At 35.5% G+C, this 72,089-nt stretch overlaps 1 protein-coding gene and 2 pseudogenes across 2 annotated transcripts; all 3 read right to left on the bottom strand.

Moving 5' to 3' along the window:
• Positions 1 to 3,599: 3,599 nt before the first annotated feature.
• Positions 3,600 to 10,175, bottom strand: LOC142626000 (putative mannitol dehydrogenase; annotated as a pseudogene).
• A 10,951-nt stretch (positions 10,176 to 21,126) lies between these two features.
• LOC142626198 (putative mannitol dehydrogenase) lies at positions 21,127 to 24,881 on the bottom strand. 2 transcript variants are annotated; one of them, XM_075799992.1, is made up of 5 exons: positions 24,462 to 24,881; positions 24,265 to 24,378; positions 22,009 to 22,522; positions 21,763 to 21,916; positions 21,127 to 21,517 (listed from the first exon to the last, which is right to left on the bottom strand). In XM_075799992.1, exons 1-5 carry the CDS (start codon positions 24,557 to 24,559, stop codon positions 21,312 to 21,314), a joined length of 1,086 nt encoding a protein of 361 aa, XP_075656107.1. In that variant the 5' UTR covers positions 24,560 to 24,881; the 3' UTR covers positions 21,127 to 21,311. The 2 variants fall into 2 exon arrangements, with proteins under 2 accessions (XP_075656107.1, XP_075656109.1); XM_075799994.1 differs by having other exon boundaries at positions 21,127 to 21,572; positions 24,462 to 24,722.
• A 46,868-nt stretch (positions 24,882 to 71,749) lies between these two features.
• The window catches only part of LOC142626199 (putative mannitol dehydrogenase), a 2,801-nt pseudogene continuing 2,461 nt past the window's right edge, over positions 71,750 to 72,089 (bottom strand).

The raw sequence follows: 72,089 nt of genomic DNA on the forward strand, positions 1-72,089 counted from the left end.
CCAAGTTCCCATGTCAACTTTGTAATAGTGTTCTTTATACATTACTTTGAATTCAATGTCTTCCTCGGAAGAACCCTAGTCTATGTTGAACCCTTAAGTTATGCAGTTGTTTTTTTATAACTGGTTTTTTAAATCATTGGCCTGTAGAATCACCATGTGGGAGCTCTCCTCGTATCTAGCAGTGTGTGATGTTGAACATTGGAATAATTTCCAGTGAAGTACAGTCATCACTCATCACTTGCCTGGTCCAAATAATGGACTAGCTAACTACATTCAAAACCTTTGCAAAAGTGGGGTATTGTTTTTAGGTTTAAACTTAGATACAATTGTTTTTGAATATTGTATCTTAGGCTCTCTGAATAAACTAACTACATGATTGTATTAACCAATGCAGTAAAAAAAAGTTATCTTTTTCTAGGAAAATTAGATTTAACCCTGTGTTTCATTGATGAATGTATCCATGTGGTTGAATTTAACTAGGGAACTTAAGGTACAATACATGTGATTTCTATATTGTATGTTAGGACATATGTGATTGGATGTTGGGAACATATGTCAACATTTTATGTATTGGCTAATCCTTTGACAAAACGCACTTTACTTGTATTTGGATAGATTTAGGATGTGTTTAATACTTCAAGAAATAAGGTTTCAAGTTCAAGTGTTAATGCCATGCAAGTCTATCCAAGAATCAAGTAGAAAGTGCTGAGTTTTAAAGCTTGACAACTAGTATCTATCGAGGTTTAAAAGCTGCTGAAGCCCGTGGTTCGGCAGTTAGCTTGATAGATGGCTCTCTATCAAGGTTTATGAAGCTTAATTTTTCAAAGTTGTTTTTCATCCAATCCGTGAGTATGTGTTTGGGCTTTCTTTTCTCACAACCCTAAACATATATAGGGATTATTTTAAGGGCCGTATCAGGTTGCAAAGCCAAGAGCACAATTGTACAAGAGCATAAGTCCTCAAGTGTGACTAGAAACCTAGTTTGCCCTAGTTCTTGAAGAAGTTGCTGTGTTTGTACACCGTAGGGTTTTGTGACCAAGCAACTTCGTGATCTTCATCGGTTAATGAGCAAAAGAACTTTGCAACCAACATCTCTCTTAAGTTGGTGATCAAGTTGCATACTGGGATCCGCGCATCTTTTGGTTAGTCATGTACTGGGAGCCGTGCAATACAAGGAGAGATTGTCACTACAGAATAAGTCTAATTGGGTATTGGGGTGAGGGTTTAACTGTAGGTGGGTAGAAGGTACTGAGATTCCTTTACTTGTAACCGCTTGTTTTGATAATAGTGGATTTTCAGGAGTGGTGACCTTAAAATCACCCGGTGGGACTTTTACTGTGTAGGTTTTCTCATTCGTAAATAAATCACCGTGTCATTTAATTTCCACTGCATATTTAGTTATTTTGTGATTTGTTTGTGCTTCCATGCTCATTGCATGTAATTGAACTTAATTAATTCACTTAGCTAATTAATTGGTTAATTCATCACAAGGGGTCAATACATTTTTGGCCTATAATTGTAGTTGCAACTTTTGAAACTTCAAATTTCCCTTGAAATGATCATGCATTAAGCAATTTTGGATTCCAATATTTGATATCGTTGTGTCCTAATAATTGCCTTTTTGTTTTGTATGTAGGACGTTTATCCAATCCTACAATCCCCAGCTCTTCAAAAATCATTAGCTACATCCCATCCCAAGTAGCTTAGAAATTTTATGTTGGTGTTTGAGGACATTTTGTGTACAAAGAACCACATTTGAACAAACACATTTTTCGCAAGTGTTGAAAAATATTTTGAAACACTTTGAAACTTTGATTATGATAATAGTTTAATGTAAGTGTTGAAGACTTTCTGTGTACAAAGGACCACATCTTTTCTTTTGTTAATTTTATGATGATGGATATAGACAATGTTATGTAGTTAATATGATGGTGTGTACAAAGGACCACATTTTTTTTCTTTTTTATGTATTTGATAATATATTTCTATGCTAATATTACATTAGTTTGGAGACATTTGTGGTGTTGTTAATTAGTAGCATTTGCGGTATTGTGTTAGTAGAGCTAAAACTATTACAAATTCTTTGTAACAGGTCTGTAAAAAAAAAAATAGTAGTTTTAAAACCTACCGGAAAAAAAAAAGAACCTATAGCGGCAGTCAAAAAGCACTGCTAAAGGTGCATATATTATGATTTAAATGAAGTCCTATAGCGGTGTTTTTTCCCCCTCGCTAAAAGGTTTACACATATAGTAGCGTTTCTCGCCACCGCTATAAGTGTAATGAGTCCGTTTTAATTGGTTCCCTATAGCAGCGCATTTTTCCCGCCGCTAAAGGTGGACACCAATAACGGCGAGCATAACCTGCCACTAAAAGTCAATTGACATGAATTTTGGCCTCATATGGTGGCGGTTTTCTACCTGCCGCAAAAAACCAAAAGCGCCACTAAAAGGTGCATTTATAGCGACATTTTTTGTTATCGCCGCAATAGAGCTATTGTAGCACTGCAAAACTGGCGGGTAGAACCGCCACAATAGGCCAAATGGACCTTTAGCAGCGGTTCTTTGGGCTTTTGCGATGGTTTTGGCCCACCGCAATAGTCCAAATTTTTTTGTAGTGTCCACTCTTTCTAAAAATGACGTACAGTACCATGATTGATAAAGCATAAATGAAATACACATATTAAGACATGTGATTTTGAACCTTCCATTTCTATCTTGTCTAATATGATTTTATTATATTAGGATAATTTGTCTGATATAAAATTTAGTGCCATAGTATAAATGAATTTTTTTAAAAAATTTTTGAACTAATAATTCTATTTGTTATTGGTAAGAAGTTGTATCTTTTTTCAAATAAATGATAGATATAGTGGGCAGGATCACTATTGAGCAATTGCAGGCAATCAGAGTTATAGCAGGATTGGCATCAACAAAACACGATTCTTGGTCCCTTTGGGATAAACATCAACTTTTTATTTGGTGATACTTTGATTCAACTTATTATCTCATGTTTCTAAAAAAAAAAAAACTTATTATTTCATGGATTTCATAATAATATTGGTAGACCTCTTAAATGATGAAACATTCCTATATTTTCCTTTGCGTGCCTTCTATGCATACCTCTTTTGCAATTTTTTTTTAAATAGTACATTTAATTTAGTTGTTACATCTATTTAACTTTAATACAAAATTTTTAATGAATAAAAATTTGAGTAAGAATCCTCTCCCTTGGAAAAAGGAATCCTCACATGCCACAGCTTAAGATTGCCATTTGATTGGGAAGAATTACTATGGAAAAAAAACAAAAAAACAGATAGTGTCTTTAGTGGTGGAAAATGATTGTATTTGATATGGATCTAATTTATAGTTCAAATTAAATATTAAAATTTAAATATGCATCTAATGTAATAATTTTAAATGATATGACATTGTATACTTTTAGATTTAAGAAATAAAAACAGTAAAATGAATTCATTCATTCTTCTAGCTCCAAATGTATAATATTTTCAATCTAAATTTGACTGTTCAAAGACACCAGATCGTACCCAAGAAAGTATTACATTAGATGGAGGATTTTCTTGAATGAAGCTTTGCACACATGGATAAATATCAAGTGTTTATTTTATGATACTATGATCCCACTGATTATTTCATAGATCGCGAAATAATTAATTTGTTCGAAAAGGTAACAAAAATCAGGAGCTTGACTTCAATGTGTTTCCAATATCAATGACAAATCGGTATCTAACATCTGTTTTCACAAGTCGTTCCATGGCTGTGTTCACATAGTCAATTGGAATAATCTCAATGTCAGCAATTATGTTGTGTTTGGCTGCAAAGTCAATCATTTCTTGTGTCTCCTTCATGCCTCCGGCACAACTTCCACCTAGTAACTTCCTTACTGTCATTTCATAATACTTATTAATTACTACAAAATTCATCGGTTAAAATGCACAGACAACAATTAAGCTTGTACAACACAAGAAGATATAATAATAATAATAATAATAATAATAATAATAATAATAATCGTACGTTTTTAGACCCCTGTAAACTAAATTGTTTAACCTAATTTATTAATCAAGTGAATACTTAGGTTAATTATACAGATCTAGGTTAACACAAAACAATCATATCATGCAAAGCAGCAGAAATATAAAGAACACAATGATATGATGACCCAAGAAAACCAAATCGGTAAAAAACTTGGGGAGGATTTAACTTAGTTATGCTCAAGGTAAAACTGAATCCACTACGAAAGAATTGAAGTTTACATAATAGCCACTTAGACCACTAACATTCTATTGCTACCTCGAGTAGGAAATTTACTACCACAACCACGTGACAGCTCCGTGTCCACTAACTACTTCTTTCTTGGATTCCCAGCAAGCATAAACACTCCCGCTTGTATATTTTTAAGCTCTTAGTGCAGCAATTGAATGATCATCAAGTTCGTAACATAGTCTTGATCCTTGATAACCCTAAGCATGTGTGAAGGAAAACACCTCTAAATTTCACAGAAGATTCACACACACAGCATCAACAACTTCTAAAAACGTGGTTAGGGTTTTCTCTTTTATACCTGGGGCAAAACATAAAACCCTACATGTAAAACGAGCTTAGGCTGAGTTGGAAAATTTTGCAGAAAAACAATCTGCACGACTTTCGATCGGTCGAGTCTAATTCTCGATCGATCGAGCCAGGCAGAATTGTACAATAAATTCTACAGCAATTCGATTCCAATTTTACATAAAAAAACACATACTTTGAGCAGTTTAAACAAGATTAAAACGTTTTGACCATGATTTGACAACATTACAAATTAGTGTTTTAATACATTTAAACTTAAGGATCTTAGAACCTAATAATAATAATAATAATAATAATAATAATACACAAAACAGTCTCATATAATTAATTACCCAGTCAACTTAACATAAAAAGCAACTTCGGATCCCCTATCAAATCAAATGTAACAATTGTTAGTTGTAATTAATATGCTTACCCATGAGTAATGGTAAGACTGGCAACTCAAGCGGCTTCTCTGGCGCACCAACTACAACGAGTTTTCCTTGTGTCTTCAATAGACCAATTAGAGGCAGGAGAGGATGTTGAGCAGAGACTGTATCAATGATACCATCCAATGTTCCTTCGGCAGCCTATATGGTAGGTAAAATTTGAAACTTGGATAATGTACACCTATTGTAACTCACACATACTAACTTAACAATGCAATATGTTAACAACTAAGTACCTGCATCTGATCTTGGTCTTTGCTAACCAAAAAGGAGTCAGCACCAAGATGTTCCAAAGCTTCCTTCTTCTTGTTGGGTGAAGTACTGATAACTGTCACCTTAACCCCCATAGCTTTAGCAAACTTCACAGCAACATGGCCTAGACCACCAAGGCCAACCACACCCACATGCATACCAGGTTTGTCAAGTCCATAAAATCTCAAGGGACTGTACACTGTGATCCCAGCACAAAGGAGAGGGGCACTAGCATCAAGCGGAAGGTTGTCTGGAATATGAATCACAATGTGCTCATCAGAAACCATAATGTCAGAGTAGCCTCCATATGTGATGGTTCCATCATAGTACTTGACACCATAGGTGAGAATCATTTTGGAGCAGTAATTTTCAAGGTTGTTGGCACAGTTATCACAAGAGTGACATGCTCCAATTAACCATGCCGCCAACGCCAACCTTGTCCCCAACTTTGAACTTTTGTACCTTGCTCCCCACCTCAGTCACTTCACCCACAATCTCATGCCTGCATTATCCAAATTCAGTTCACATGATTTCAATATGGGATACTAAACATACTAGAAAGTAAAATTTTTTGATTCATTTAATTGATAATGTACTAATATCAGCATAAACCCCCTTCAAATGGCTATTTTAGCAATACATACGTTCAAATTGACCTTTACCCTAATGTGTATTGCCAATTCTTTTGAACAATTGTGAACCAATAGTTTGTATTTATAGCAACAACTGTAGCAAATTTGTATTTATTTTTTATTCTCACTTCTCTCTGCTCTCTCCTCTTTGACCCCCTCTCTCTCTCTCTCTCTCGCTCTATATATTATTTTGTTATGTTGTATCTAAAAATAAGAAATGAGATGTTAAAGTGTATTATTAAATGAGTTGGTAAAATAGATAAATTAGCTTTTATAGTGTAAAATAAGTATTTTTTAGAAACTCTAATGTGAACATATAATGGACAAAATGGCATGTAAAATTTTGGCAAAGTGTTGAATTGAAATTTTAGAAATTACACACACAAACCTGGATTTGTTTTTCATTTTCGTCTTTACAGTTTTAGTTTTTAATTTTTAGTCTTTTAACATACACATTTGGTTTTAATGTATTGTCCTTCCATCAATCTCTATCTAAACTGTGTTTTAAAAAAACTACGTCATTTATGAACTTTAAAAGCGCGATATGGATGGAATAACACATTGAAATTGTACTTAAGTAAAAAATTTGAAATTAAAAAAATTACTAAAAAAAAAAATAAAAACATATCAAAATTAAATAATGTAATATGTAATTTAAAACTACTATAAGTAACAACGCAGAAAAAAAAAAGAAGAAAAAAAAGCAAAGGAACCAAACATGAAACGGCATCAAAGATTTATTTTATATATATATAACCGAAACTTCTAAACCTTCCACAATTTTCCACGTCAGCACAATATTTAAATAAAATTATATTCTATTTAAATAATGCTATTTTTATTTAGTCTAAACTTAACAAGGAGAGAAACTTTATTTCTCTAATAAGTCCAACTTGAACTCAAACACATCATTTTTTTTATCATTTTAATTTTTAAATAAAATTATTTTTGTTTATTTCAAATTTAACAAAGAGTGAAACTCTATCTCCCTAACAAGTCCAACTTAAACTCAAACTCATCATTATCATTTTTTTTAAAAAAAATTAATTTTGTTTAATCTAAACTTAACAAGAAGTGAAACTTTATCTCTCTAATATGTCTAACTTAAACTCAAACTCAAACGTTTATAAAAAAATAATAATAAAAACTTGAATAAATCCTATATTAAGATTATCCTAAGCATGACTTTATTTGGATAAATATAAAAATCATCAACTATTGATAAAGTTCAACTTCTTTGGATAATAGAAGAATTCTATTGCAACTTCTTTAAAAAGTAATTTTTGTACATAAACCACCAAACTCTTTTTAGCCGTTTTTTACAAGATAAAAAAGCTTGCAATAATTGAAATTATTCTTTTGAATGTAACTCATTTTTCTTTTATATTTCCCTATTATTTAGTCTTATATATTTTGTTTTGTTTGAATAATTTCTAAGTAGTGAATCATTTAATTCTTTAATATTTTTTGGTTTTTTAGAAATTTTAATATTTGAATTTTTGAGTTATTTTTTTTGCAATATTTGAAATACTCTGACAAATTTTTTGTAAACCATTGTATGTTCAAGCAATGACTTCTTTATCAAATTGTAACATAAATTGAAGTCATAAAAGAGCAAATCATGCAATGATGTAATTTCTTAATCAATTTAAAATTTTATAAAATTATTTTAGTTTATCTCACAAATATATAGGTTCCCGTGCATAGCACGGGCTAGTGACTAGTATATCTATATATATATATATATATATATAGAGAGAGAGAGAGAGAGAGAGAGAGAGAGAGAGAGAGAGAGAGAGAGAGAGAGAGAGAGAGAGAGAGATCAACAATACAACTAATTTGCAAAAAGTCATTGAAAATAAAAACTATATTGTGCTCTAGAAACCTATTATGACTTGTTGAGTGCTACAATCTTTTAGGCTATTCTGTTCTTAAATATAAACAAATGGAGCACATTGTTCTCCAATGTAAAGAAAGAAAATACCATCGTACATTATAGAGATAAAGTTTGACTATAAACTTGGTTGTAACTTAAGGCTACAACTCTATTCAATATCTTTTTATTGGATGTGAATTTTAATAAATTTATCATTGGATTACATTTTTTTCTTATATCCTCTATTATTTTTCAATTAAAAAAAAAAATTATATCCTCCATTCTTGTAAAATTTCTAAAAGATCAAAGATTAATACTGCTGTATATTATAAGGATAAAGTTTAACTATAAACTTGGTTGTAGTCTAAGGTTACAATTCTACTTAATATTTTTTTATTAGATGTAAATTTAATAAATCTACTATTAGATTACATTTTCTTTTTATTATATCCTCCATTCTTGCAAAATTTATAAAAGATCAAAGGTTAATATCTATGTCATCAATTAAATATTCAAAAATTATAGATTTTTGTAATTTAAAATTATGTATAAAAAACGAGTCTATGAATCGAATAGAAAATAACATCCGATTAACATGAAATTTGATGTGTTTTAAGAACATAAAATACATATAATTCAATGGTTAGATTTTCAAAATATGTAATCATATTAATTTTTTTAGTGAAAGTTATAGTCTTAAGTTTCAACTAAATTTGTAACCAAACTTCATCCATATTATAATAAAATAGAATTTTGAATATTATAAGAATAAAGTTTTGTTACAAACTTGGTAATAGTTATTAGTTACAAACTAATTTGTAGCTAAATTTTGTACAAATTATAATATATAGAAAATTGGTTCATCTGATTGAAATGAAGAGAATGATTTTAGGACAAGATGATTCTTTATGAAAAGGTAAGATATAGAGATAGAAGAACGATGATTCGATTAACATACCCAGGGATAAGTGGATAGGTGGACGTGCCCCAATCATTCTTGACCGCATGAAGGTCAGAGTGGCATACCCCACAATAAATAACTTTGAATCGTACGTCCTTCTCTCCTGTTGCCCTGCAAATGTACCAACTATTTTATTTAGCATAAACCAACAATTTAGAACAAAAAAAAAAAAAAAACATTTTGGGTCACAATTAATTAATTTGATCTTTACATTTTGGTAATAGTTAATTTGGCCACGATATTTTTAATTTGCAATCAATTATCTCTTTCGTTAACTTACAAATGGAAAATGTATACGTGGTAAACAATATGCATTGTTTACATGTGACTAAAACAATATATAAAAAATAGGCAAAAATACAGAGTGCATATACTAAGTTTGACCAAAATTCATTTCAACATTCTATCTTTGCTTTCAATTAATTGAGTCCTTTAAGTTAAATGCCAGTAGTGTACACCGTTACAACATAGGTATTTTCCATTAATAAATTTACGGTTGAAACCAAATTAACTGTACATTGAAAATAATAGGAACTAACTTGATTTTTATCAAAATGTAGGGACCAACATAAGTGTAACCCCAAAATATAAGGAACAAAACAATAGTTTTGCCCAAAAATAAAAAGAGAACAAAAAGGATGGATCATTAAAAAGGATGGAGATTTGTTGATACTAGTTGACTAATCACTATGCGCAGCACTGTGATTAATTGATCAAAGAAATGCATTCTTATTTTGTTAATTTTTTTTAAATAATCTCATTTTTAAAAATAAGTATAAAATAACGAAGATGTTCAATAAAAATAAATGAAAATAAGAATAAACAGGAGCTTTACGAATGTTCAAATGATTGAAGGGAATTCGTAACTCAACTGATATTATCCATCCTTCTTTATAAGAAGTATTATGATTTAGATATACCTCCTATATTATTATAATTATCGAATTATTTAAAACAATCAATTTCACTTGGAATAAAAGTATTTAGTAATTGAATGATCCAATTTCATTTTGATTGAAGGAGGAAAACAAAAAGATTATAAAATATAACAAAATTATCCAATTTCTGAGGATAATCAAAATATTGGATTAAAATGAAAAATAAATAAAACGAGAGAGAGAGGGAGAGAGGACCTTCTTGAGAAACTGAAGGGAGAAAGGACCCCAGAAGAATCCCTGTCTGCCCAGCCAAAGGCCTTGTTGGGTTTCTCAACTTCTCGTGATTTCGCCATTTAGTTTTCTCTTTTGTCACACGTAGAAATTAAGCTGATATGAAACGATTGAATTGCAATGCCTAGGAATGACAAATAAGTGAATGATCTTAAGGACAAATGTGTGTATATACTATATATAGTAATAGAAATAAGGGACTGTAGGGGGGTGTGGTGAGTCTGATGACATATTGGCTTAGCAAATGGGAGTGAGACTAAGAGGTAGTAGGACATCACAAGGGGATACGAATTTCAAACTTTCTTGCTGACTATTCTTCTATACTCTTTCTGGAAAGGTAATTAGGTAAGGGAGAGGAGGAATTTACGTTTTTCTCTTGCCCACTGCCCACAAGTTATCTATAGATAATTAAGAAATGGAAGTAAACGCAGTTACCCAATTAACCTACTGCCCCAAATCAATAGATAATTAATACATTAAAGTAAAATAGCAATGGTTACCATTTTTTTCTTTAAATTAAAAAAAAAATTATTTTCTCTCAAATTTTTTAAGAAATACTAAGTACTTTCACCATTAATGTTCTATATAAGTTTTCCTCAAAAAAAAAAAAAAAAAGTTCTATAAATGAAACTAATAAGTTGATCTCCTCTTTTGCATTGACACTCTCATCTAATGGAATATTCTAGACTAAACAACGTATTTAGTTCCTTTGTGCAATATTATCAAAAGTTGTTCACCTCAGCCAACTCGATGCAAACAAATCTGGTCCTTCAAGCTACTGCCTGCTTTGTCACTGATGAGATGAATGCAATGCTGACGGAAAATTATACTAGACAAGAAGTTATGTTGACATTGAAGCAGATGTCACTGTTAAAGGCGCCAGGGCCTGACGGACTACAACCAATATTTTTCTAGCACTACTGGAATGTCATCGGTGACAACGTATCCGAAGCTGTCCTTTCTTGTTTGAACATAGGTTAGATTCCACTAGGTATAAATCATACTTTTATTACTCTTATTCTAAAAGTTAAAAATCTGGTTAGAGTTACTGAGTATTGACCTATTGCTTTATGTAACATTACCTATAAGCTTGTGTCCAAAGTGCTAGCAAATAGGTTGAAAAAGGATTCTTCCCCACATCATATCCGAATCTCAAAGTGCATTCAAAACTGATAAGGCTACTTTGGATAACATCCTAGTGGCCTTTGAGACTCTTCACCACATGAAGACAAAGAAGACAGGTAAAACAGGTTTTATGACTCGAAAGCTTGATATGAGTAAAGCCTACGATAGAGTGGAGTGGAGTGTAGTTTTCTCTTAAAACTTATGGCAAAGATGGGTTTTAGCAGCAAATGGATTGAGTTGATTTCAGTTTGCATCAGTTCAGTATCTTACTCCATCCTCATCAACGGTGAACCCCATAGTGAGATCTGACTCTCTTGCGGCATTAGACAAGGTGATCCCTTGTTACCGTATCTCTTTCTCCTTTACTCAAAGGGTTTGAATGGCCTACTCAACCAAGCAGTTTTCTCTAGGCTGAATTGGTGCTTTCTCCTTGTGTAAGAATGGCCCAAAAATCTCCCATCTATTCTTTGCCGATGATAATTTAGTATTTTGTTGAGCAAAATTGGAGGATATTAATGTTATTCAAGAAATATTGGAATGCTATGAGGATGCATCTGGGCAGCAGATAAATAGGGAGAAAACAACTTTGTTCTTCAACAAATTAGTAAGTGCAGATTTGAAGAATTCCATCAAGCTTTTGCTTGGGGTTCCAAAAATAAAGGAATACGAAAAATACCTCAGTTTATCAGCGATTGTGGGTAGAAATAAGAGGGCGAGCTTGAACTATATAAAAGATAGAATCTAGAATAAGCTGCAAGAGTGGAAAGAGAAACTACTGTCATAAGCAGGAAAGGAAGTACTATTAAAGGTCATTGTGCAAGTCATACCTATCTTTGCTATGACTTGCTTTAAGTTGCCTATTGGTATATGCCATGACATTGAGATGATGATCTGTAAGTTTTGGTGGGGGCAAGGAGGAGATTTTCGAAAAATCCATTGGAAGAAGTGGGGGACTTTGTGCAAAGCAAAAACAGTGGGTGGATTGGGATTTAGGGACTTATGCAAGTTCAATGATGTCGTGCTCGCAAAACAAGTTTGGAGGTTGATGAACGATACTGAATCCCTTTTTTACAAGGTTTTCAAGACGAAATATTTTCTAAACGACTCTATGCTTGATGCTAAAGCTTCATCGGGGTCGTTTGCTTGGAAAAGCATCCTACGGGCTAGAAAGGTTATTTCTATGGGAGCTAGATGGCGGGTTGGAGATGGGTCAAACATCAAGATCTTTGAAGTTAGGTGGCTGCCAGATGCGGGGGGTAGAAAAGTTTTTTCACCAGGTCCTAACCATTCAAGGGATGCTACGGTGGATGCACTAATTGATGGAGACTCAGCAATATGGAATTATCAACTGATTGATGAAACTTTTCTACCTTTTGAAGCAAGCGGGATAAAAGCAATCCCTTTATGCTCCTTGAGATAGATGGATAGACTTTGTTGGCCATGGGATAAAACTGAGTAGTACACAGTTAAGTTGGGGTATAAAATTTTGTGTGAAGAGGACTGTGACTCAGCATCTACTTCAAATAATGACTCCGTTGTCAAGTTTTGGAGGAGCCTTTGGAAGCTAAATATCCCAGGGAAAATAAAGCACTTTCTGTGGAAAGTTTGCTCTGATGCACTGCCAACAAATAGGAATCTTCACAGGCGAAAAATCACCCTTGATGATCTATGCTCTCGCTGTGCTAAGGAACCTGAAACAGTGATGCATGCCCTCTGGTCTTGTGAGGAAGTGCAGGTAGCATGGAAAAAATATTTCGGCTGGGTGGATAGAAGTGTTGCTGCTGTGTTATCTTTCTCAGACATGCTAGATATGGTCAAAACCAAGCCACATCTGCTGAATATTTTTGCTGTGACAACTTGGAAATTGTGGAATCGCAGAAACAAAATTAGAGTGGGTGAATCTGTAATCCATATTAAGACTGAATCCGATTCTGCCTGGGCATACAATTCTGACTACCAGAAGCTTTCAAGCAAAGAAAGAACACGTCCAGACCCCACAACATCAAATGGAAGCCACCTGATAGCAGCTGTGTAAAAGTGAACTTTGATGGTGCATGGTGAACTTGTGGCCTCCCTAGCTGAGAAGAAACAGAAACCCACCACAGTGATTGCTGTGGAGCTACTGGCAGCCAGAAGAGCTGTTCTCTTTGCTCAGGAGTTGGAGTTTCACCATGTGGTACTTGAGGGTGACTCTGAGTTCGTTACACACTCCCTGAAATATGGTACAAATTTCGGGTCAATGCATGGTCATCTGATTAAGGATATTCTCTCCTATGTAAACTCTTTTCAAAGTATGTCTTTCTCTCACACTTATAGGCAAGGTAACTCAATTGCAGATGTCCTAGCTAAGAGAGCTAGATTTTCTTATCCGCTTTTAGTTTAGATGGGACATGTTCCTTCAAATGTATTTAAATTTGTGCTAGCTGATTTTCTAGCAACTTAATCAAAAAATTCTTGGTTTTTCTTCCAAAAAAAAAAAAGGTCCATAACCTTTCAATTATATCAATTTGGTCTATAATCTTTTAGTGTCATGTCAATTTAGTAACTATCGTTATCTTTCAGATGAAAATTGATAACATGACAAACGACAAAAATAAAATTTTAGTCTATTTTCATATCAATGAAAGCTAATTTTTTATTTTGGTCATTAGACGTATCATCAATGTTAATTCAAAAGATAACAGCAGAAACTAAATTGACACAGTACTGAAAGGTTAAAGAACCAAATTGACACAATTGAAAGGTTAGGGACCAAATTGAAATATGGTGTATAGAATAGAGAGCAAATACGTAGTTTGTCCAATATTCTATTAAGAAAGTAAACAATGTGAGTGGAGATGAATTTATCTATTGTATTTATAAAACCGTAAAGGGTGGAAGTACTTTTCATTGAAACATTTTTTTCTTTTTTGGTTGGGGATGGCATGGCTTTCAAACCTAGACTATTTAACGAACTGGGAAAGGGAGAAACACGCGCACACGCACGATCAAAGCTAATGCAAGAATCAAGGCATTAGTCCATTGATGATGATTGCCTAATCATCCCAATCTTTTTCTCAATCTCTCCAAAACAAAAACTTCATAGTGTTCCCCCTTTATGGCATTTTGATTCCTGCCCATGATGCAAAATTTAATAAAAAGAAATTTTTTTAAGATATTGACCAAAACACACACACACACACACACACACACACACATAAAGTCTTACAATTTTCTTTCACGAGGTTTTTTTTTTTTTTTTTTTTTTTTGAAATCATTCCATACTTGCATAATAGTTTCATTATCAATGTTGTAAGCTATATCTCTTTCAAAATTTTATGACCACCCTAAATTTTTCTAGGTCCAACATATTTAAACTTTAGACAAAGTTTGGTAACAGACTTGGTTGTAGGCTAAAGTTACAATTCTTTTAAATTTTTTTTTATTAGATGTAAATTTTGACAAATCCATCGTTGAATTACATTTTTTTTATTATTATATCTTCCATGCTTGAAAATTTTCATAAATATCAAAAATCAATAGTTATGTCATCAATCATATATTTGAATTTCGAGTTATTGTTGTTTAAAATTATACATAAAAATAAAGTTTATGGATAGAATAATAAATAACATCCGATTGGCATGAAACTTGACACTTGTTTTGAAAACATTAAGAACATGCAATTTAACATTTAGATTTTCAAAATGTGTAGTCATGTTAATTTTTTTAGTGAGAGTTGTAGCCTTAAATCGCAACTAAGTTCATAGTCAAATTTTGTCCTTAAACTTTGATCCTCAACAATATATAAGGGCCTAATAAATTGCTAAGAGGATCAAAGTTTAAGGACAAAATTTGACTATGAACTTAGTTGCGATTTAAGGCAACAACTCTCACTAAAAAAAATTAACATGACTACATATTTTGAAAATCCAAATGTTAAATTGCATGTTTTTTTTGTTTTTAAACAAGTGTCAAGTTTCATGCCAAACAGGTGCTATTATTCCTTATGTTTTTTTTTTCCTTCCAGGTTAGGGTCGTCTAGTGACCACCCTGTCTTCAATGTGCAGCTACCCCCCATCAACCTCCAAGTTAGGTATTTATGGTACCTTTTGGGGCCTTGGATCATGATCAGGGCAACCCCTAAGTCGTCTTGAGGCCTAAGGCCCCTTACTAGAGAAAAACCTCCAAATTTGGGGCAATAAATAATTTAAAAAAAAATTGTGAGTAGTATATTTTTTGCTCTACTCTTAAAAATGTCCAAAACTTGAGTTATATTAGAATATTTCAAACTTTATTATATTGGACTTACAAATCAACGTGTCAGTAATCACATGAAGTAATTCAAAATACCTATTTATTATCTTGTTGAAGTGCCACCAATCACATTTATTAGCACATCAATTTGTAAACCTTTTATATTAAAATTTGTAGCAGCTTTTGTGTTATCCCAAAAAAAATTGTGGATGAAAATGTTAAAGCTATTACAAATTTTATTGCAAAAAAACTTATGAAGTGATGCGACAAGAATATGAATAGTGTCACTTAAACAATATAATAAATAAATATTTTAATCACTTTTTTTTTTAATTGGTGACCTATTAGTTTGTGAGGCCTATGTAGTGAAATTTGTAATTTCTCTATTATAGCTCAATCAAATTACTCATATTGTATTAAAAAGTATGAACAATGGATTTTAAATAAAAAATTTTAATTTAAAACATTAACTAAGTTAATGGTAAATAAACTAAATATTATTGAAGTGAAAGTAAAAATATAAAACATTCATTTAGAACTAACAGTCTTAGGCCTTAAATTGTATTGAGCTGGCCTTGACGTCCTTCAAGAACGCCTTGGATTTATACTTAGGTAGTTAGGTTATTCTATGTGTTAGAAATACTGAATAATTGTATTGTATTTCTTAGTGAAAAAAATATACATAAGTGCCTTTATATATGAGGCATAGGAGTGCAGTGCAAATAAGTGTGTAGTACAAGAATGTGTGCTATATAAGTAATCTAGTTGGGCCTAAAGCCCATAATATTATACACGTTAACAAACCCCCTCAAACTCAAGGTGGATGTGAGACCAACTTAAGGTTGTCAACTAAAGTACGAAGGCGTCCCTTAAGATGTGACTTAGTGAAGATATCTACAAGTTGATCTATAGAGGAGACTGAGATCAGCTTGAGAGCACCATGGAAAAGATGATAACTGATAAAATGACAACCGATTTCGATATGTTTAATCAGTTCATGGAAGACATCATTGTGAGCAATATGAATGACACTTTGGTTATCACAATAAAGAGGAGTAGTAAAGGATGTAGAGACATCTAAGTTCTTTAGAAGCCATCGTAGCAAATAAGTTCAGATGTGGTATTAGTAAGGACATGATATTCTGCTTCAGTACTGGAGCAGGCCACATGAGTTTGTTTCTTGCTTCGCCAAGAAATTAGAGAAGAACCAAGAAGAAAGCAATAACCAGTGGTGGACCTACGATCAATGGGATCTCCTGCCTAATCAGCATCAGAAAATGCATAGAGAACAAGAGGAAACTGAGCAAAGTAGAAAAGACCATGGAAGAGAGTGCCCTTTAGGTATCGACGAATGCACAGAACAGCAACGTAGTGAGTTGATTATGGAGTAGACAGATACTGGCTCACTTGGTGAACAACATAGAAAATTTCTTGACGAGTAACAGTGAGATAAACTAGGCTGCCAACAAAACGTCTGTAAAGAGAGGGATTAGACAATGGTTTCCCCCCTGAGGGAGTCAGATGCGCATTAAGCTCAACTGGAGTGTCAACAGTCTTGCTATCAATGAGCTCAGCTCGAGACAAGAGTTCAGAGGCATACTTGGCTTGAGTAATGTAAAGTCCATCTATAGAATGAGTGATTTCAAGACCCAAAAAGTAGCTGAGATGTCTAAGATCTTTCATCTCAAACTGCTGATTGAGAAAATCCTTGAGTTCTTGAATGCCACTGAGGTCATCACCAGTTATGATCATATCATCCGCATACATGAGAAGTAAAATAGTGCATTTATCAGTGCGACGAAGAAATAAGGCAGAATCATAATGACTGACCATGTAACCCAAGCAAGAAATGGTAGAGCTGAATTTGGCAAACCAAGCTCGGGGAGCTTGTTTAAGGCCATAAAGTGCACATCGAAGATGACAAACTTTGTTTGATTCAACAGAGACCAGGAGGAGGTTGCATATAAAATTCTTCACTTAAATCCCCATTGAGGAATGCATTTTTTACATCCATCTAGAAAAGGTCCCATTTACTGGCAGTAGCAATAGCTAAGAAGGTACGAACAGATGAGATACGAGCAACTGGAGTAAAGGTCTCTTCATAATCAATCTCATACTCCTCTGTAAAACCTTTTGCAACAAGACAAGCTTTGTAGCGCTCAATGAACCCATCAGAGCGAGTCTTAATTTTATAGATCCACTTACAACCAACCACAGATTTTCCAAAGGGAAGAGTGACCAAATTCCAAGTATGGTTTTTAGATAATGCATCAAGTTCCTCTTTCATTGCAATCTGCCATAAAGGGTCAGTGGAAACCTCATAATAGGAGTGAGGCTCGTGCAATGTAGCAAGGGCAGTGTAACAATGATAGTCAAGTAAATGTGCAGGAATTGATCTTACTCGAGTTGAGCGACGAGGTGGAATGTCTTGTGCAAGATCTTTAGGCGGAGCAAGAGTAGGGGACCCAAGCTCAGGGTTGGGTACCTCATCTTCGACCTGTTCATCTTCGACTTGTTCATTAAAAGATGAACTAGGAAAGGGATCAAGGATATCTGGTGGTTGGACAGAGAAGTCTACAGGAGAATCCGGAGCAGCTACATGAGGAGTAGCTATAGAAGGAATATGTGCCTCATCGGGAAAAAGATCTAAGACTGAGGAGGAAGATAGAGAAGCACGGAAGTGAGAGAGCTCAACAAAGAGGCGATGTTCCCAAAAGACAACATTGCAAGAAATACAAAGACGATGAGAAATAGGATCATAACACCGATACCCCTTTTGAGTTTAGCCATAGCCAAGAAAACAACAAAGCCTTAACTGAGGCTCAAGTTTGTTATGCTCATGTAGTTGAAGAAGAACGAAACAAGCAGAACTGAAAGAGCGAAGGTGGTGACAGTCTGGAGGTGATCTAAAAAGGCTCTCATATGGAGTTTGATTTTGGATGACAGGACTAAAAATGCGATTAATAGCATGAACAACATGAAGAGCAGCTTCGCCCCAAAAAGGAGCAGGAACTTTGGTAGAGAGAATGAGAGCACGACCAATGTCAAGAATATGATGAAATTTTCGTTCGGCTCTACCATTTTGTTGAGAGGTACCTAGACAAGTTAGTTGATGAACAGTGCCATAGGAATGCAAAACAGCTTGGAAAGCATATTAAGTGTACTCAAGAGCATTATCAGATCAAAAAATTTTGATACGTTTGGAAAATTGAGTTTTAACCATTTTTGTAAAATTAGAATATACTTGCAATAATATAGAACGATGTTTCATATTAAAAATCCAGCTATAACGAGAGTAATCATCAATAAAGATAACAAAATATTGAGATCCACCAATACTAGAGACAGAGGAAGACCCCTAAACATCAAAATGAATAAGTTCAAAGATATCAGTGGATATTGATTCACTAGTATTGAAAGGTAAAGCTGGTTGTTTTCCTAACTGACATGAAACACAATCAAAATTTTCTGTAAACACTGAACCTAACAAACCTCTAGAAGCCGATTGTTATACCCGAGAAGAAGATGCGTGACCAAGTCGAGTATGCCAAAGTGCAAGGGAAGGAATAGAAGAAACTGCAGCAGCTACAGTAATAGAAACAGGAGCAACAAGTGGAAGACGAAGGTTGTCCATGGGAAACATATGACCAACTCTGGGATCGGTCCCAAGCTCCTATCCCGTCCTCGGATCCTACACAATACACCCAGAATAAAAATAATAATAATAATGCGATAACCTAACTTAGCTAATTGTCCCACAGAAAATAAATTGTAAGAAACGTCAGGAACATTAAAGACCCCAGGAACTGAGAGGTTGGAGGTCGAAACGGAACCTATATTATGACCAGACATTGTGGAACCATTTGCTGTGCGAATATTAAGAGGGTGTGGTGCAGGTTTAAGGTCAGAAAATAAGGACGAGTGAGGTGTCATGTGATTGCAACAAACAGAATCCATAAGCCAAGGAGAAGAAGGCATACCAAATAAAGCTGAGAGAGAAGAGGAATACGATGCATTACCAACCATACGAATGACATTAGCAATGATGTTTTTAAGGTCATCTGTGGTCATGGTGAAAGTGCGATCTGAAGATGTAGACTATGCAGAGACGGGAGCCATTGGTTGGACACTCTTAGTGTTAGTAACAGTAGCAGTAGAAATGAAAACAACTGATTTATTGCGTTGATAGCAAGTCTCAATATTATGGCTAATATGTTTGCAAAAATTGCAAAAACGTTTGCTTAATTGTCGGCGATGATTGTTGCAAAAGGAAAAAGACATGTCCTTATTCTTCAAGCAAAATATGCAAAAATGGACTGCAAAAATGAAATCTACGCGAAAAACTGGGTAACGAGCACTTGGGCTGCAAAAAGTCAACTCTAGCAAAAGTCAACGGTCAAAGCAGCTGAAAGTCAACGATCAAACCACCAGAAGTAAAACGATGACGTCAGCAGTTGACGCAAGCAAGTGACGTCAGCGATGATGCAACTACGGCTGACGTGGCAGGATGACGTCAACAAGAGGGTTGAGGTGCGTGACAGCGCGTGGAGGTGCGTGATCGAAAGATGTGGCGCGTGGGAGCATGTGAATTAACAACCCAGCTGTGCAGTGGCGCGTGGAGGCACGTGGAGCACATGAGCTGCGAAACAGAACCTTTGGGCGGGGTGTGGGGGCACGTGCGTTCTTCGATGGCTTCCATGAGTTTGTAGATTAGTGCAAAACGATCTTAGTGGTACCTGCAGAAAATTAATCGGAGCAATATTCGCAGCGGTGATGCAAATGGCAGTGGTCTTTGTAGTGTGAAACTCCTCAACGACGGTAGCTACAGGTCTGGAACCCAAGGACGACAGCTGGAAGACGTCGGAGGTTCAACGGTGAGAGGCTATAGTGGCTGTTGTGATGGCAAAAGCGATGTTGAGAATGGAGTAACACCAATAAAGACAAAATTGCTAAGAAAATGTGAGAGCAGTGACTTTGATACCATGTTAAAAATACTAAATAATTGTATTGTATTTTTAGTGAAAAAAATATACATGAGTGCCTTTGTATAGAAGGCATAAGAGTGCAGTACAAGTAAGAGTGTAGTACAAGAATATGTGCTATACAAGTAATCTAATTGGGCCTAAAGCCCATAATACTATACACGTTAACACTATGTAACTCGTTCATTGTTTGCACACCATGAAATACGGTTGAAGTAGAAACATATAGATTTCTTATATTTTGCAAACTAGTACTGGAGCAAGAGAACATAGGCTTCTAGATATACCAAAAGAATGCTAATTGCTAAGGAACTCCCTTGAACAAATGAGTGTGGTAATTATATATAAAAAAATAGAGTGATGATAGTTACATACTATGTGTATGGGATATGTACAGTTGCAATTGTGTTGATCTAGTGTGAGTTCAGTTTTCGAGGTCAAGGGTATTGTGGTTTAATGGTGTTGGTCGGTTCTCATGGTTAGAACTTGAATTTGAATCGCTCCAACAAGCCGAAAAAAAGGGGGGGGGGGGGGGGGGGGGGGAATGGAAATACCCGAAAATTTTTCATGCGAATATTGATATTAGGTAGTTGAGAGTCGTGTGTCGTCATTGATTTGAATTGATCTCAAATATTTGCGTATGCATAAAATAAGTCACCCAGACCCGACGTAAATCTTGGATGCATGAAACACCACTATTAAGAATATGTGGAGCCCACATTTATGGGGCTTATATATATAAATGTAAGAACTAAGAAGGGTATCGTATCACTTGATGGATAAGAATCATAAGATACTCCTTTTGGAGATTTACGGGTCATGTGAAACAAATCTAAAGAAGGGAAGAGATTGCAAGGGGCAATAATTCACTGAATGTTTAAAATCCCAAACCAAAAACCAATTTATTTCTTATGACAAATACAAATCTTACATCTTTATTAAACTATGATGAAGAAAAGTTCCGAAAGCCGAAAACAAGACTAAAAGTACCACAAGATAACTTAATCCACTAAAAGTTATAGTCGTCTCACTAGTGAGCCATGCTAAAAAGGCTGCAAAATTCAAGAGCTCAACTTCAATGTGTTTCCAATATCAATGACAAATCGGTATCTGACATCTGCTTTCACAAGTCGCTCTATGGCAGTATTCACATAATCAATTGGAATCACCTCAATGTCAGCAGTTATATTGTGTTTGGCTGCAAAATCAATCATCTCTTGTGTCTCTTTCAGGCCTCCAATGCAGCTACCACCAACTATCTTCCGTCCTGTCATTCCAGAATATTTATTAGTACACAATCAGCAACCATAAGAGGCTTCCACCTAAGGGCAAAGAGCAATGAAGTAAGAAAAGATAGCAAGCACCTAAATGCCAATCAGCAAGCGCTCAAACTAGCAATTAGGCTTGTACAATGCAAGGGAATAGAACACATAAATTCTTATATAATAACAAGTCAATATCAGATCCTCCTTTCTCCACGAAAGTAACAATTCTTAAGTGTCCTATGCTTACCCAAGAGTATAGAAGAGATAGGTAGCTCAAGTGGCTTCTCGGGTGCACCAACCATAATGAGCTTGCCATGTGACTTCAATAGACCAATTAGAGGCAAGAGAGGGTGCACAGCAGAGACCGTATCAATGATACCATCCAATGTGCCTAGAGCAGCCTATATTGTCGATAAAGTTAGAAACAGAGATACAATACACTTATGTTTAACACACATCTACTTGTCAATGCAACGTGTTAAGAACCAAATACCTGTATCTGACCTTGGTCTGTGCTAACCAAAAAAGAGTCTGCACCAAGATGTTCTAAAGCTTCCGCTTTCTTGTTAGGCGATGTACTAATCACTGTGATCTTAACCCCCATAGCTTTAGCAAACTTCACTGCAACATGGCCTAGACCACCAAGGCCAACCACACCCACGTGCAAACCAGGTTTGTCAAGCCCATAAAATTTCAAGGGGCTGTAAACTGTGATCCCAGCACAGAGGAGGGGGGCACCAGCATCAAGTGGAAGATTGTCTGGAATACGGATCACAAAGTGCTCATCCGCAACCATGATGTCAGAGTAGCCTCCATATGTGGTGGTTCCATCATGGTACACAGCACCGTAAGTTAGAATCGATTTGGGGCAGTAATTCTCAAGGTTGTTGGAACAGTCATTGCAAGAGCGACATGCTCCAACAAGGCAGCCCACGCCAACCTTGTCTCCAACTCTGAATCTATGTACCTCGCTCCCCACCTCTGTCACCATGCCCACAATCTCATGCCTGCATTATCCAATTCAGTTGACATGAAATCCATTCATGCATTTGGTTGATAATGTGTTTACATGTAAAAAAGATAAATAGCATGTAAGTTTAGGCATTTTTAGGTGTTGAATTGAAATGGCTATTCCCTTTATTTGAATTGTGAAAAGATCTTGCTATTTTCGTGTTTATTCATCCAAAATTGGTTAAAAAAAATTCAGGACATGTTCTTCTTCCATAATTTTTTGCATTTAAAACTTCTCCTACCATAATTCTTCAGTTCTATCAATTTTTTATGACTCAGTTTGATCCCTCGCAGGCAAATATATAAGCCAAACATTCTGCAACTCATTTGCATGTAAGCCAATTATTTGACTATGCTTGAATCTGTAGCATAGTCAAATAATTGTATCAGCACTCATATATATGAGCTGTCATTTTATAAAGTAGAATATCTGGTACTACTTTAAGCGATCTTTATTTCACTCGCGGCTCCACATGTAGTTCAGGTGGTCACAGGACCACCTGAACTGACAAAAAAATTAATTATAAATTTTAAAAAATATTTATGACCACCCTAAAATTTTTAGGCTCAACATAATTAATTTTTGGTCAAAATTTGCAATAAACTTGATTGTAGACTAAAATTACAACTCCACTCAATATATATATATATATTGGACGTAAATTGTGACAAATTCACTATTAGATTACATTTTCTTCTTATATCCTCCATGTTTGTAAAATTTCAAAAAAATAAATAACTACGTCATCAATCAAACTTTAAATTTTTAGTTTTTATAGTCTAAAATTACATAAAAATTTAAGTTTAAGAATCAAATAGTAAATAACATATCCGATTAACATGAAATTTGACATATATTTTAAGAACATAAAGAACATGCAATTCAAATGTTAGATTTTCAATATATGTATCTATGTTAATTTGTTTAGTGAGAGTTACAGTCTTAGGCTACAACTAAGTTTGTAACCAAAATTTGTCTTTAAATTTTGACCTCTTTAACAATATATGAAGTCATTACAAACAAAAAGAAAAATCCCAATAATTTTTTTATCTAACTAAAATTTTAAAAGAAATGTAACTTATAATATTAATAATGAGATTATCATACAAAAATTTTAAAATAAGAAAATTTTTAGAAAAAAATTGTAAGATTTCATGTATTTGTATCTGTGTGTATGTTTTGATCAATATATGAAGTTATCTTTTTCTATTAAATTTTGGTCAATAATGATCCCTGAAATTCCTACAGCCACTACTACTTTATTTAGTAAGTATTATAAATAAGTATTATAAATAGTACAAAATAAGAAATCCAGCCATTTAACATTTTTTGTCAACTTTTTTTTTTTTTTTGTAAAGATTATTTTCATAATGTGGTGATATAGACCACAGGGGAAAAGCTATGATTAAAACGTTTACCGAATTTGTGGAAACAGACGATAATATTAGCAACATCATTAAAATCATGATTTATGCATCAGGAAAACATCGGGTCAAAGGATTGAGCTTTTGGTATTCTTAACTGTTTCAGGAAAACAAAAAGTGTTTTGTGCATCAGAAAACTGATATGTTTTGTAGAATTTCTTTTGGCAACTCAATCCTGATATAATAATTAAGCAATAAACATGAAGTCTAGTCGAACAAAATCACACCCTTCTCCAAAACAAAACAAAAAAGCGCTAAACCTAGTAACCATATGGATAATATATAAAAATATGGTGATTTCTGAGAAACATACCCAGGCACAAGCGGGTAGGTGGATATGCCCCATTCGTTCTTGAGCATGTGAAGGTCCGAGTGGCATATTCCACAATAAAGAATTTTGAACGTTACATCTTTCTCTCCTGTTGCCCTGCAGACATACCATTTTTAGCACGATCCGACTAAAATATAAATGAAACAGAAAAGATGGGATGTTTGAGAGAGAGAGATGACCTTCTAGAGAATTTGAAGGGAGAGAGTATCCCAGAAGAATCCCTGGCTGCCCAGCCAAAGGCCTTCTTGGGGTGTTCAACCTCTGGTGACTTCGCCATTTAAGTTTTCTCTAACCTTGTCACACGTACAGTACAAATTAAGCAACAACTATGAAACAAAAACAAAGAGTAATAAGATTTTCTCCTTTATAATTAGCACAATGAACACTGGGTCATTGGGGTAAAGAGAGAGAGATATTAAGATTGTATGGCTGGCACTGTCTGGTCCGCTAATGAGAGTGAGATATATATTCCTCCTTCGGTCTGGACCGACGTATTCGATGAGCCAATGCGAGTGAAAGTAGTTAGGATTTAAGGATTCATCAGATTTTCAGATTGACTTACAGACGACGCTAGAATATAGTTGGTATTGAGGGTCAACAAGGAAGGAGTTTGACAAGTTAGTTTAAATACATATTCATACATTTTAAACAACATTACACACTTTTTCACATATTTTTTTAACCATACGTATATCAAAAACACTCAAACAACATAACAAAAAATACTCTTCCAAACCCCCCTAAACCTTCCTCAAGTATAGCTTCTAAATCATCCATATAAAGAGGCTCTAAAAAAAACCTAATAATAAAATTTTATCAGTCAAATAATTGAAAATGTGAAATTCATAACATTGGGGATCAACCCCCTCAAAGAAAAAAAAAATCATTGGGGACCAAGATTCCTCACCTAAATCTTAAAAAAAATTAAACATCAATTCTTTTTTAGAAACAAATTAACGGTTAAATACACACATAATTATTATCTCTCGTCAAGCTGAAATGCATTAATTGGACCATCAACTATATTCACAGAGATGACTTATAAAATTACTCGGACAATAAAGCCCATCAAATACTAAACCCCCATCAGTCTCAGATTTCTTGAGGGAATTCGTATCATAGAATACCTATCAATTCCTGCTTTGCTTAGCAAAATGAAGTACTCAACCAAATAATACTAACAGTAATAAAAATAAGTAAAGAAAGAAAGAAAAAAAAGAAAAAAAGAAAAAAAAAAAAAAAGAGCAATTCAAACAGAGAAGCAAATTAAATCAAAACCATTTTTCATTACAAAACTTGCTACATTAGTTAGTTTAAAACAAACACATTTAGTTAATAAAACAAAATTAAACCACTAATCCCATGTCAAAAATAAACCTTAAAAAAAGAAAAAGAAAAAAAACAATTTTGTGAATTCCAACCAAATATCCAGATTAATCAAAAAAATTAAAACAAAGCAATTATAATTTTGTCAATAAAACTCCAATCATATCGTATTCTAATCACAGATTAGCTAATTCCAACCACAAAAAGCCAGTCAATAATCAAGAGATGATTCTAATGCACAAAATTTTTATTTTCAAATTCTAATTCATAAAACCGATCAGGTTTAATCTAATTCAAAAATGATAAATCTTCCTAAAAGGTTTTAAATGTTTGGTCCCGAAGGCATCCGAAAGGTTGAATGTTCGGTTTGCCTCTTAAATGCATAGAACAAGCTGTGTGGCCACCGACCGACAGACATGTGTGGCATGAACTGTTGAACTGTTTGATGGTGAATATTTTGTCTGTCGTTAAAGATTTAGAACGGGCTGGGATCTGGTGCAATTGCATTATTGCAATTCACCCAGTCCCCCCACAACTTTTGTTTTTTTTAATACCTTTTTTACTTTTTTATTTTTATTTTTTTACATTTACTCAATTTTTTATATTAAATGGTTGAAATTTACGGTCCATTTAAGTGTATAATGGTGATTGTACGTTTTCTTACATCACACGTGGAGGAGGCTTTGATTTAAAGCCATTATTTCGTCCTTATCGAGCTGCTACTAGCTAGGGCCTCCACCATGATAACAAGAACCAATTGTTAATTCCTTTCACTATTGTCCAACTCCCAAATCGAAGCATCTAGCTAAGATTCATTGTTTTTTTTTTTTTTTGAGGAACTTGTACCTTTCATTTTTGCAAGGGATAATTAGCTGGTTCCCTCCACTTGCTTCACTTGTTGCATTTTTCAGTCATCAAAATGATTTTCTTTCAATTTCAAGGAATTGACTTAATAATTCTCAAGGAACAGAGAGATTGTATACACTTAAGAAAATAGTCAATTACTTGAAGAAATCTAAATACCCATATTTGTCAAAAAAAAATGAACCTCTTTCATCCCCCTTGTTCATTAAACGTTTGCCCCTAATATATTAAGTAAATCAACATTTTTTCCCCTCTAGTATTAAGTATTTTAACTTATTAAGCAACTACCTTTCATAACATCAAAGAAAACATCAACATTTTTTCCCCTCTAGTATTAAGTATTTTAACTTATTAAGCAACTACCTTTCATAACATCAAAGAAAACTGATGTTTTTATAGGTGAGGTACAGATGCCTCACCATACACCTATGACCAACCTACCTAAGATATGACACAGCATTAGTGCATTAGAGCATGGTAAATTGAAGAAAGGCAAGGAATGAATAACGGCCTGTTATACTATTTCAAACCCACATTTTTATATTTTAAACAACATTACATACATTTTTACACTCTTTTACCCATACGTATTTCAAAAAAACTAAAAAAAAATCACATCTCAAACTACTCTACCAAACACTCCCTAAGATTTTGCTCAATAATTGATTTTTTTTTCAGCTGTGACATATGTCACGTTTTGGTTAGGGGCTTGACCTAAGTTTTTTGGGTAATTAAATTCAATGGGTTGTTTGTTGACCGTCACCATTGTGTTTCTCTTAAACAATAAACTACAAAAAAAAATATTTATAAGAAATTTTTTTTTAAGTCAATGTTATATAGATTTATTTATTTATTTATTTTTGTTAGGTTCTAAAGTTTTGGGATTAAGTGTTTAGAATCATATTTTGTATGTGTTGGCAAACCAAGAACAAAATATGTCTAGTCCATGTGTTAGGCAACGCTTAAAGGTGTAGGTTTCAAGCTTCAACTTTGAGCTGATTGCCAAAAAAGGGAAGTCGCAATTTGCCAAGCTCGATCATTCAATAATTAAGCCTGATCAATATAAAATTGCAAAAAAAGAAATTCTGCAGAATTTTAAATTAGGCCCAAACCTACAAAAATGTTTAGGGTTTCAATCTAACTTGTCCACATATAAAAGGGAAACCCTAATGTTTGGAAATTTAGACCCTGGTTGATAGAATTAACAAGTTTTAAATCCAGGTTGTTAATTAGATTTATTATGCATAAAACTTGTTAAAACAAACAAACATCAATATCATGTCAAATATAAATGCAGCGAAAAAATAAATAAGACAAGATATGATAACCCAAGAAAACCAATGAAACCAACCAGTTTCACAGTAAAAAAATCTGGAGGGAAACCTTCCCAAAAAGCAATCCACTATAGTAAAGAGAAGTTTCAGATCTAGTACAAAACATTTGTCCCTAGACTCTACAATCCTCGTAGATGAACCCACAATAAAAACCTTCTACCATTTCAGAACCTTTGAACTCTTCAATATATGAACGTCACCCTTTAATGCACGGATCCCAGTACGTGACTCACTCCTTTGCACGAATCACAATATATGACTCACTCACCAACTTGAGAAAGAAGAATGTTAGCTGCAAAGTTCTTCACTTCATCAACAATGAAGATCAAGAAGCACTTGGTTACAAAACCCTAAGGCACAAAGACGCAGTAGCTTCTTTTTGAGAGAATAAGGCTTCGATCACCTTTTGCATATGTTCTCCTTGTATTCTCTTATGTGACGGCCTCTAAAATAAGCCTTATATATGCCTAGGGTTGTGAGAAAAGAAACCCTACACAAATACAAAAGCCTGGCCCAAAAATCAGATCTGAAAATTCTGATTTCCGTAACCTTGATAGTTACCTTGATAGATAGCAGGTGTCGAGCCTCATTAAACCTCGATAGATAGCTATCTGTCGAGCAGCTGTCCACAGGTGTCCAACTTTAGTAAACACCTTTTCTTCACTTGTTTCTTGGTCCAATCTTCATGGCTTTAATACTAGACTTGAACAACATATTCTTTGAAGTATTAAGCACATCCTAAATCTACCAAAATACAAGTAAAGTGCGTTTTGTCAAAGGATTAGCCAACTATATAAAATATGCCCTTAACAATCTCCCCCTTTGGCAATCCGTGACAAAACCACAACAAACAAATGAACATGTGAGAGAAGTCATAAATTACTCAACTCATATTCAATTGTTGAATACAATAAAATCTACCTTAACACAAACTCTTGAAAAACTTTGCAAGAAGAGAGTTCATGACATGGAAGACTTTGACAACCTGTATTTCTGAAACACTTTAAACAAAACTCATCAAGGCATCTTAGTGTGAAACAGAAATAATAGATTGCATACAAAATAAAGAAGCATGTGTATAAAGATAGAATAGAAACAACACATGTAGAGATAGGTGAAGAAAACATACATCATCACATATATATCAAAAATAAGCACAATGTATGTAAAAATTGTCACAAGACCTAAGGTACAAGAAGAAGAAGCTAAATGTAGCTCCTACAACAACAAGGAGGTAAACACTCCCCCTAACAAGATGAAACACATCTCCCCCTTACAAAGGCATGTATTTTTCCCCCTAACTTGTAGAATCTTAAAGAAAGAAATCACAAATTCTCCAATTTCTCCCCCTTTTTGTCATGATTAACAAAGGGTACAAGAAACTATAAAATTTCGCTTGAGAAACAAAAAGATGATCAAGGATGATCAAAGGTGCACAAAGAATCCATAAAAAATGCATGAATGTAATAAAACAAGATTCTATGGATGACAAGATAAGAGAAACATGCAAAACATGTGAAAAACAATGTATGCAAGAGAATCTCGATGGATCGAGAGGTATCAAGTCATCTGCCGAGGAATGTGTCGAGAAAAGCAAGTATCGAGAAGGTGTCGAGGAATAAAGCAAAGACACAAGAATGAAAGCTCAATCGATCCACCGGATGTCAAGAAGCTATCGAGAGGACAGAAGTTTTCTCGATCGATCCACTAGGTGTCGAGAAGATGTCGAGATTGCGATATAAAAAAACTAAGAAGCTCGACAAATAACCAGGTATCGAGGAGGTGTCAAGCCAGCTTTTAAAAACAGTTTTTCAAGAAGGGAAAAACACAGACATGAATGCAATCACGCATGCAACTCAACCAATGATCCAATCAACATATTAGACTCTCAAAATCATCTCTCAACAACAATTATAAGCACATGGATCCCAAAACATACACACACACACACACTAAACAAGTCTAACAGATTTTATATTTCAAAAATAAGTCAAGACAGTTTAGTGAGTATACATCAACACATGTAAACCTTGTGATGGCCAAATCACATTGTACCTAAACATGTATCAAAAGTAGCAAAGAATATTGCGTGTTATGTGTGAAAACATCGCAAGAATGCATAAGTGTCTTTATGTTATGACGATTTGAGATATGAGAAAATCACTTTAACTCACACACAATCATAATTGTTTGATGGAGACTATCACCTTCGAGGTACATCCTATAACTCCCACATCTCCTAAAAAACACTCTTGCAATCATATTTAAATCATTTTTGTTCTTTTTTTTTTTTTTTTCTTTGCATATTTTCTTTTTATTAAGCAAACCATGCATGGGTATACAAAGGAGAGAGAAGAAATACCCAATTATGTTAAGCTTTTAGACATTGCACTTTTGCTATACCGAAGCATACAGATGTCATTGACATTGCACTTTTGCGATGCTGAAATATACAGATGTCATATCATGATTGGCGGGTAACAGTGGTGAGATGATTATTTATGTCTTTCTCTTAGGATTTTCTAGTCCTTCTTTTCAAAAAGAGTGATACGAGTGTTAAGTACAAGAGATCACTTAACCTTACTCATCACAAACAAAGAGCCACAAAACTCACTTGCTTAGTTGTGCATAGAGATGCTCATCTAAGCTACAAGTGATACAAAGTTTAGAAAACTCTATTTTAATGGTCCTTTTAAAGTTTACAAGAACCGATGTACACAAACACACACTGTTTTTGTATTTTTTCGATTTTCTATGTTTTTATTTATTTTGAAAACAACACAAAATAAAAACTAAACAACCAAACAAAAACAGACAAACAATCATGAAAGCATGAAAGAAAGATGCATATGCATGAAAGCATGATAGAAAGGTGCAGATGCATGAAAGTATGATAGAAAGGTGCAGATGCATGAAAGCATGATTTCAAAAGCAGATAAGAAATCAAGCAAAGAGAGTCCTACTTTAGATAGAAAGAATAAAAGCAGAGAACAAACAAAAAAAGACAATTATGTCTTAGGCTCCTTTCTCACCCACACAGCACGAGTCTTTGGTTGTGAAGATGAAAAGGCACATGTCCTAGTATGACTACTAAAGGACATGAAAAAATTAAAATTCTCCGAAAATTGAGTTAAAAAGCTCAAGAATTTTAATAACTCACCAAAAGATTCCATGACAACGAGGGTCAAGGATCACACTTAGGAAATTAATCCAATCAGATTGTACCCACTCTGATACCACTTGTTTGGAAATTTAAACCCCAATTGATAGAATTAACAAGTTTTAAATCCAAGTTGTTAATTAGTTTTATTATGCATAAAACTTGTTAAAACAAACAAACATCAATATCATGTCAAATATAAGTGCAGCGGAAAAATAAATAAGACAAAATATGATGACCCAAGAAAACCAATGAAACCAACTAGTTTCACAGTAAAAAATCCGAGGGGAAACCTTCTCGAAAAGCAATCCACTATAGTAAAGAGAAGTTTCAGATCTAGTACAAAACCTTTGTCCCTAGACTCTACAATCCTCGTAGATGAACTCACAGCAAAAACCTTCTACCGTTTCAGAACCTCTGAACTCTTCAATATATGAACGCCACCCTTTAATGCACGGATCCCAGTACGTGACTTACTCCTTTGCATGAATCACAATACATGACTCACTCACCAACTTGAGAAAAAAGAATGTTGGCTAAAAAGTTCTTCACTTCATCAACAATGAAGATCAAGAATCACTTGGTTACAAAACCTTAAGGCGCAAAGACGCAGTAGCTTCTTTTTGAGAGAACAAGGCTTCGGTCACCTTTTGCATATGTTCTCCTTGTATTCTCTTATGTGACGGCCTCTAAAATAGGCCTTATATATGCCTAGGGTTGTGAGAAAAGAAACCCTACACAAATACAAATGTCTGGCCCAAAAACCAGATCTGAAAAATTTTGATTTCCATAACCTCGATAGATAGCTCGATAGATAGTAGGTGTCGAGCTTTATTAAACCTTGATAGATAGCTAGTTGTCGAGTAGCTGTCCGTAGGTGTCCAGCAGGTGTCCAGTTTTAGTAAACACCTTTTCTTCACTTGTTTTTTGGTCCAATCTTCATGGCTTTAATACTAGACTTGAACAACATGTTCTTTGAAGTATTAAGCACATCCTAGATCTACCAAAATACAAGTAAAGTGCGTTTTGTCAAAGGATTAGCCAACTACATAAAATATGTCCTTAACACCTAGCTACATTTTTTAGACTTTTGAAAGACTTGTGTGTTACTCTTTGTGAAATCTAAGAGGTTTTGTACCTTCTAATTACACAAAAATCTACCAAAGCAAGATCTATATCAAGTGGTGGTAGAACTTAGTTGCTGCTACAAAGATCAACAATTGATTGTGATCTAAAACCTTTGAGTGAGATCTCAAAGTCACAAGGATGGGTGCTTGTATTACAATAAATCCATGGAGAGAAGGAGTCCGTGGATTCGAAACTTGCACGTGGTCGTGTTAGTAAGTTGTTACTTGAGGTAGTAATAGATTTAGGGTTAAATCTGATTGTAAAAACTCCAATTCTCTTATAATGGATTTGCTTTACCTTGAGGATTGCTAAGTCAAATCCTCCCTAAGTTTTTACCTTGAAATAGTTTGTTTCATTGGTTTTACTAGATCATCATATTGTGGTGTCATTTACTTTTCCCCTGCTATCCATGATTTGCTTTATTATTGTTTAACCTAGATTTGAATAATTAACCTAAGTAATTAGTTGGCTAATATATTAGGTTAAACAATATAGTTTAAGGGGTCTAAACAGATCAAACAATTTTGGCTAAAATTTTAAAAAAATGTTAGCTAGGTTCTTAAACATATAAATAGAGGTGAAGATATATGCTAGTGAATTGTCATGATGACCAAACAAATACAATTAGTAAGATCTAAAAAATGTGTTAGGTAATGCGTAGATAAACATATTCAATAATAAATCAGAGTCAATATTATGCAGTAAACAAAGACATCATGAATAAATAAAAAAGTGAAATAGAAAGGGAGATAAAATTATTTTACTTGTGTGGGATAAGGAATAACTCATCTTTCTTTCTTTGCAAAAACAAATGCAAAAAAAAAAAAAAAAAGAGACGAGATGTCAAGCTCAAGGATTCATACCAACAAATGTGTTTGACAAAAGGGATTTAATTTCGTACCGTAGGTTGTTTTGGTTTGGCCAGATGAAGGAAATATTTTGATACTGATTGATATCGGTGTACCGTTTCGAGTTTACTGCTATTTACATATTTCTATACAAAAATATATAATTTTATTATTTATGTAAGTATATATGAAGTTATTAATTTTTATGTTTATCAACATAAAATTTAAAGCCACATAGTTTAGAAGCCTACATATTAGCTTAAGTATATTACAAATATATTAGATTAAATAAAATATTTTTTTAATTTTTTATTGTACCGGCCAAAAATACCTTTGCTTGGCAATATTTGAAAAGCTTATGATTTAAGTCCATGGCGAAGCAATTTTATCAATAGAATTCAAATCTATAATCAAAGCCCATAGTTTAAACCTATGGCGATTTCAAAAAAATTCAAATCCCATAAGAAAAGCCCACAAGAAAAACCCATAATCAAAGCCCATATTTTAAACCTGTGGCAAATTATTTATTAAAAAACCCAAATCTCATTGGCAACATTAAAAGCCTAGTTCTCACTGGCAATATCAAAAGCCCAGTTTTCATTGGCAATATTAAAAGCTGAGTTCTTGCTGGCAATATTAAAAAGCTGAGTTCTCGCTGGCAATATCAAAAGCCAAATTCTCACTAGCAATATCAAAAGCCCAATTCTCATTTGCAACATTAAAAACCCAGTTCTCACTGGTAATATCAAAAGCTCAATTTTCAATGGCAACATCAAAAGCCCCGTTCTCACTGGCAATATCAAAAGCCCAATTTACATTGACAATTATAAAAGCCCAAACTAACTACTCAACACTATTTTATCCAAAGCCCAAGGTTATTAATACTTGACAAAATACTATATCATAAGTATTTCACTTAAAAGTCCAATGATGGACAATGTTTTAATTTCTTAAACATTACTATGATATTACAAGCCCATGGAATCCATGGCAATCATCTCATAAAAACCCATGGAAAGTTATGATTATTTATCTTAAAACTATAACATTTATTTATTTTATACCATATTATAAACCCATGGAATTTATGGTCACTATTTATATCACAACATTTCTAAAACACATGGTAATTATTTACATTACAAGCCCATTATAATTATCTATAGAAAAACCCATAAGAATATCACATTATTCCACTCTAGTGGTTGTTACCATATTTTATTTGAAACCCATGGATATTGCCTCTATTAAATCCATGGTAAATATTATTCACAAGAAACATTGGAGGTTACTATTTAAAAGCCTCAAAGAAAATATTATTTACAAAATAATCCATGGTATAAATTATGAGAAACTATACAAATTATTATTTAAAGCCCATGGAAATTAATACCCAAAAACCTATCATAAATATTAAAGCCCATGAATTCATTTCATTTTGTTAGGACATATGTGGAAATTGATATAAATATATGTCATTTAGAATTGGCTAATCCTTTGACAAAACGCACTTTACTTGTAATTGGTTTAAGTCTTTAAGCAACATATTGTTCAAGTCAAGAGTTAAAGCCATTCAAATATGTTCAAGAAACAAGTGAAAAAGTGTTGTATTTTAAAGCTCGACAAATTGTATCTATCGAGGTTTAAAAGGAAATTTTAGCCCAATGCTCGACAGCAGCTCAATAGATTACCTATCTATTAAGATTTACAAAATTCAGATTTCTAGATTAGTTTTTCATGCATATCCAAGCTATTTGTGTAGGGTTTCTTTTCTCACAACCCTAAACATATATAAGGATTATTTTTAAAGGTCGTCTAAGGTGATGCAACTTGATGCAAAGTGATTATTCACTCAAATTGTGACAGGAGTCAATTTGCCCTAGTTCATCTTTCTCTTGAAGAAGCTGCTGCGTTTGTAAGTCGTAGGGTTTTGTAACCAATGAGCTACTTGATCTTCATCATGTGGATGAACTGAAGAACTTTGTAACCAACATCTTTCTCAAGTTAGTGTGTGTTAAGGACTCTTTTTTTGCCCTACATGGCACTACTTCATTGGCAACCCATGCCAAATCAACATATTATTGATTTTTTGGGTAAATCTATTTAAAGTAAAAAATAATCTTATATCTCATGGATTGGGCTCACATGGCCCACAAGATCCTTACTTCAAGAGGCAGATTCATAGTCCACATTTACTCTTCATTAATTGGGATCATAACCCCATGACATCATTAACATCAACATATGGATTGGGCTCAAAGCTCATGGCCCATATTACCTCTCTTACGCTCATGGCCCATATTACCTCTCTTACACTCATGGCAAGCAGCTTCTTCAACAAAAGCTCATATTTACGCAAAATGACAACAAAACCCAAGGTACGTCATCTCATTTTTGACTTATGATCCAAGCTCATGAGTCTTTTCGGGGAAACTTTGGGAGTCGTGGCTTGGAAGGCTAAGAGGTATGTTTAGTAAAGCTCCAACGGTTTAAAGTTGATAAAAAAAAACATGTTGCTTAGCGTGTCTTTTTCAACTCCCTAAACTTTGACGAGTCCGTGTGTAACGAGTAACATATGATAAACATTTTTTATCACATAACACTTTAGATGATAAAATTCCCCATTGCTCTTTTCCTAAAACTTGATATTCATCATATGACAAATACTCAATATCTCCAGCCATTTAAATGCTGAGAAAATAACTATTCATTCAACCTCCAGTTATTCCTATACAAATTTAAAAACTTCATTATATTATTCTACATAAACTACATTACTACTTTTAACTAAAATCCAACTCAAACACATGGCCTAATATGAGTGGCTATCTTTAATCTCCAAATATATAGACCAAATATTCATTTGCCAGCTGCTAGAGCAGAGCAATAAATGCTTTTGTTGCTCACCAAGATTAAGTCACAACACAATAAGACCTTAACTAAATCTCTAAAGCTTCATTAACTTTCAACTAATCACTACATTTCTAGTAGAATACCAGCAGTGTGTTCAGCATTTGACACTTGGCTGAAACTAATATTATTATCCACTTAATGCTGAAATCCCAGCAGTCTGACATCTTATCTCATTTACTTTTGCCCTAAGCAACAGCTGTCTTATGACAGCTGTGACAGCTTTTCCTGACAACTGGGACAGCTTTTTTAGAACAGTTGTGATAGCTGACCCAGCAGCCTTAGCTTTACAAATTTTTCTTATTTGGCTAAAAACCAAAACTAACTAAAGAAACTATCTTTTTCTTGCTAAAATACTTTCATTTTCTTCTACTCTTTCCTCCAGCAACTATTACCCAAAACAGTAAGAATACCTTAAAGCTAAACATACCATTTTTGGCCAAATCTTAAGATGGATTTTTTGAAGATTCATTGCTAATTGGGATAGATTTTGGCTGAGATTGTTTGCTAAACACCCCCTTAAACTCAGGTATAAATAGAACCCCTCATCAACACCTCAAGACACACCAATAGAGAAGAACAACTCTTTCATAAACTTCTCTATTCTCTCTCCCTCTAATTATCTTCTTAAGTTCTTTATAAAGTTCTGAGCTTCTAAGTTTTTAGTTTCCAAATTAGGAACTAAACTCTCCAACCCTTAGCTTATAAATACTCTTCATAAGCCCTCATACATCCTTCAGCAAAAAATCTCAGCAGCTTTGCTAAACACACTACAACACCATTACTCTCTTATACTCATTCTCTCACTCTCTATATTTTGAAAATACATCTATCTTGCTACCCATATCTCTAAACATCTCTTTCTCTACTTCTCTTACACAATCTCATACACACTTACTACACCATTACATATAATACATCACAACTCTTCTAAGCTCCACTTTCATACTTTCTTACTCTGAAATCCAACTGTTTTGCTGCCCACAAACACATCTCAATACTCTTCTCCACCTTTCTTAAAAAAGCCCTTCTCATGGAAGGCATAAACTTCTAATATTAAAGTCCTTCTCCTAGAAGGCACCAAGATCTCATATCAAATCCCTTCTCATGGAAGGCACAAATCTATCTTACGCAAAGCCCTTCTCTTAGAAGGCACAAATACTCTATACAAAAGTCCTTCTCATGGAAGGCAACACTATTCATAACTTCACAACAACTAAAAGAGCATTGTCAAGGGGGAAACTCATTTAAGTGCATGATAAGAGGGGCAAGCTTAACTAGCCTCTACACACAGCAAACATACTCTCTCTCCTTCCAGTTACACCTATTTTCCCCTTCAATCTTGAAGTTATCATGGCAAACTGCCTCTCCACCGCTGGAGTCATTCTGCTGGAATCCTATCAACTCACAGATGCTATATAGTTGGAGCTACAAATCATACAAAGATAAGTGACTTTGCTTCCATATCTTTAAATCTACATCATTGAGTATATGATTACTTCACCTTTAAATACATATTACTTTATTTCAACTACTATTATAACTATTAATCAAAGTTGTTATATCAAACATATATTATATACTTATTCAACCATTATCATGATTCTTAGACTTTGGCTTTAATAGTTTTGAAGGCTTAAAAGTATGCTGGTAGCCATTGGACCACGTGGCCCAATGTTGAGTTCCAGATGTAACTCCCCAAACATAACCCTTTCTAGACGTAACTCCCCAAACATAACCCGGGCCTAGCAAGGTCATCCCTCTAGCGGACAACACGTGGCCGAGCAACCGAAAAAAGGCCCCCGAACATTTACTGACTTCGCTAGGGAGTTGCATGTATTGCTGTATCATGCCCCCAAAGTCTGGAATCACATATCATAAAGAAGAATTCGACTCTAAATGCTCAAAATCTCTTGATCCAGCAGCTCACGGCATTGAGTCACAACAATATTATCTCATATTTATTCAAGGATATGCTGATCCGTAAGTCTCTCTACCATTTGAGTAGCTCTAGGGGTACAACATTTTTATTATGAGCTTATTGACTCCATAAAAGAAACTCTTTCATCATTCTAGCCACAGAGGGCCTTAGCAACAAAAACCCCTCTTACTGTTGGAGATCTTCCCTATTATCTGTAATTATAGCCACAGATGGCCTCAACAGTAAAAACTCCTCTTACGCTTGGAAGTCTTCCCCATTATTGGTCATTCCAGCCACAGAGGGCCTCAGTTGCAAAAACTCCTCTTCCCACTAGAGCTCTTCCCTATTATATGTCATTCCAGCCACGAGCGCCTCAATAGTAGAAACCCCTCCTATGGCTGGAAGTCTTCCCCATTATCATTCATTCTAGCCATAGAGGGTCTCAACAGTAGAAACCCCTCTTCTCGCTAGAGATCATTGTTATTATCAGTCATTCTAGCCACAGAGGGTCTCAGTAGCAGAAATCCCTCTTATTGTTGGAAATCTTCGTTATTATTCGTCATTCTAGCCACAAAGAGCTTCAGCAGCAAACCCCCCCCCCCTTATTATTGGAAATTATTGCTATTATCAGTCATTTTAGCCACAAAGGGTCTTAGCAACAGAAACCCCTCTTACTATTGGAGCTTTTCGCTATTATCTGTCATTCCAGCAATAGAGGGCCTCAACAGCAAAAACCCCTCTTACCGCTGGAGATCTTCGCTACTATCAAAACTTGAAGAGTTGTTCCAACCTGTGACTCGACAGCAACTCGACAAATAGGGTATCTGTCGAGGTTTATGACATTCAGTTTTTCTGGACTGTTTTTCATTCAATCCATGATTATATGTTTGGGCTTTCTTTTCTCACAACGCTTGACATATAAAAGGATTATTTTAAGGGCCGTCAAAGGTAAGAAAGCCAAGAGCATAAATGCACAAGAGCAAATTGTAAACAGAGACCTAGTTTGCCCTAATTCATCTTTCTTGTGAAGAAGCTACCGTGTTTGTGCACCATAGGGTTTTGTAACCCTATGGTGTGACCCTATCTATCGAGGTTTATGACATTCAGTTTTTTTGGACTGTTTTTCATCCAATCCGTGATTATATGTTTGGGCTTTCTTTTCTCACAACGCTTGACATATAAAAGGATTATTTTAAGGGCCGTCAAAGGTAAGAAAGCCAAGAGCATAATTGCACAAGAGCAAATTGTAAACAGAGACCTAGTTTGCCCTAGTTCATCTTTCTTGTGAAGAAGTTGCCGTGTTTGTGCACCATAGGGTTTTGTAACCATGGAGCTTCTCGATCTTCATCGTGTGATGAACTGAAGAACTTTGCAGCCAACAATCCTTCTCAAGTTAATGATTGAAGTCGCGTATTGGGATCTGCGCAATTGGTTAGTCACGTACTGAGAGCCGTGCAATACAAGGAGAGATTGACACTACAGAACAAGTCCAATTCGGTATTGGGGTAAGGGTTCAACTATAGGTTGGTATAAGGTACTGGGATTCCTTTACTTGTAACCGCTTGTTTTGATAATAGTGGATTCTTGGGAGTGGTAACCTTAAAATCACCTGGTGGGGTTTTTGTCGTGTTGGTTTTCCCCATTTGTAAACAAATTACTATGTCGATTTACTTTCCGTTGCACTTTAGTTTATTGGTGATTTGTTTGTGCTGCCGCGCGTTTGCATGTTAATTTGATTAATTAATAAACTTGGATAATTAATCAATTATACTATCAAAAGGGGTCAATACATTTTGGCCTATCAAGTCACTTTTTCTCTCTCCCTTTCTTTTTGTTTATGCATTACTTGTGTGTTTTGCTTTCTTGTCCTTAAGTCAGTCTAGTTTTATGTTATGCATATATACACGGTTACTGTTCACCGTGTAAATAATTTTTTATTCTTTTTTTTCTCTCTCTTCACTCTCTTTTTATCATTTTCTTTCTCACCTCACTCTCACGGTTATTGTTCACAGTGTTAAATAAATGAATATTTTATTTGAATAAATGTGTATAATAGACAAACCGATGTGGGTGTTTTATAAAAATAGGTGTGTAAAATAGAAAAAGTAGGTTTAAGATATGCAAAATGGAAACATTTTTGCACATATTGATGTGGATGCTGACTAGGGTCCTAAATTGTGTGATATATATAGGCCCTGGGGATGAAATGTGAAAGATCGGATTTGTGTTAAAAACACAAGAGCTGTTTAGACCCCAAAATAATAATTACGGCTCGGTTGATTTTACTCTAACTTATCTAAGTGCGGAAACAAGAGTAAATGAATCGCAATGAACCGATACTACTCTAGTGCATAAACATGAACAACAAATAATAAAAGTAAAGCACAAGAGTAAGGGAAGAGAGATGCAAACACAAGATAACATACCGATGTGTTATTGAAGAGGAAATCGAAGAACTCAGTAAAAAACCTCTCCGCCGCCCTCCAAGTGGTAAATCGATCCACTAGAGAATAAAGTTAGAGTACACGAATAACAAAAGACCCTCCAAGTCTAGTCTACCCAATGTACTTGAGCCCTCTAAGCTCCTGCTACCAATGGACTTCACGGAGTTATGTCTTCTCTAGCTTTTCGGATTCCGCAATACGCCCAATTGCATCCGCCAAGCCTTACCGGCTTATTTTGTCAAATCCCCAAAGCTTCCCAAGCTCCAAAACACTCTCACACTCTGATAGGTGTGGGTTGTGTTTGGGTACAAATCTCCTCTCAAGGTATGACAATGGGAGAGGGAAGGAGAAGAGGCTACAATGATTTCTCACTAAGGATGGGTAGCTCTCTCTCTAAAAGATGGGTGTATGTATTGTTGAAAATCTATTTAGGGTTTTTCTCTTTGAATAGCTTCTTATAATTTTGTGGGTAAGGAGGGTATATATAGTATGAGTGAAGGGTAAGGAAGTTACACTTAAAAATCCTCCAGGCAGAGAGTTTTGTGGGTATCTCGCGGGAAGGCCTTACTCGCGAAATACTCGCGAAATTGACAGCCTGGCACGGCTCTTCGGCTTCCAGTCATGTGCTTCTCACATGCCCTTTTTGCGGGAACCCTTCTCGCGAACTTCTCGCAAGCTAGTCCTGAAATGCATTGATCTTCAATAAGCTTGAGTTTTCACCAACTTAATACTAAACTCAATACAATAAAATACCACAAAATACAAGGAACAAAATTAAAGCAAATACAACACATTTTGTCTTGGAATAAAGCCAACAAAAACATAGTTGTAAATCATAACTTTGCAATCTCCCCCTTTGGTTATTTCGTGACAAAACACCCTATAACAGACTCTAGACTTAAACGTGAGTTTGGGAACAATGGAAAAACTCACTCACACCTAAATCTAGAAGCTGTGAAGCACTTGGAACATATATACATGTAACCTAAAACACTTGCACAAAACACATTAGACCCTCAAGGTAAAGCAAGTAATAAAAGGACATGTATAGCATAACAAGTAAATGTGATCAAGTAAACATGATGTGAAACATATGAGCAACTTGATCATACAAGAACAATCATATAGAAATGACTAAAATGATCACATAGCAAAGCAAATGATCATCCAAACATGCAACCAATAAAGCACAATGGCATAAGAATGTATGCATGTCCAACATGTAACCAGTGCAAAATACCAAAGTATTCGCATTAAGGATACAAGATCCACAAGAACACACAACCAATGCAAAATATAAAAGGTATTTGCATTAAGGATACAAGCTCCACAAGAACACACAACCAATGCAAAATACAAAAGTTATTTGCATTAAGGATACAAGATCCAACAAGGGCACAAGTGTGTTCCAACACATAAACACGATGCAATGAGAGCACCATCAAGCATTGAGAAAACAAGCATAATGTAAAGCAAAAAAAATAAGGTTTTCTCAAAAAGCTGTCTTCTCCCCCTTGGAATATGCATCTCCCCTATGGCTTTCTCCCCCTACGAATGTGCACGAGGTAGAATTTCTCCCCTTAAGAATGTGCACATGAGTCATATAGAAATGACGAAACATACTAGTATACTCTCCGGTATACACTTCCCCTTTTTGTCACGAATAGACAAATGAATCAAGAGGAAGGAGGGAAAGAAAAGAAAACATGAACAATGATAAGATGCATGAGGGGTGCAAGATGTATGAGAAAATGAAGCTCAAACAAAAGGAAAAACATCTCAGGAAGACAATGCTACAAAGCATAAAGTAAACATGACATGCTAAGGATGTGGAACAAGATATAGACCTAGGCATGACATAGGCACAAGAACATGTTATATAAGCTAAAAGGTCTAAAAATACTTAACTAGCATGAGTGAATGCAAAACATGTCAAGTGTTAGAGTGTATGCAGCAAAGGTGCATCTAGTGTGCATGTGAGATGCATGACCAAAGCATGAATAAGCACTCACGAGGCAAAGTGTATAAAACACACCACCAATGATCAAAACATGATAAACATGAATAATTATGGTGATTCCCAAAGTTTGGTACTCATCAGAGTCCAAAACAGTGAGAAAATGTCACTTGGGCATTTTATCAAACACTTAGAGTGCACACATTACACATGTATATTAAACAATGTAAGAACATTTGAAAAACTTGCCTAAATACATGTTATTTTTGCCACAAGGGGCCAACATCCAAAGAAAATCATTGTTTAAAACAAAACACAATCAAAAAGATTGACAAAAAATAAGTTTTCCAACTCCCATTTGAGAAAATCCCAACTATAAACATAAAACCCCCAAAAACATAATTTAAGGATCAAAATCAATGAAAAGAGTTAAATATTACCTTAGAGATGTTAATGGAATGAAAAACACTTGAATTTAGTTGGGTTTTAATGTAGAAACATTAAAACAGGGGTTTAGGAGAAGATGGGAGACGTTTAAAACAAATGACCCACGAAATGCCCTTCAAGAAGTTGATCTGGTGATTTTCGTGGGAAGTTTCGCTGGTTACATACCCGCGAAATTTCGCTAGTATCTAACTGGTATTTCACTGGTAAGCTTTACTCACAAAACAGTTGCGAAACTCTCTGTCCAAAGCTAAAAAACTTGAGAATTGGACCCTTTAACTCATGACTAAACTTACACATGAAATAAGTCACGAAAACACCCAGAAAACATGTTTTTCATACAAAAAAAAAAATTGAAAAACTTTGAAAAACATGAGTGATACAAATCACTTCCAAAAGCAAACAAAAAGAACAAAAATCTTTTGGTTTGATCCATATATGGTTGAGCGCACACACCACATTTGATCATGTACGATCACACAAATGAAATAAGCATACATTGAACAAAGTCTTGTGTGTTGTGTGTGAGTATCAAATGTGGAATAATCCTTAGACTAGAGTGAAACTTCAATGATCAATTCAATCAAGTCATTCACAACTAGTACTAAGTAAAGTGGATTATCTCAATTATAGAAATGAATATATATAATCTCCCACATGAAAATGATTACATTTCTTTGAAGCTTTTCATTTGGCTTCCTTATAAATCATAACATTTGATCATTTTGAACAAAGTACATCTCATTTTGAGATTGATGCCTGAACTTTTTGATATTCAAACTTTTTGAGTAAGCCTTTGGCTTTTTGAGGCACCATACATTTTGATACAAGTCGCTTTCCCTTTTTCTTAGTCAAATACTAGTATGTGCGACGACTTTTGCAGCTCAATATCTTTTTTCATTTTGAGATTTACATTTGTTGAGCTCTATAGCAAAAACATAAAAAATGTGGAAAAATATATAGGCACAAGTCTATGCATGTATCAAGACCAATAAGACTATTGACAAATCATTCATGACAAACTTGAAGATCGATTTACAACAATCACACATAGATTTCAAGATTTTTCCCACAAAGATAGATGTGCATACAAAACAAGCTAAGCTCGTAAATGCACTACGCCATTAGTATGAAGGTACTAGGCTAAACTCACATGTGATATGTGCTCAAACATATACGATCAAACTTTTTCAATTTTTCACTCTTTATGTGGTTTTGGATTTTTACACATACAAAACAAAAGCACAAAATTAAGATCAAATGCAAAAACAACAAAATCAATGCATATAAAGAGATGCATGATGAACAAATGCATGACAATGAAGTATCTAATGCATGAAGGATCCTACAAAGATTGAAAGAATCAGATCAAGGACCAAAAGAGCATAAGGTCAACCATAGGAACCCTTCCTCATCCAAAAGGAACAATTGTTTGGAATGGGTGTCTCATGAGAAGTGAGACGAGGGTTGGAAGAATGAGAACCGAAGATGCACATAGACAAAGAGGTAAGAACATTAAAAACTTTCTTCAACAACTTACCATTTTCCCCCAAAACCAGATTAGCTTGCAAAGCACAACTTCCAAGAAGCTCAAGTTTCTATTTTCTTTTTGTTCTTTTAAGAGCTTGAAACTTAGAGCAATGAGGTCTTATATGACCAAAGGCATCACAATGGTGACAAACAATGAGTTTAGATTCACTAGGCTTTTTAGGGAGAGATCTAGCAACATGGTTTTGTTCTCTCTTTAACTTGGGACATTAAGGTCTTATATGACCGATCACACCGCAATGGTGGCAAGTTGGAACAAACTTAGATCTATCCAAAACCTTAGGTTGAGACCTAAACGGAGGCTTTGGCTTAAAAGCCTTTCTCTCTACTTTTTGGTTTCTTTTGTGTGGAGGAATGTACACCAATTTGTCTTTAGAGGTAGAACTCACAATAGGCACAAAATTAGGTAACACAACATGATTGCAACAAATATTTTCATCATTTTTAACACTCGGTTTAGCAATCAAAAACTTGGCATGCATCTTAAGAGATTCATTTTCACATTTTAGCTCATCAACTAACTTGTTAGACAAAACAAGTTTAGCATCCAAGTCCATATTCAAACATTCAAGCTCTTTTAGTTTTTCAAGAGAATTTTCAGCAAGCTTCTTATACTTTTCAACCAATTTATTGGATTCATTGAGCTTAGCAATCAAATCGTCCTTTTCACACATAAACTTGCTCAAATTCTCATGAACCTTCTTAGCCTTTTTCTTCAAGAGTTTGACATTTGGAATATTAACAACAACACCCATAGATTCATGTAACATGTCATCACAATTTTGAGAAGTAACACTCATAGAGGCATTTTCACAAACACATGACATGTTACATTCAACAACATCCATAGAAGCATACAAAACACTATCCATGGCAAAACACACAAGGGGTCAAGGATCACACTTAGGTATTTTAACCACAACAAGTGTACTCGCTCTGATACCAATCGAAAATTCGGATTTGTGTTAAAAACACAAGAGCTGTTTAGACCTAAAATAATAATTACGGCTTGGTTGATTTTACTCTAACTTATCTAAGTACAAAAATAAGAGTAAATGAAGTGCAATGAACCAATACTACTCTAGTGCATAAACATGAACAACAAATAATAAAAGTAAAGCACAAGATTAAGGGAAGAGAGATGCAAACACAAGATAACACGCCGATGTGTTATGGAAGAGGAAACCAAAGAACTCAGTGAAAAACCTCTTCGCCGCCCTCCAAGCGGTATATCGATCCACTAGAGAATAAAGTTGGAGTACACGAATAACAAAAGACCCTCCAAGCCTAGTCTACCCAATGTACTTGAGCCCTCCAAGCTCCTGCTACCAACGGGCTTCACAGAGTCATGTCTTCTTTAGCTTTCCGGATTCCGCAATACGCCCGATTGCATCCGCCAAGCCTTACCGGCTTCTTTTGGCAAATCCCCAAAGCTTCCCAAGCTCCAAAACAGTCTCTACACTTTGATAAGGTGTGGGTTGTGTTTGGGTACAAATCTCCTCTCAAGGTATGACAATGGGTGAGGGAAGGAGAAGAGGCTACAATGATTTCTCACTAAGGATGGGTAGCTCTCTCTCTAAAAGATGGGTGTGTGTGTTGTTGAAAACCTATCTAGGGTTTTTCTCTCTGGATGGCCTCTCATACTTTTGTGGGTAAGGAGGGTATATATAGTATGGGTGAAGGGTAAGAAAATCACACTTAAAAATCCTCCAAGCAGAGAGTTTCGCGGGTATCTCGGGTATCTCGCAGGAAGGCCTTACCTGCGAAATACTCGTGAAATTAACAGCCTGGCATGACTCTTCAGCTTCCAGTCATGTGCTTCTCACATGCCCTTTTCACAGGAACCCTTCTCGCGAACTTCTCGCGAGCTAGTTGGGAAATGCACTGATCTTCAATAAGCTTGAGTCTTCACCAACTTAATACTAAACCCAATACAATAAAATCCCACAAAATACAAGGAACAAAATTAAAGCAAATACAACACATTTTGTCATGGAATAATGCCAACAAAAACATAGTTGTAAATCACAACTTTACAAAATGATTGGGTTTCCTCATTGGGATGGGCTGATGTATTGGGTGAGCTAACGATAGTGAGATGTAGGACGGGTAATGCTTAGGAAATAGAAAAGTACACAATTTTGTGCTACAAATCGCCATGTAGTGAGTTGTGATTGGTGCATGTGTGTCTTCGCATGGCCCACCATCACACTTATACCAATCACAACTTACTACGTGGCGAGTTGTGTCACAAAATTGTACACTTTTTGTGTCATAAGAACACATGGATATTTTAAATTGATTTGTAGGGTTAAGAATATTCAACGACCTCTCTTTTGAATATTCAATTGCACAGCTTAAGAATATTATACCCAAATACTAATTTTTTTTGGTAAACAGGAAATGCATTAACGAAACCGAGGAATAACAAAGTTAGGACAAAGCCTGTTATGGTACACACCACTGCTGTCCAAGCTTAAAAGCTCTATGATGTCCAAAGGCAGATCATCATACAAAATAAAATCCCTATCTTGATTAGTACCTATCCTAGCTAGGCAATCAGCACAATTGTTGGCTTCACAGTAGCAGTGACCAATCCGGACTTGGGATAGCTGGGAAATCATCTGCCTGCAATCATCAACAAGTGGAATGACAACATTGTTAGAATACGATGGGTTAGCCAAAAGATCTACTATGGCTTTAGCATCAATTCCTATATCAATAGACAGTAGCCTGAGAGTTTTGCAAAGGTTATGCCCATCTCTAAGGGCCCATAACTCAGCCATGAAGCTGGAAGCAAAGCCAATGTTCCTGGAGAAGGCTACAATCCACTCTCCATGATCTTTCCTAATAATACCCCCTCCCCTTGCTAAACCCGAGGTTCCAATTGAGGAGCCATCTGTATTCAATCAAGCCCATCCCAGTTGAGGTCTCTCCTAGCAGAATCTTTGAATCTTCCTACTGCTAGCATTTTTGGGATTGAGAACGCAGTGTTGGTACTATGCAGCACTAAAGATGATATCTTTATGTACATTTAGTTGAAAGGGTCAATTCTTGAACACCACATTGTTTCTATGCTTCCAAATCATCCATATAGCGAAAGGGAAGGTTATTTTCCATGGCGGGCAGTAACAAGCATGACTCACATTGCCTAGGCAATTATTTTGCAGCCATTGATGGATGTTGCCCTCATAGAACCTGCTTGCAGGACTAATTCCCAAGCTGTCCCAGATGCTTTTAACCATTGGGCAGTCTCTAAACCCATGAAGAATGGTCTTAGGTTCCCTTTGGCAGAGTTGGAAAATGTTATTCACCCTGAAACTTTGCCTAACAAGACAATCTCCCACCCTGATACTATTGTGAAGACACATCCACATGAAGAAATTAATGCGAGGAAGAGTATTGACTTTCCAAACCCAGGACCCTGTGAACTGTCCTTGCTCATCCCTGCCCTTCGTGGCCAACGCATAGGCTAATTTAAGGTAAAATTCTCCATGGTTGGAGCTATTCCAAATAAGCCTATCCTCCCCACTTGAAGTTAAAATGTAAAAAGGAATGGACTTGATACCCATAAGGATTGATTCAGGGAGTTGGAAAGATAGTTTGGACCAATCCCACTCCCCAAACTCAGGCCCAGCAACATCAACAACTTTCAAAGACTCCTCTTCCTCCGTAAGAGGACCTTGGATTGCTGCTCGAAGGATCCCTTTGGAAAACCATTTTATTGTGCCAAAGACTTAAAGTGTTATTCCTCCCTGGAATCCATCTAATGCCTTTTTTAAAAACACCTTCTCCCTTCGTCATGGCCTTCCACACTCTAGAACATGGAAGTTTCTTTGTATTGTTAGAATTCCACTGCTAGTTTGTACAATATTTACTCGTTAAAACCTTTGCCCAGGTTGAGTCTTTCTCCAAATGAAACCTCCAATTAAGTTTAGCAACAAGGGCAAGGTTTTTCCCTTTCACAGATTGTAACCTGAGGCCTCCATCCACTTAGGGCTTCGTGACTTTTTGCCACCCAACCCAATGTATCTTCTTAGTAGTATCGATGATCCCCAAAAAAAATTTCAATTGACTCTATCAATGTTATCAAGAAGCTTCTCCGGAAATGCCATGCATTGCATGGTGTAAGCAGGAATAGTGGAGGTAGAAGCTTGGATTAGGACTGTTCTGTCAGCATGGGACAACAAATTGGCCTTCCAAGCCACCAGTTTTTGCTTGATCCTATCCAAAACAAAGTTGAGATCATGGTTGCTAGCACCATAACATCCTCTTCTCTCTCTCTCTCTCTTTTTTTTTTTTTTTTTTCAGTCTTCTTGTCTTGAAGTTAATGAGACTTGTTTCAATTATATAAACAAGTTTAGATTCCTACATCAATAATCAAAGTCTTGAATTGTTTTTATTCGAGAAATTTCTCAGGATTGCATTTGTTTATTCATGTATGTTTCCCTACCAACCTCACAGCTGCCACTAAAGTCAAATAATCAATTTATGAAGTAAGTGATCGGCGCTAGTGAGGGACTACCTGATTGGTAAGTGCTTTAATGAGGGATTGATCAACAACTTTGATGTTGCGAATAGGTAAGTTTAATCCTCAAAGGCAATTAGAATTAAAGCTAAATTGGCATTTTTGGTGTTTTTAATTCTAGTAAAATTCAAATCTACTGTCTCTCAATTAGCAAATTATCGAGAAAAAAAAAATGAACCCCACAAACTTCTTCATTTTCCAGTAATTATTATAAAATCTGGGAGATAATTAATACAAGGGCAAGACTTAGGTACAGTACTGAAGTGCTGTTCCTTAGGTTTTCTTTTTAAGATTCTGCCATGTGGATTTTTTTTCATGGGATGAAACTTTATTTTTTAGTTAAATATCCACATGTCAGAATCTTAAGAGAGGAACCTAAGTAACAATACCTAATGTATTGTACCTAAGTTTTGTCTTTAATACAAACACATACCAACAACAAATGGAAACAGACCAGACCGGGCCTACCATATGAGATACATATATAGTATGTCATATTTGGCTTTCTTTACAATACTGGTACCGGGTGAGGGATCAGATCAAACTTCAAAGCATGCATATAATTATATACAGTAAATAAATATACAAAATAAGCAATATTAAAATAAAAATTTGAATGGAATCAATTAGGCTCATATTGTAAGATTATCTCCACTAGGAGACTAAATTTATCAAAATTAACTAATAGAGTGACACCAGCTAAAAAAATTAAAACCACACACATCTCTATGATTCTACTTGTTATTCATGTTTAAAACTTTTTTTTTTTTTTTTGGGAATCAGAATTGTGATACATTAAATTAAGGAATACCAGCTAAATCAGCATGGTAAGAAGACTGTACATCAAATGGAACATCTTCCATCCATATTACACAATTTGAAAAATTAACTGCTAATTGAACCAAGTTGTGCGCAACTGTGTTGCCCTCTCTCTTAGTGTGAGAGTAGGACAATTTAGAAAAACCTGTAGATACATTCAAAGAGTCTTGTACCATCAAGTCAAAAGGAGCTAGCCCAGGGTTCTTTGAGTTCAAAGTTGTCATCACCAGAGTAGAGTCGCCCTCCAAGACAGCCTCTGAAATACCCATTTCTCTAGCAAACTCGAGAGCCTTGTTGGTAGCCAAAGCTTCAATCTCAATAGGCTAGAGTTGTTGAGGAACCCAAGTAGCCATGGAAGCTATAACAAGACCTTCCCTGTCACAAACGATAACTCCCAGATCAGAGCATTTATCTTCGGCGAAACTGGCTCCATCGAAATTGATTTTAAACGTTCCCTGAGTAGGTGGTTTCCAACGGACTCCCCTCTTTGGTCTACTGGTAGTTGGCGCCGTTTTCAGAGCTTTGAACTCCACATACCTATCATGAGCCCATTGAGAGAGATGGTTTAGAGGACGGTGGGATTGTTGGGTTCTCACCTGATTTCTTTGGTGCCAAATGGACCAAATAGCGAATGCAAACAGGGCCGGGTTCCTTTGGTGATCAAGTACCCAAGCCAAGAGCTCGCTGAAACTGGAGAAACACCGTTGGTTTCGAAAGCTCCATATATTATTTGCTCCCCAAACTCCGTCCAGCTCCTTGCAGCTCCACACCGTGTGCAAAACGTCCTTATTTTCTTCCTTGCATTGGTCACAACTCTGCTCTGAAATAATTGTTCGACGCACTAGATTGCACTTTGATGGGAGCGAATTTTGGCAGGCCCTCCAAATAAGATTTCTTATTTTATTTGGGCATTCAAGAGCCCAAATCTTCTTCCACAACCCTTTTTCATGTTCTTGGTTCTCTGCCATCCGAAAACCAACTTCATCCTCCTTCAAGAATCGATAGCCTGTTTTGCAACTATATCTCCCATCATGCTACTACAGCCAATACAAGGTGTCTTCCGTTTCATTTCTAGCCAATAGAATATTTTTTATTTCTTCAGCTTCTTGTGGAGCAAAAATCTCATCCACCATTGTTGCATTCCACGTTCTAGTACCTTCATCAATTAAGCAATCAACTGTAGCTTCTTCCATTGTATCTACCATTGGGGAGAGAATCTTGGTTGGATGTTTTCGGGGCAACCAAGGGTGCTACTAGATTTTGATCGATTTACCATTCCCCACCCTCCAACAAGCACCATCTATGATAACATCACGACCATGTAAAATACTCTTCCAAGCGTAGGACCCCGTACTTGATTCCTAGGCTTCTAAAAGAGAGTGATTAGGGAAGAACTTAGGCTTAAAGACTTTGTAGAAGAGGGTTTCCTTGTTGTGCAAGAGCTGCCAAGCTTGTTTTGCCAAAAGAGCGTCATTGAAGTGAGCCGAGTCGTGAAAACCCATGTCGCCTACTATTTTGGACTTAGTCAAATCACTCCATCGGATCCAATGAATTTTCCTTCTATTGCCCCTTTGTCCCCAACAAAACTTCTTTATCAATACCTCAATGTCATCACAAAGCCCCAATGGTAATTTAAAGCACCCCATAGCATAAGTAGGGATAGCTTGGATCACAGATTTGATTAGGACCTCTCTTCCGGCTTGTGAGAGCAATTTACCCTTCCACCCTTGGAGTTTTCTCCAAACCCGTTCCTTTATGTAATTGAAGCTAGCCTTTTTTCCTCAACCCAAAAAGGAGGGAAGACCCAAATATTTCTCATAAGACTTCGCTTCTTGGACTTGAAGGAGAGTCTTTATGCTTGATTTTGCTGCATCCGTGGTGGATTTGCTAAAGAAGATTGCGGTCTTATCTTTGTTGATATTTTGCCCTAAGATTCATATTCACTCAATAATTTCAACACATTGTTGCAATCCTCAAAGATGGACCTAGAGAAAAGCAAGCTATCATCTGTAAAAAACAAGTGGGTTAGTTTAGGGCCTCGTTTGCACAAGGAAAAGCCCTTAATATCCCCATTCCTCGCTAAGTGTTTAATGAGAGCATGAAGTCCTTCCATACATAAAAGGAAAATGAAAGGAGATAGGGGGTCTCCTTGTCTAATTCCTCTTTTGGGATGGATCATTCTAACGGGCTCCCCATTTACCATGATAGAATAGGACACCGTTTTCACACAACTCATCATGAGAGCAACCCATCTAGCACAAAAACCCATTTTCTCCAATAGCCTCTCCAAATACACCCATTCCACCCGATCGTAGGCTTTACTTATGTCTAATTTGATAGCCATAAAACCATGTTTTCCTGAATTATTGTGCTTCATATGATGAAGAGTCTCAAATGCAACCATAATATTGTTTGAGATAAGTCTTTCCTTAGCAAAAGCAGATTGATGTTCAGTAATTAGGGAAGGTAAAAATTTCTTCAACCTATTTGCTATATAGGACATTGCAAAGACTAATAGGGCGAAATTCAGATACAAGTTCAGGATTAGCTATTTTAGGGACAAGAGTAATGAGAGTATGGTTGATGGGTTCGGGTAGGATACCTGAGTTCAGCCATGAGAGAATGGTTGAAGTAACATCATGCTGCATTGTTGACCAAAAATGTTGATAGAACAACGAAGGCATACCATCGGGGCCCAGCGCTTTTAGAGGTGCCATTTGATTCAAGGCTTCCTTAACTTCAAGTTCTGTAAATTCCTTCACTAAGCCAATATTCATCTCATCTATAACCATGCATGGGATTTTCCCAAGAGAATCAACTTCTAGATTCGGGTTGGAGGAGGAAAAAAGTTCTTTGTAGTAATTCTCCATCACATGCCTGATTTCATCTTGGTTGGTTTGCCAAGTTCCATTCTCGTCTCTTATTCCTCTGATCAGATTCCTCCTAAATCTCTTTGTTGCCTTACAGTGAAAGAAAGTTGTATTATTGTCACCTTTACTAAGCCACAACACCCTCGATCTTTGACACCACATCCTTGATTCCCGATCTTGCAGCAAATTAATCTCCATTCTTAAGCTCCTAACCCGAGTATTGTTCCCACTCACCATAGCCTCATTCTCGGCCAAAACTAGTTGGTTCTTTCTAATCTCCTAATCCCTCCTCACGTGCCAAAATTTGTGTTTGTTCCACCATGTCAACTCTTTTTCACATCTCACCACTTTTTTCAGAATGGCTATGCTCGGATTTGGTTCCCTTGTGCTACTCCACACTTCTTTGACCACTTCCCCACAAGTAGGATCCGATAGCCACATTTCTTCAAATATGAAACACCTCTTTCGCCTAGGTTCAGGCAGCCCCGACAAATTGATCAATAGAGGAGAGTAATCCGATGACATACAACTAAGGTGATGTACCCTAGTTCCTAGGAATTTTTGAAACCAAGAATTTGTAGCCAAACACCGATCCAATCTTATTCTTATGTAATGTCCATCAACATAATGTTTTGCCCAAGTGAACTTCGACCCCACATACCCCAAGTCATGAAGCAGCATTCATCGATCACATCTTAAATAATTGCATTTGATTGTGGTCTTTGGGTGCCCCACCCCACTTTTCCTCTTGCCGAACAATTTCATTAAAATCGCCACCACAAATCCACGGAATGTTCAACCTAGAGTTTAAGCTTCTCAGTTTACTTTATGCTTCACTCTTCCTATGGGTTTCGGGATCACCGCAGAAACCAGTGAATCGCCATGCATTTTTAGTGTTCCCATTGATGATCGTATCAATATAATACTTGTGGGAATCAACAACATCAATGTTAATAGAATTTTTCCAAAATAATACTAATCCACCACCTCTATTTAGCCTTGGAGCCACCCACTTCTGATCAAAATTAATCTTGCTCAAAGTACGATCTAGTCTTGCTTCATTTGTCCATGTTTTAGCTATAAACACAACAGATGGATCTTTTTCCTGTATCAATCTTACAAACTCATTCTCTGTACGTGGGTTCCCAAGCTCACGACAATTTCATAATAATAGACTCATTGCTTCTAGCAGGGCTGGTAACTAGCCTCCGCCAATATTTTATATTTTGTTACACCTCCTTGAGAAACCCTTCTTTGTTTTTGGTAACTCAATTTGGGTTGTTGTACTTCCTGCACTTCTTTTTCCCCCCACTTCTTCAGACATACCCACATCTGATACCACCCCTATTCTAGTAAGCCTTTTCCAAGTACCTTCAGCATGCACGTGATTGACAAGAGGGATAGGAATCTCAGCCAAAGGGACTCGTGATGATTCAGACAAGAGAGCTGCATGTGCTAGCAGGCTTGACACGTTTGATTCATTAATGCTAGGATGGTCAACATCATTTTCCTTTCCTATGTTAGCACCAAACCCGGATGTCACTGTAGCTTTTGAATCATACTTTTTTTTTATTTCCTTATCTATCTCCCCAAGTACCTTCTCAAAAGACTCGGTTGACAGCTTTTTTGCTGCTGACCCGGTCTGTTGTAGCACCACGTCCTCCCTTATTCCCTCTTCATTTGATAACCGTGACTCCTACTGATACAGCCCCTAAAAACCCGGATCTGTGTTCTTTCCCTCACTGGCTTTGAGGTTTTCCTTATCAAGCCTAATAATTTCCGGTAGTGTTTTCCCTGTGCGAACCACCACCACCACTAGTGGCTTCTTGGCTGTACTGGTTTTTTCCATCGACGTACCCGATTTTTTGCTAGCAAAAAAACTGGGAACTTTGACCATATATCTTTGGGTTAGCACAAATGGCGTTGCCTTAAGCCAGGGACCAAATTGCTGGGATTCAGGTGAGAGGCTTCCTTCGCTTTCAACCTAGAGGTCACAGTCACGGTCATTGTGCGTCATACATCCACACCAAAAGCAAAGGCTTGGAAGCCTTTCATATTTGAAGGGCACCCATAGATCCTTACCACTATCCAGTGAGATAACCTGCTCCCTGCACAACGGTTTGGAGATGTCTATGGTTACTCGGACTTGCATGAAGTTATCGCCCTCTATTTCTTCTTTATCAGTCCCTTTAGTCACTTCACACAACTGTTCAGCTATCTTCCTTGTCCTAAATCTGATTGGGAGGTCGTGTACTTGCACCCAGAATGTCACCTTTCAAAACTCCATATCACCCACATTTGTTTCCTTCCCATACCTTTGCAGTACCATTAAACGTTTGTCAAAGCTCCAAGGCTCTGCTGCCATGATTTTCTCCATCTCACTCTTATCGTCAAACGTAAACAAAACCACATGCTCACTCTCCTTTTTTATTTTGAAGCAATTTTTTGATCTCCAAATGGGTGTGAAGGTCTTAGCTATGGCGTCTATGTTAAGAGCTCTTTTAGTCAAGAACTTAGCTGCTAAAATAAACTCCGTCTTCGCCTGTTCCTCCTTGATGCGAAAGTTCAATCCTTCACATTCCGAGAGGGTTAGGCTATTCCAAGTTTTTGTGAGTTTTTCCATCCTATACTAATATCTGTTTCCCAAAATCCCTGAAGAAAAAAACCACCAAAGCCTCAAGGTAAACCTGTTACCTTGGGGGACAAAGACACCTTCTGGGGAAGGGACAACTATTCTACACTTAAGGAGGAGATGGAGACCCACCCTTCACTAGCAGAGAGAAACTGTGACATATTTGTTATCTCAAAGCTTCAAAGGTTGATCTAATAGAGTAGAAATTTTTATCATGTTTAAAACTTGATTTAGTGATTCATGTTAAATGGAAATTCTAAGGTACCCCTACTATTTTTTGTGGGTATCGTAGCCTATAAGTGCCAAACGTGAAATGACATGCCAACCATGGAGACAATAATAGGCCATGCTAATATTAATGTGGCTGTTTCCCATGGTTATTTTTCTGTTTGCAAGTTTGATCAATTAAATTTGACTTGTAATGTTTTTTTTTTTTTTTTTTGGAGATACAAGTAATGTATTTTTTACTTAAATTAAAGCACTAACATATTTTACAAGACTCACAAATTTATACCTCAATACACCACATTATCATGAAGCAAATTTGCAACACGGGTTAATGGTTTATCATGAAGCATTCTCTCTTTTCGTATTACCACCATTTGTGGAATGCCGTGCACATAGCATCTATGAGATGTTAATACTAAAGACTCCTAACCTATCACAAACTAACAAAACATTGGTAAAAGAATACTACACACCAAAAATAAACCTCAATTGCTTGCACATGCTCAGCTAACCAAACGGGGGCTCGTTGTTGTGGTTTGTAACTGTGGAATTGTGGTTTAGATGGTACTTGTTGGGGATTTCAATCTCAAGGAGTAATAATGCAAAAACAAAATGAACACAAGTAAGTAGAAATTATGATTGACTTAGAGGCAAAATTGAATGATATCTTTAGACACTATTTGTCCCCATACTCAAGTTACTAAAGAGTTACTACAAATTTGTTCCCAAGATACAACTAAGTTTATAGGGTTCTACAAATAGCAATATTACAAATTTGTCCCCAGGATACAATATTTTTCACTTATTCATTTTACAAATGAATACTCTCCAAACTTACATCATTATCACAACCTATTCTTGTATATACCTATACATACAACAGTACTTCGGCCTTATGAGTTCAACACCTCAATTGAATCTTCTCTAGGTTCTGGCACTGTACAGAAGCAAGATTTTTGAAGGTGCAAATTAATTGTGAAGAACTAGGATTGTTTCAGACACTCTACAGATTGCATTGATCAAACTAAGTTTGGCTTAATGGTTGAGGATGTAAAAAGGATAATGGATAACTTCCTAGATGTGTCTTTGCTTGTGTAACGACCCAATGAAAAGCTTTAGCCACATCTATGCTATACCTCAATAAGATTAGTCACAGTTGAGGCTCTTTGTAGTTGTTAATAAAGTCCAGATCTACCCAGTAAATACCCGATGTAGGACTCATCACACACCCACACATATCACACAATCAATCAAATTGGGGCATCACAATCTACCCCACTTAAATCCCTAACATCCTCATTAGGGCCCACTTTGTGGGGTAATGTCTCTGAGCCACATGAGGTTACCAGGCCAGCTCTGATACCATTTGTAACGACCCAAGAAAAAGTGCTAGCCACATCTGCGTTATACCTTAAAATGATTAGTCACAATCGAGACTTCTTGTAGTTGTTAATAAAGCCCAAATTTACCTAGTAAATACCCGATGTGGGATAGATATCCGATTATTTAAGAGTGAGTTACGGTTCTATAATGTTAAGTTATTTTAAAAAATAAAATATTCAAATAAGCAGATGCATGGGATTGAACTCAGGGTCAAGGCTGCTAATAAGAACATACTAAGCTATTTTAAACAATAAAATATTCAAATAAGCGAATGCAAGGGATTGAACTAGGGATCAATCGATCGATCGAGCAAAAGCTTCGATTGAACGAAAACCCTGAATTTCGAGTTTTCACTTAGAAAATTCTAGAACTTGAATTTTCACTTATTCATTTTACAAATGAATACTCTCCAAACTTATATCATTATCATAACCTATCCTTGTATATACCTATACATACAACAGTACTCTAGCCTTATGAGTTCAACACCTCAATTGAATCTTCTCCAGGTTTAGGCACTGTACAAACTACAAAGCATTGGTTATCTGCATAGAAGAAAGATTTTTGAAGGTGCAAATTAATTGTGAAGAACTAGGATTGTTTTAGACACTCTAACGATTGGATTGACCGAACTAAGTTTGGCTTAATGGTTGAGGATGTCAAAAGGATAAGGGATAACTTCCTAGAAGTGTCTTTGCTTGTGTAACGACCCAAGAAAAAGCGCTAGCCACATCTGTGTTATACCTCAATAAAATTAGTCACAGTTGAGAATCCTTGTAGTTGTTAATAAAGCCCAGATCTACCAAGTAAATACCTGATGTAAGACTCTTCACACACCCACACATATCATACAATCAATCAAATTGGGGCATCACAATTTACCCCACTTAAATCCCTAACGTCCTCGTTAGGGCCCACTTTGTGGGGTAGTGTCTCTGAGCCACATGGAGTTACCAGGCCGGCTCTGATACTATTTGTAACGACCTAAGGAAAAGCACTAGTCATACGGTTATTTAAGAGTGAGTTACGGTTCTATAATGTTAAGCTATTTTAAACAATAAAATATTTAAATAAGCGAATGCAAGGAATTGAACTAGGGATCAAGTTTGCTAATAAGAACATATTGACGTTAATACCACTAAGCTATGCCTCTTTGCTGTGGCATCCTTGGATTTAATATTCTATTTATGCTCAATTTAGATTATAGTTTTTTAATTTATTTTATTATCCCATCTCAATCTATTATTATTTGATAATTTTTTAGAGGTTCAAGAACTATATTTTTTATTGTGACTATACAATTTATTAATTTATGTTAAAAATTACTTTATTTTAGATCATTTTTTTTTTCAAAGATTACTAAAGACCAATTTTTTTACACTTGTTTATGCTTTATTATTTTCTGTTAATCTTATAAAAATGGTGAAAATTCAATTGAAAGTTGTTTAATTTTTTAAACAAATTTCTAGTAAAATTTTGTTAATGTTTTCCATTTTAATACATTTATTTGTATTTTTTATTATTAAATTAATTATAACATCATCACGGTTCAATCTCAGTTGAACCTCGGTTAACCTTAAAAATCTTGAACCTCTCCCTTTTCCGGTTCGTTAAACAGTCCGGGTTTGACAACCATGAATTTTTTTTGTTGAGGAAACATTTGAAAGATGAATTATAGAATTTTGTCACCAAAAAGACAAACTTGGATGTTATTGCCATACAATATTTGTTTAGTTAAGGAGAAAAAAGTCGATTCAATTTTAAAGTTCAAAGCAAAGTTTATTCCCATGTAACATTGAATTGTTCATATTGTAATTTGATTCACTTTGCCAATTTGATTAAGCCCAACAAACTTGAGGAGATTGCAATTGGGTACCCAATTAGATTATACTAGATTAGATATAAGTAAATTAACCTTTTAGGTTTGTTGAGGACTCTTTTTTCAGCCCATATGGCATTACTTCATTGGCAACCCATGCCACATCAATATATTATTGACTTTTGGGTAAATCTCTTTAAAGCCCAAAATAAGCTCATATCTCATTCAACTACATAGATTGGGCTCACATGGCCCATGAGATTCTTACTTCAAGAGACAGATTCATAACCCCAGGACATCATCAACATCAACATATGGATTGGGCTTAAGCAATGAATCAAAGCTCACGGCCCATATTACCTCTCTTATACTCATGGCAAGCGGCTTCTTCAACAAAAGCCCATATTTACACAAAATGACAACAAAACCTGAAGTACGCCATCTCATCTTCGACTTATGATCCAAGCTCATAATTGGGGAAACTTTGGGAGTCGTGGTTTGGACGGCCAAGAGGTATGTTCAGTATGGCTCCAATGGTTTAAAGTTGATAAAAGAAACATGTTGTTTGGCGTGTCTTCTTCAACTCCCTGAACTCTGACGAGTCCGTGTGTAGCAGGTAACATATAGTAAGCATCTCTTATCACATAGCACTTAAAATGATAAGATTCCCCATTACTCTTTCCCTAAAACTTAATATTCATCATGTGACAAATACTCAATATCTCCAGCAATCTAACTACTGAGAAAATAATTGTTCATTCAATCCCTAGTTATTGCTATACAAATTTAGAAACTTCATTATATTATTCTACATAAATCTTATTACTACTTTCAACTAAAATCCAACTCAAACACATGACCTAATTTGATTGGCTATCTTTAATTTCCAACTATATGCAAAATATTCATAATATCTTTAATACCCAACTGCTGTCTGCCACAATCAGACCATATATTTTTCTGCCAGCTACTAGAGTAGAGCATTAAATACACTTCTTGCTCACCAAGATTATGCCACAACACAATGAGACCTTAACTAAATCTCTAAAGCTTCATTAACTTTCAACCAATCCTTCTATTACTTGCTAAAAATGTGTTGTAATAGTACCTTGGACCAAAAAACACAAACACCCAAAAGGGAACATTTCCAGCAAAACCCCAGTAGTGTATTTAGCACTTGACACCTGGTTGGAAGTGATATCATCAGCCATTTAATGCCGAAATCCCAACTGCCAGCTGTTATACCCAAAATAGCAAGATACCCTTGAAAGAGATCTTACCATTTTCAGCCAAATCCATAAAATAAATGTTGAATGTCCTCTCCAACAATCTGAAATCACCTAGCTGACAGCATCTGCTTCTGTCCAAAGCAACAACTGCCTTATAACAGCTGTGATAGCTATCTCATGATAGCTGCCATAGCTTTTCCTAACAGTTGGGACAGCTTTTCCTAATAGATGTAACAGCTGACCAAACAGCCTTAGCATTACTGATTTTTCCTCATTTGACTAAAACCAAAACCAACTAAAGTAACTATCTTTTTCTTGCCAAAATACTTTCCTTTTCTGCTACTCTTTCCCCAGCAACTCCTACCTAAAACAACAAGAATACCTTAAACCTAAACATACCATTTTTGGCCAAATCTTAGGATGGATTTTCTGAAGATTCATTGCTAGTTGGGACAAATTTTGGCTGATATTCTTTGCTAATATACCCCTTTAAACTCAGCTCTAAATAGGACCCTTCATCAACACCTTAAAAGAGGACACCAATAAGGAAAAGAACAACTCTCTCATAAAACTTCTCTATTCTCTCTCCCTCTAATAATCTTCTGAAGCTCTTAATGAAGTTCTGAGCTCTGAGTTTTTTAGTTTCTAATTTAGGAACTAAACTCTTCAGCCCTTAGCTCATAAATGCCCTTCATAATCCCTTATACATCCCAACAGCTTTGCTAAACACACTACAACACTATTACCCTCTTATACTCATTCTCTCACTCTCCATATTCAGAAAATACACCTATCTTAATGCTCCTATCTCCAAATACCTAAACATATCTCCATACTCTTCTCTTAAAAAATCTTTCATCTTGGAAAGCAATCTCTACAACCTCTCCAACAGTTATAATCTCATATTTTTACTATCTTTAACCTCCATATCTCTCATACATCAATATATCATACATATTACGAATACTACCTCCCACAAAACATCTATATCTTTTACCATCTCCACACTTCTCAAGAGATATTAAACACTCATATTAAAAGCCCTTCTCATGGGAGGCATAAACTTCTAATGTTAAAGCCCTTCTCCTAGAAGGCACCAAGATCTCATTTTAAACCCCTTCTCCTATAAGGCACAAATATTTCTTATAGAAGCCCTTCTCATGTAAGGCACAAATATTTTTTATAAAAGCACTTCTCATGTAAGGCCCAAATCTATTTTACATAAAGCCCTTCTCTTAGAAGACACAAATACTCCATACAAAAACCCTTCTCATAGAAGGCAACACTATTCCTAACTTCACAACAACTAAAAGAGTATTGCACCCATTTTTCCCTCTCAATCTTGAAGTTATCATGGCAAACTACCTCTCTATCGCTAGGGTCACTCTGTTGGGATATTATCAATTCACAGAAGTTGTACAGCTGGGGCTACAAACCATACAAAAATAAGTGACTTTGCTTCCTTATCTTTAAATTTACATTATTGAGTACAGGATTACTTCACATTTAAATACATATTACTTTATTCCAACTACTATTACAACTATTAACCAAGGCTTAAACTCATTTAAATGCATGATAAGAGGGGCAAGCTTAAGTAGCCTCTACCACTGGCATTCTGCTGGAATCCTATTAGCTCATTGATGCTACACAATTGGAGATATAAACCATAAAAAGATAAGTGACTTTGCTTCCATATCTTTAAATTTACATCATTGAGTACATGATTACTTTACCTCTAACTGAATACTACTTTATTTCAACTACTAATCAAAGCTATCATATCAAATGCATATTGTATATTTATTCGACCATTATCGTGATTCTTAGATTTTGACTTTAATGGTTTTGTAGGCTTAAAAGTACACCGATAGCCATTGGACCACGTGGCCCAATATTGAGTTCTGGACGCAACTCCCCAAACGAATCCCGGTTTAGCAAGATCACCCCTCCAAAGGACCACATGTGGCCGAGCAACCGAAAAAGGCCCCCGAACAAGGTTTTAACTTTTTGGATGTCACAGCAAGAGTCTTTTACATTGTTAATAAAAGAATTCGTTGTCTGAAAATGTATTTAAAAATAAATGAAGTTGTTTTTTTTAAGCTTTTAGTTAGTGAATTAGCTTAACCTTATGCCTCTTATGTAGGGGAATTTTTTTTTTTTTAAATGAAGTTGTTGAACTTTTTTCCACGTTAAATTACATTAATTCTTTTTTTCTTTTATTTGGTTGTAACACATTATTGTATTAAAATAAACTATTTTTTAAATTAAAGTACATTTTTTTAAAAATAGAATTTAATTTAATTATTTTGCGAAACCAGACTTTTTTTTTACCTTGGGATTTTAAATAAAACGTTATCCGTATCACATCCTTCTTCCTTGTAGTTTGAAGTGATTGGGCTATATATAGCATTATGATACATGTGATGTGCTAAACGCTTCATGTCATGAATAATTTTGTTACAAACCCATGAGTAGAACTCACCATTGAAAATTGGCTTAAAAAATCAACTTGCAAGGAGAGGGTACTCAAGAGCTTATAAACACATGGTTAAGCTTATACTTAATCCATATAGGATACTAGGATCATAACATACCATCACGCTCTACAGCCGACGTCCACAACAGCTTATTCTAGCGACACTGACCTGATAGTAACCCTTTCTCTTTTGGTGGCTCCACTCATCTATCAGTTATTTTAATCTAGCCTCTGGGTTGCCCCCCTTTGGGATTCGACCACAAAGCCACAAATCATTTGACCCCATACTCAATGAGTTACACTCGATTACTCAGGGTGGTGGTTGGCTCTGATACCAAATGTTACAAACCCATAGGTAGAACTCACTCTTGAAAACTGGTTTAAAAAATCGGCTTGAAAGGGGAGGATGCACAAGAGCTTATAAATACATGATTAAGCTTATACTTAATCTATGTGGGATACTAGGATCATAACAAATTTGGTATCATTTTCTTTTGCATAAAAGTTTTGCCACCAATGCATTCAAGAAACCGATTCTAGACAAGAGTTACCTGTTTCATTAGGTGCAGCCTTTGTTTGTGTAATACCACAAGTTTCATGAAAACGATTCACACTTATTGTGATTTATGGTTTCTTCTTCATTGGTGCTATTCGGAGTTAGGATCATGTTAGGGGACTGGTGATCTGTGAACTGTGATTATGTGGGCTGATTTGTAGAACGGACTAAGATTTTACTGGGAAGGGGATCAAATTTTATTTTTGTTGGGCTCAATTCAAATTATGCAATTATACCCTAATATAAATCTACACCTTTATTTTTTCCTGCAACTCAAGGAGCTAAGGCCCTTATGTGGCTCCGTCCCTGGTGCTATCACCGTCCTCATCGCTACAAGTGGGCACCATTGTTGGTCCAGGCATAAGAAATCTCAGCCTCACTACATGGGCCTCCAAACATTGCCATACTAGGTAATTGTTGATTCCTTTTATCTCTCTGTTCCTCCATGCCACAAGATGGCAATGTCATGGTTGATTCTCGATACCCACACTTTTTTTGCAATGAAGCTATGATTGATACAATTTTGTTAAAGAAATTGTATCAGGAACTTCTCTTTGACACTGACACTACTGTTGGTCCCTGATGAGAATCACAAAAGTAGGACTTGTCTCCGCATAGAGAAAAAAATTGCATGGACAAAAAAAAAAAAAATAGTAGATGTTCAAATGAATGGCCAAGCATACCCTTGTTATGAATAAATATATCAATTCTAGGAAAATATTGTTTGATTAATAATTCTCTACACAATAACAAATTCTATTAAGTTTTAGACCCCCTTAACACAATATGTTTAACCTAACATTAAGCCAAGTTGATTAACAAGTTTGTTAATTAAGTCTAGATTAAAAAATTATGTGCTAAACAAATATAATGCAGAAAGTAAAGAACACAAAGATTTGATGACCCAGGAAAACCTAATCGGTAAAAAACTTGGGGGGGATTTAACCTAGTTATCCTCAAGGTAAAAAAAATATCCACTATGAAAGAATTGAAGTTTGTACAATAAGACTTAGACCACTAACATCCTATTGCTACCTTGTGAAGAAAACTTACTACCACGACCACGTGACAACTCCAAGTCCATGGACTAATTCTTTCATTAATCTGCTGCAACCACAAGTTCTCCTACTTGTGACTTTGAGACACCTCTTAAAGGTTTTGGACCTTCTTGAAAGTTCTTTATGCAGCAACTGAATTCACCATCAAGTTTTTGATGCAAATCTTGATCTTGATAGCTCTATGTGTATGTATGAAGGTAAACAGCTCTCAGATCTCACAAAAGATTCAACACACAACTCAACAAAGACTCTAAAAAGCTGGCTTGGGTTTTTCCTTTTATACTTGGAGTGAAACATTTAACCCTGCACGTCATATGGGCTTGGGCTAGTTTAGAAATTCTGTAGAAAATTGTTGATCCACGATTTTCGATCGATCGAGTCTATTCTTTGATCGATTGAGCCTTGTAGAAATAGAACTGTAATTTCCTACAATTACTCGATTCCAAACTTACATAAAACCAAACTTTGAGCAAGTTTAAACCTAAACTAAATGTTTTGATCATGGTTTGCCAACAGCTACAATTTGAAGTTCTAATACATTAGTTCCTAAAATCTTAGAACCTAACAATCTCCTCCTTTGACTATCCGTGACAAAACACATTACATGAAATAAAATGATTAAAGTAAAAACAACCCAATTTCACATTATTGCCCAAATTACAATTCAACCTAACTCCTATCTATTAGTTACAAAAGTAGATAGCAACTTCGAATGAATTAACCTATAAGTTCCTGAAATACTAAACAAACCACAAACACATGTGTGGAAAATACAAGTAAAACAAAATAAATTTCTTGTTTTCACAAAACATAAAATAGAAGACAAATACCATGAATAACCTCATAATATAAATCATAACCAATGTATCATAGTTTGTGAAACAAAAAACATAAACATTAATAACACAAGAACATAAAAAACAATGTCTCCCCCTAAATACAATCTACAACAAAAATATCTCGTCTCCCCCTATCTATGTACTCCCCCTTTTTGTGACGTATTGCCAAAGGGCAATCAAAACTGATCCGAGGGTGGAGCAGGTGGAGAATCACCTCTAGTATTAGCTAAATTTGCTCGTAAGGCCGCAACCTCGTTGTGAAAATCCAACAAAAGCTGTCTATGTGCCGCCTGAATTGTGAGACACGTCTCCAGCATAGTATGCATATAAGAAGACAATGATGTAGATGGTGGAAGATCCATAGCAGCAGTGAGGTCAACAAACTCCTTAGCTAGAGGATCACCAATAAGAGGGTCTCTAGATGCATCACCTATGAACGACTCGACTTTAGGGCGTTTAGAACTAGCTTTTAATTGAGCAGCCTTTTGCCTAAGAAAGGTGGCACCTATAGGAGCGATGATATGAACAAGCTCTAAAGCGGGGAAGTTCTCTAAACCTAAATTTAACAGAATCCTATGGATAAAAACCGAGAAAAACAAACTATGAGATTTAGCACTACTCCTATGAACCTCTACAAGAGAACAAATGAAAAGAGTAGGAAAACTAATATGAGCATCTGTGATGGGAGCATAAAAAATTGCACATCTCTCAATGGGAATGGTATGTATGTGAGAAATAGACTAGATGCTATGACAAGAAATCCTAAAAAACAAATAATTGAGTTCAATAAGCTCATGTGTGGTAATCCTAGGATTAGTACCCCAACTAATGGTAGTACCAGTAAGAAGAGACATAATGTCATCAAGGGGAGGAAACTCTATGTAAGGATATACAGGCTGTTGTACCAAAGGTACATCAAGAGCAGAAGCCACTACCTTATGGGTAATGACAAACTCTTCACCCCTTATCTAAGTCTTCACATAGTGAATGTTGGAATCATCAGAGTAAATAGAGAGGTTTGAATAAAAATCTCTAATCAAAGCAGTTAGAGGAGGATGCTCAACATCCAGAAGAGGCAACCAACCTCGACTCTCAAAGTTCCTACAAATCTCAGATTAACCTCATCTAGGATAACTTTCCTCTCAGCCCAAATAGACCTATATATGTTCAACTTCTAATAGGCTTCTTGATTAGTATTAAACTGAAATCTAGACCTTTTAAAGTCAGAAGAGGAGGAGGGGGCAGCGTTTTTCTTAGCTCTATTTTTCCTAACCATGACTCTAAGAATAGGAAGGAAAAAACACAACAAAAAGAAAACACAAAAACTAAGGGCAGACTGCATAAGAAAGGGTTAGAGGACAAAATATATCAACAAAAAAAAAATTATATGATGCATGTAATGAATGCACATATGATGCATCCTCTAATGCACAAAAATTTGTTCTAATTTTCAAAATTTACACACAATTGACTTGAATAAAGAGTTTTAACCAAGAACCCCAAATTTTGGAAAACCCACTTTTCAAAACCAAATAAAATCGATTAATTAACCATTATACTAGTTAGAAAACATCATATAACGACTTAACCCATCAATTTCACAAGTCAATTTTATCAATTTAAGCTTAATTGAACAAAAAGCCACACTTTTGTAAAATTTCAATCCCTAGAATTTCCAATTCTTCGCAAATCACAAAATTGATCAAATTAATGCATGAGAATCATGTATATATCATCTAAGAACAAAAACCCATTGATCAAACTTGAAAAATAACTAGAAAATCCAAAACGCCCCAAAAACTTTTTGTTTGAAAATCATGAAGAAAATGCATGAAAAATGTAAATAAATTGAAAAAGAAGGGGTATTTAGGTCTTACCTACACTTGAGGACAAAAACCTTTAAATATTTGAGGAGGAAAATGATAAAAAGCTCTTGGATTGGATTGGTTGAGAAAGAAAAAGGACGAAAAGAAAAGCGTTTTTTTGAAAAAGTGAAGAACATGTGCTGAGAAAACCCTTTTATTTTTGTTTCCTTTCGAAACTCAATCGGTCGAGTAGTAATTGGGTACCAATCAAACCAGGTAGAGAGCAAGCTTTAAAAATCAAAGGATTTTCAATTTTGTTGAAAAACACATTCAATCGATCGAAATTCGGGAAAACAAGATTTTTTTGAAAAACAGAAAAAGTTTATGCAGAAACACCTCAACTCAAATACTTTCATTAATGAAATGCATGAGAATGAGTTTAAAAGTTTTTCAATATGAGAGAGAAACATGCAGAAAAGCACCAAACACATTTAGTATCAATATTATAGAAACAAAATTGGAACGTATGCATGAGAAATGCATGAACATGTGACATGCAACAATAAAAACACCATGGGCTCAGCCCAATCGAAACCTATCAACACACAACCTTGCAACAAAGTAAACACACATCGAAAAATGAATGAATCATTGTTAAAATACAAATGTGATGCAATGCATGATGATTTAAACTCATTTAAATAGAAACCAACCCAAAAATTTTGTGAAAAACTCATAAATTTTGAAAAACTCCAAAATTTTCAAAAAAAAAAAAATCCCAAAAGTTAGGTCAAAAAGATGAAATGCATGATAAGATGAGTGAAATGAGATCATACCAGAGGAAAAAGATCTTTAGGCCGAAAAGCTTCTGGGTTTGAAGTTTAGAGAGAGAGAGAGATGAGTTTGGAAAGGTGAGGAGACAAGTTCTATCGAGAGACATCGGGGAGAAATGAGAGAAAATCGCGCTGATCCTATATATAGACAAATACGCAACTCGATGGATCGGCGGGTATCGAGAGGTGTCGAGAATTAAAATGTGACAGAATGAGCCATCAAGAAGCTATCAAGAGGTGCCCACAGCAAAGAGACCTCGATGGATTGAAAAGCTATCGAGAATCTATTGAGCATACAGAAACTTCCTTGATCGAACGAAAAACTGTCGAGAAGCTATTGAGACCAAATCTCTAAAACCTCGATGGATCGAAATTGTGATAATAACTATCAAGAAAAGAAGCTCAAGAGGCTCGATAGATAGCCTAGCTGTCGAGAGGTATTGAGAAGCTGTCGATATTGTTTAAAAACAGTTTTTCAAAGAAGAGAAAAACACAGACATGAATGTAATCAAACATGCTACTCAACCAAAGATCCAATTAACATTTTATGCTCTCAAAATCATCTATCAACAAGTAAAATGTCAAGCATATAGATCCAAAACCCACAGACACTAAACAAGTCTAACCAATTTTATTTTTCAAAAACAACTCAAGACAGTTTAGTGGGCATACATTAACACATGTATTCTTTGTGATGACCAAATCACATTGTACTTGCACATGTATCAAAAGTAGCAAAGAATATTGCGTGTTGTGTGTGAAAAACATTGCAAGATTGCATAAGTGTCTACAAGTTATGACAATTTTAGATATGAGCAAATCAATTTAACTCATACATGATGATAACTGCTTGATGGGGACTATCACCTTCGAGGTACATCCTATAACTCTCACATCTCCTAGAAGACACGCTTGCAATAATGTTTAAAGCATTTTGATTCTTTTTGCTTTAATTTTTCTTTGCATATTTTCTTTTTAGGTATACCATGCTTGGGCATATAAGAGAGATAAAAGAAATACCCAATGATGTTAACCTTTTAACATTGCACTTTTGCTATGCCGAAGCATACAGATGTCATTTCATAATTGGCAGGCAATAATGGTGAGATGGTTATTTATGTCTTTCTCTTAGGATTTTCTAGTCCTTCCCATAAAAAAGAGTGATATGAGTGTTAAGTACAAAAAATTACCTAATCTTACTCATCACAAACACGAGCCACAAATCTCACGTGCTTAGTTGTGTATAGAGATGCTCATCTAAGCTACAAAAGATACAAAGTTTAGAAAACTTTGTTTCAACGGTCATCCAAGGTACACAGGTACCAATGTATACAAACACACACTTTTTTTTGTATTTTTATAATTTTTCAATTTATTTTATGAAAGAAAAATAAAGCAAAACTGAAAAAAAAAAAAAAAAAAAAAAAAAAAAAAAAAAAAAAAAAAAAAAAAAAAAAAAAAAAAAAAAAAAAAAAAAAAAAAAACAAAAACAAAACAAAAAAATTTTAATAAAACAAAGCATAAAACTAGATTGACTCAAAACAAGAAAGCAAAACATTTAAGTAATGCAAGAAAAAATAGAGGGAAAGAGAGAAAAGTGACTAAATCACTTAGAGTCTTTTTCCTTCCACACCTTGGAAGAACCTTTTTTCTTATGAACCCTTGATCCGGCGGTGAAAGGGAAAAATTGCAACCGTTCAAGTTCGAAAGGAACATGAGGGCTTTGAGTAGATCTCTAAGAGGAGCAAAAGAGGATGGAAATTGATTCTGGTTTCCTGATGAGATCATATTGTTGCTCTGTTGAGCAGCTAACCACTTATAGCAATTACGTCGAGTATGTCTGGTTACTCCACAGTGATGGTAGAGATGCTGCTTCTTCTGTCTAGACTTTTGAGTATTGCCCTTCTTAGCCTAGGGTTTTTAGTTTCTTTCTTAACAAGCTTAAGGGGTGCTCCTAAGATAGATTTACCTTTGTCTATGTTCTCACTAGCCAAAACAGTTTTGACATTAGTGTTCTCAGATTCAATATTATTAGTAGGTGAAACAAAAACAGTAGTACTAGAGGAAGCAATACTAGGAGAAGAGAAATCATATCCTAAATCGATTCGATCAGAAGCAGATTTCTGTAAACTGAGCATCTTATCAAGCTTTGCACTTGAAGTCCTCTCCAGCTGAGCTTTGACTTGAAACAGCTAAGCTTCAAGCTTTTTGGTCTTCTCAGCCAAGAAATTATTCTAAAATCTCAGTGCTCTAATGGTTTGATTAGTTTCATCAAACTTTGTGGAGATTTCTCCTCGCTCAAGCTCCACATCACTGAGCTTTTTGGTGGCTAACTTATACAACTTCTCGTGCTTTTTGGAGACTTTGTATAACTTTGCATAGGCTGTGTGGATGTCATCTTGCTCATCCATCTTTTCAAACTTAGACTCTATCAAGTCCTCTTCTTCCTCCACATCTTCAACAATCTACTCAGTAGGATTTATAGTGGCAATGAAGGCATTCAAGATTCCATCATCCTCATTTTTTGAATCATCCTCAGATTTGGTGTCACTCAATGTTGCGGCAAGTGTCTTGCTTTTTCCAATGGTCTTGAGATATGTAGGGCACTCTTGTTTCACGTGTCCAAACTCTTGACATTCGAAACACTTAGATCCTGAGAGAACAGTGTACTGACCACCATCACTAACATCCTTCTTCCCTTTGTCATGACTCTCGAACTGTGATGAACTGGACTGCTTACGGTCTTTGTCAAATCCTTTAGCATTGGCATTCTATAAAAAAAATTTGAACTGCCTTATGATATAGGATTTCATCTTTGAATCTTCATCGTCAAAAGACTCATCCGTATCGCTGCTCTTGGACTTCAATGCCATGCTCTTACCCTTACTAGATTTCCCAATCCTTGTCAAACCCAACTCATAGGTCTACAAATTGCCAACCAGCTTTGTCAAAGGAATTTTATCAATATCCTTTGATTCCTCAATTGCAGTGATCATGGCATGAAATCTCTCGACTAGAGATCTGAGCACCTTTCTAACAATCTTGGGTTCTGGAATGGATTAAAAGTTGAGTTCACTATGTCCTTGAGCTTGGTATAGAACTCATTGAATGACTCATTTTCCTCTATCTTGATTTCTTCGAAGCTTGTAGTGAGCCTCTAAAGCTTCGAATCGTTGACATCCTTCATTCCCTCATAGGTTGTCTGGAGAATAGTCCATGCTTTCTTCGCAATTTCAGTGAGGATATCTTCTTGAACACCTCATTTGTGACTGCACTAAATAAAGCATTCAAGCCCTGCTGTTGAAGTTAGCCACCTTGATTTTAGAATCATCCCAATCGGCCGGCGCTTCCTTTGGCTTGGTCCAACCTATCTCCATAGCTTGCCACATTTTTTCATCTAATGATTGCAAGAAAGCTCTCATGCGTACTTTCTAGTATGCATAGTTAGTGTCATCAAATAAATGAGGTACAATAAGAGACTGTCTTTTATCCATGACAAATAGGGGTCAATGGATCACACAGCAAAGATTGAAACCTAATCAGAGTGTGCTTGCTCTGATACCACTTGATAGACCAAGAATGTATTAACCCCTTGTGATAAATTAACCAATTAATTAGCCAAGTTAATTAATTAATCCAATTAACATGCAAAACACGTGGTAGCACAAATAAATCACCAACTAAGTTAAATATGTAGCGGAAAATAAAGTCGACACGGTGATTTGTTTACGAATGGGGAAAACCTCCAAGGCAAAAACCTCACCGGGTGAATTTAAGGTCATCACTCCCAAGAATTCACTATTATCACAACAAGCAGTTATAAGTAAAGGAATCCCAATACCTTATACCAACCTACAGTTGAGCCCTTACCCCAATACCCAATTGGACTTGTTTTGTAGTGACAATGTCTCCTTTTCAATGCACGGCTCCTAGTACGTGACTAACCAATCGATGCGCAGATCCTAGTACGCAGCTTACTCACCAACTTGAGAAAGATGTTGGCTGCAAAGTTCTTCAGTTCATCAACACGATGAAGATCATGAAGCTTCTTGGTCACAAAACCCAACGGCGTACAAACACAACAACTTCTTCAAGAAAAAGATGAACTAGGGAAAATTCTATCTCTGGTCACAATTTGCATGGACAAAACTTTGCCTCACACTTTCGCAACCTTTGAAGGCCCTTAAAATAATCCTTATATATGTTTAGGGTTGTGAGAAAAAAAAACCTAAACATGTACACATGGATTGGAGTGAAATCAAATCTGAAAAACTAATTTCATAAATCTGGATAGATAAGGTATCTATCGAGCAGCTGTCGAACATTGGGCAAAAGCTGCCTTTCAAACCTCGATAGATGCTATCTATCGAACTAGCTATCAAGCTTTAAAATCCAACACTTCTTCACTTGTTTCTTGGACAGACTTGCATGACTTTAACACTTGGACTTGAAACCTTGTTCTTAGAAGTATTAAACATATCCTCGATCTACCCAATTACAAGTGAAGTGTGTTTTGTCAAAGGATTAGCCAATTCTAAATGACATATGTACCTAACATCATTTACATATGTCTTAACAAATGCCATCCAATGTGCCCAGAGCAGCCTATATAGTTGATAAAGTTAGAAACATAGATACAATAGACTTAATGTTTAACTCACATCTACTTGTCAATGCAACATGTTAAGAACCAAATACCTGTATCTGACCTTGGTCTGTGCTAACCAAAAAAGAGTCTGCACCAAGATGTTCTAAAGCTTCCATTTTCTTGTTAGGCGATGTACTAATCACTGTGATCTTAACCCCCATAGCTTTAGCAAACTTCACTGCAACATGGCCTAGACC

This window comes from Castanea sativa, chromosome 2 (genome assembly GCF_040712315.1).
Source record: "Castanea sativa cultivar Marrone di Chiusa Pesio chromosome 2, ASM4071231v1".
Taxonomy (NCBI): Eukaryota; Viridiplantae; Streptophyta; class Magnoliopsida; order Fagales; family Fagaceae; genus Castanea; species Castanea sativa.

Bases quoted from the DNA above. Each gene is read 5' to 3' on its own strand.
- LOC142626198 (XM_075799992.1), bottom strand. From the start codon at position 24,559: ATGGCGAAGTCACCAGAGGTTGAACACCCCAAGAAGGCCTTTGGCTGG. The intron at 21,917-22,008 runs GTATTTGGTTCT...TCGACAATATAG, and splicing joins CAGACCAAGGTCAGATACAG to GCTGCTCTAGGCACATTGGA. The intron at 21,518-21,762 runs GTAAGCATAGGA...CTGGAATGACAG, and splicing joins TATCTCTTCTATACTCTTGG to GACGGAAGATAGTTGGTGGT.